This window comes from Aquarana catesbeiana, linkage group LG09, assembly GCF_042186555.1.
Source record: "Aquarana catesbeiana isolate 2022-GZ linkage group LG09, ASM4218655v1, whole genome shotgun sequence".
In the NCBI taxonomy this organism is placed as follows: Eukaryota; Metazoa; Chordata; class Amphibia; order Anura; family Ranidae; genus Aquarana; species Aquarana catesbeiana.
The window spans coordinates 99300334-99368909 of NC_133332.1; the positions used below are offsets into that span (position 1 = coordinate 99300334).

Below are 68576 nucleotides of genomic sequence, written 5' to 3' on the forward strand. Positions count from 1 at the left end.
TTTTCTTTATTGAACATTAGTATAGTCCACAGACATGGCTGCATCAGTCAAATGTATATAAATAGGTCTACAGATATAGTAAACAGAATGATAAAAAAAATACGATAAAACACTGTTCCTTTGCAGAAATCACAAAATAATTAAAGCTATGAAAAATACTGCATGCACAGTGGTTATAGTTATAATAGCAGAAAATGTCTTGTTTCTCCAGAGAAGAAACCTCAGTAGAATGAGTCTGGAAATCCCAAGATTAGTTAGGATTTACATTCACAATTAAACAACAGATTTAATTGCTGATACTATTTGTTTTTCATCCCAGTAGATTTGTTATTTACTAATTTTACTAATCATTAATATACTGTAGTTCTGATACTTTTCCCACAGTGATATACAGAAAATAGTGAATTAACCCTAACTACATCTTTTTTATTTGTGGATAGAGTAGGTACAGTAAGAGGTAGACCTATCAGGTTTTAAATGCGGTTTGCATCTCAAAAGAAGGGAATTAAAGGAGAAGTATGGGAACACAAACATAGGTAGTACATGCTACCCTCATATCTGCAATGCATTTCTTTCTTTCCCCAGTCCTTTAGTTTTTGCAGAATAGTCTTTTGAAGATCCCAGAATCAACCTCTAATGCCGCATACACACGAGCGGACTTTCCGGCAGAAAAGGGCCGACGGAACAAATCTGTCGGACATTCCAATCGTTTGTGGGCTTCATCGGACCTTTTCTGTCGAAAAATCTGACTTGCCTTAGAAATAGAACATGTTTCAAATCTTTCCGACTTACTCGATTCCTATTGAAAAAAACGCTCGTCTGTATGCTAGTCTGATGGACCGAAAACGACGCAAGGGCAGCTATTGGCTACTAGCTATTGAACTTCTTTTTCTAGTCTGGTCGTAGGTCATCATGTTCGAAACGATCTGACTTTGGTGGGATCGTGTGTAGGCAAGTCCGTTTCATCGGAACTCCGTCAGAACTCCATTGAAAAGTCTTTCGGAGTTCAGTCCGACGAGAAGTCCGCTCATGTGTACGCGGCATAGCAGTTCTTTCTCAGTTCAAAAGTTTCCAGGGGGTGGAAACATCTCCACAATCCAGACCCTCCTTCACTCGCTCCCTGTGGGTGTGTTTGGTGAAGAGGTGCACACCCAGGCTGCTATCTAGAACTAGCACATTCTTCACGTGCCTCTATTTCCATGGCAGCATGTCCCCAGCTAAAACCCGGAAGCAGAGACAGTGTGATACAAGTGAAGTCTCCTCATCTTTCTCTGGCTGTTATTTGCAAGCTCTTTGCTGCAAGACTCCAGGAGAAGAACACCGTTCCCCTGGGCTTTGATGTTCCTTCCTGTGTCCTCCGAATTCCCCCCCCCTCACTCGTTCAAAGTTCATGTCAGTGTCCCCTCCAGCCGATAGGGGGAGGGGGGAGAGTCACTTCTCATGTTCAGCAATAAACACGGGTAATCTCTCTACACACACAGCACTTTGTTATATCAGAAGAGGAGACATGGTGAGGAGCATAGTGACCTGCACCCTGTGTCTGTTCTCTGAAATGTACACAGTGCTATGTGTAGAGAGCATACCTGTGTACAGTACATAGGAGAGAAGACTGACAACTCCCCCATATCTAAAGTGATCCCCGATATGTCCCCAGAGTCTCCTTTATTTACATACAAATCATCCCTCTGTCACTGTACTCCTATGTTCCATCCCCATCCCTGTACGGCAATTATTGGCACTGTACGGCACGTGATGACTCTGACGGCATGTGATGGCACTGTACGGCATGTGATGGCTCTGTACAGCATGTGATGGCACTGTGCGGCATGTGATGGCTCTGTACAGCATGTGATGGCACTGTACGGCATGTGATGGCTCTGTACAGCATGTGATGGCACTGTGCGGCATGTGATGGCTCTGTACAGCATGTGATGGCACTGTACGGCATGTGATGGCTCTGTACAGCATGTGATGGCACTGTGCGGCATGTGATGGCACTGTACAACATGTAATGACACTGTACGGCATGTGATGAGTCTGTGTGGCATGTGATGGCACTGTACAGCATGTGATGACTCTGTACGGCATGTGATGACACTGTACAGCATGTGATGGCACTGTACAGCATGTGATGGCACTGTACGGCATGTGATGACTCTGCACGGCATGTGATGGCTCTGCACGGCATGTGATGGACCTGTACAACATGTAATGACACTGTATGGCATGTGATGGCACTGTACAACATGTAATGACACTATATGGCATGTGATGGCACTGTACAACATGTAATGACACTGTACAGCATGTGATGGCACTGTACAACATGTAATGACACTGTATGGCATGTGATGGCACTGTACAACATGTAATGACACTGTACAGAATGTGATGGCACTGTACGGCATGTGATGGCACTGTACAACATGTAATGACACTGTACAGCATGTGATGAGTCTGTGGGGCATGTGATGACTCTGTACAGCATGTGATGACACTGTACGGCATGTGATGACACTGTAAGGCATGTGATGACACTGTACGGCATGTGATGACACTGTAGGGCATGTGATGACACTGTACGGCATGTGATGACACTGTAAGGCATGTGATGACACTGTACGGCATGTGATGACTCTGTGCGGCCCGTGATGACACTGTACGACATGTAATGATTCTGTATGGCATGTGATGACTCTGCGCGGCATGTGATGGCACTGTACAACATGTAATGACACGCAACGGCACATAATGGCTCTGTACAGCATGTGATGGCACTGTATGGCATGTGATGGCTCTGTACAGCATGTGATGGCACTGTGCGGCATGTGATGGCACTGTGCAGCATGTGATGGCACTGTACAACATGTAATGACACTGTACGGCATGTGATGAGTCTGTGTGGCATGTGATGGCACTGTACAGCATGTGATGACTCTGTACGGCATGTGATGACACTGTACAGCATGTGATGGCACTGTACAGCATGTGATGGCACTGTACGGCATGTGATGACTCTGCACGGCATGTGATGGCTCTGCACGGCATATGATGGACCTGTACAACATGTAATGACACTGTACAACATGTAATGACACTGTATGGCATGTGATGGCACTGTACAACATGTAATGACACTGTATGGCATGTGATGGCACTGTACAACATGTAATGACACTGTACAGCATGTGATGGCACTGTACAACATGTAATGACACTGTATGGCATGTGATGGCACTGTACAACATGTAATGACACTGTACAGAATGTGATGGCACTGTACGGCATGTGATGGCACTGTACAACATGTAATGACACTGTACAGCATGTGATGAGTCTGTGGGGCATGTGATGACTCTGTACAGCATGTGATGACACTGTACGGCATGTGATGACACTGTAAGGCATGTGATGACACTGTAAGGCATGTGATGACACTGTACGACATGTAATGACTCTGTATGGCATGTGATGACTCTGCGCGGCATGTGATGGCACTGTACAACATGTAATGACACGCAACGGCACATAATGGCTCTGTATGGCATGTGATGGCACTATACAGCATGTGATCCTGTAATAATCTATTTACAATGAAGGGAACATTATTGCTATAGGGGTACAAGGTAATACACCATTATGGGGGAGCAAAGCTATATCCATGTCTGAGGAGCTCTGGGCTTCAGTATGAAAATATAAGTAGATGTGAATGGAAGGTTTCATTGTCTCATAAAAAACCAGATAGTCAATAAAAGGATTCATTCACAATGTTAGCTCTGATTTTATTTAATTTTACTATAGCAGTAATGCATGGAATGCCTGTGTGCTGTCACATCCATATGTGTATTCTGCTTTACAAATATATATATAGAGAGAAGGGAGGGGAAGCAGCTATGTTCTGTGAAGTCTCGGTAGCGAGCAGAGAGAGGACATCAATCAAGCAAGATGACAGGAAAGTGGGTGGATCCAGACTCCAGAGCCAGACCATTGTTGGTATTACGCTGTATGAAAGTCTGTAGCCCCTCCCACAGGTATTTAGCGCAATTTTTTTTTTTTTGTAAATTTTTTATTTGCAAAGAAATATGATAACAGAAGCAAACATACAGTATATCAGTACATCAGACAAGGCAATTTTTGTTCTTGCTATAAATACAGCTCGACTGGACGGATCTTATAAATCAAACAATTAAGCATAACTGGTCATGGAAACCTGTGTATTCCTGGTCTGGATAACCGATCCTTAGATTAGGGAGCTCACTGTTTCCCATAAAGTATCAGAGGCCACTGTGTAGAAGTTAATGTGGGAAAGATTACGACCTGTAAGTCGTCATTCCTAACGAGAAGATAAATGAGCATATTCGTATCAATGAAAGTTAAAAAAAACAAAAAAAAAAACAGAGAACAAAGAAGAAGAAAAGAAAGGTGTTGGGGGGGAAGTATTGGAAAAGAAAAAAAGAGGGGGGGGAGCTCCTCCTCCAGCCTCTCCTTTAGTTACTCAGAGTTCAACCCGTGTTTCCTAATTACTAGGTGCTAATGCCGTCAGTTTTGCATACTCCTCGGAGTAGACAAATTTGAGCCAATAGAACCACTTCTTGAGGAACTGTTCCCTGAATCCCCTATCAGTTGCTACAAGGTCCTCCATTTTGTGGATATCAGCTATCCTTTTCAGCCAGACTGCTACCCCGGGGGGCTCTGTCCGCTTCCAGAACAGGGGGATGTAACCAGTAGGGGCAGGATTGATTTCCTGTAAGCCTTGCTCGGTATTTCATGGTGGTGTATTAAAAAGAACTCAGGAGTCTTGGGCAGCTCACGGTCTGTGAACTTCTGAGTGATGCGGTGAACCTCTGTCCAGAAGGGGGAGATGAACCTACAAGACCAGAAGATATGGAGAAGGGTACCCACCTCCTCTCCACATCTCCAACAGAGGTCTGAGCTCTGAGGAAACATCTGGTGCAACCTGACCGGGGTGTAGTACCATTGTGACAAAACCTTAAACCCTGCCTCCTGTTGGTTGGCACTTATCGATGTTTTATATGTAAAGAGAATTATTCGCTCCATGATTTTAACAGAATGGGGGCACTTCTGAGAGGGCTGGAAAGATTTTTAGATATCAGCAGCTCACATAGAATAGATGTAAGCAAAAAAAAGGAAACCCATACTTTTCTTTTAACTTTCTATTCTGACAACGGTCATCTGGACAGGAAGTGAAGGGAAATCTCCCCCTATGGGCAATAAAATCCTGACAGATTCTAAACCTGTGATTTCATTGTTGCCTTTCACCATTGGCAGGCTTACCTTCACATCCTATTCTGTCTAACACAATAAAAAGACAAGTAGCAAAGGAATTTTCCTTCATTTTATGTTCTCTTACATCAATTAAATAGGCAAAGTGCAAGAAGAAATCATTCAAATGAGACAAAGACAGCAATAAAAGATTAAAAAACACACAAGCAGGGAAAGTGCAACACCAGTGTTTGTAGAGTACAGAAGGGATTGTAATGAAATCTTATTAGAATGGAAAAAAATAACCAATGCGTTTCAAAGGTTAAGCACTTCCCTCTCGTTAGGGCTTTAATGCTGTATAACCTCCATAGGACTGGACTCAAGAAAATGATTTATGTGGCACTTACTATACAGCAAGGATATGCAATTAGCGGACATCCAGCTGTTGCAGAACTGCAAGTCCCATGAGGCATAGCAAGACTCTGACAGCCACAAGCATGACACCCAGAGGCAGAGGCATGATGGGACTTGTAGTTTTGCAACAGCTGGAGGTCCGGTAATTGCATATCCCTGCTATACAGTATGTGAAGTGTAGGGTTAGTTTAGTCTAATGTAAAATAAAAATGTTCAATCATGCCCTTGGTAGGAATAAAGGACTTGTAGGGCTTTATGTAATAGTGACATATAGTGTATGGTATAATTGCACTACTAAGGCATTCATTTCAATGAAGCAGAGTAGGTTTCATGGTGTAACTCTTGCCTATTAATTATAACGTCAAAGGGAGCTCTGCTGTAGCTCTCATTTTTACTTTGCTTGATAACAAAATAGGGTAGGAGAGGGAGCAAGAGAAGGCACATTAGAGAAAATTTAAAGGGTAACTCCACTTTCGTGGAAAAAAAAAAAACAAATAAAGAAAAAATAATATAGCGTATACAATTTGCGACACAAGTCATATTGTAATTGAATGTTATTAAAAATTACCTTTCCTTTGCAATCTGCAGCTGCTGTAATTTTCTGAAAATGCAACACAAGAATGTGTACAGAACACCCCTAAGAAACATAATTTCCTGCTTGTATGATTGGCTCACTGATTTTTCCAGAAGTCTGCCTAAGATACCAGTCAGATTTCAGACATCCCCTGGAACAAAAATGTCATTTTTGGTGAGATACTCCCAAAAGGAACACGTCTAAAGGGATGCAGGCTCAGCAGCTTTCCTCAATAGTCTCCCGCAGGCGCACAGCTGGTTGATAATTATGAAACCACTCCCATGAGGGTGCTTTCACACTCACAGCGCCCGGGCGTCGGCGGTAAAGCGGCGATATTTTTACTGTCCTTTTTGCGGCACTATTCCGCCGCTAGCGGGGCGGTTTTAACCCTCGATAGCATCCGAAAAGGGGTTAAATCTGCCCACAAAATGCTGCTGCAGCGCTGCTTTGCCGGCAGTATGGCAGCACTGCCCCATTGATTTCAATGGGCAGGAGCGGTGGAGGAGCGGTGGAGGAGCGGTGTATACACCGCTCCAAAGGGGCTGCTGGCAGGACTTTTTGTGATGCCCTGCCAGCGCAGCGCTCCAGTGTGAAAGCACTCGGGCTTTTACACTGGGATTGCAGCTGAGGCTTTTTTCAGGCGATATGCAGGTGATATTTTTTTTTTGCAACAAAAGTGGAGTTACGCTTAAGAGCCCTTTCACACTGAAAGCGCCCAGTGTGAAAGCGGTGCTTTGCTGTCGTTTTAGTGGCACTATCCGGCCGCTAGCGGGGCGGTTTTAACCCCTGCTAGCAGCCGAAAAAGGGTTAAGACCGCCCGCAAAACGCTGCTTTGCCGGCGGATCATTGGCGCTGCCCATTGATTTCAATGGGCAGGGGCGCTCCTACAGCGCTGCAAAGAAGCTGCTTGAAGGACTTTTTGTGGCGCCCTGCCGGCGCAGGGCCCTATTGTGAAAGCACTCGGGCTTTCACACAGGGATTGCAACTGAGGCTTTTTTCAGGTGCTTTACAGGCGCTATTATTAGTGCTAACACTCCTGAAAAGCGCCTCCAGTGTGAAAGGAGTCTTAAAGGAGATTGGAGTGATTCGATGACTTGACTATTTGATTGCAAAGACAAACAACTGTGACATTTGTTATTCACGGCATGCCTTGAATGCAACTATTTTGGGAAACATTTAAATCGATCATTTTAGTTCAAGTAAAAAAAAAAAAAAAAAAAAAGGAAGGAAAGGGAACGGAAGAGAAAAGAGTAATAAATATTTGCACAAAAGATTTTACATAAGCAACAGCAAAATAAAAAGGATTTAAAGTTTTACTAAACCCACAACAGTAATATCAGTCTGTATATGCAGTAAAGCATGCTTGCTATACTGAACCTAAGGGGTTAATCCTCTGCATTGAGTAAAAATGCTGTGTGATCCTGTCTTCTCTGATCCTTCTTTCACAGTCCCCAACCCATCTCCTGATAGAACAGAGGCTGGGGTCTAGCTACACATGCTAAGAGCTAGAGAGTTTTTTTTCTTGGGAGAGTGCATGTGACCAGCACAGGGCAAATCAGCACTGTGCAGACAGAGGGTCAGGGGTCCTGCAGGACAGTCAGAGCAGAATGAAAACTCCCCCTACAGGTTTTAACCAGACACTGATTGAAGTCACAAGACTGCTCTAAAAAAACCCACACTGGACTACATTGAAAACACATAAAAAACAAATGCAAATGCATATGCAAAAATGCTGAGATTGTGATGTGAATAAGCCCTTAGTCATTGTAGGCCACTACTCCCCAGATGTGTATCCCTCAAACTACTCTCCAGGATGTTTATGGTGTGACCATTTATGTCAGGGCCTCATTAGAGGTCCTTAGAAGACCCCAGCTAAGTAAGGCTTATGATGCTTTTCATTTCTTCTAGGCTGGACTGTTTTGTCAAATGTGTCACCTTACATGGATGCCCAGCGCAGACATGAGATTTAATTCTGAGTTCTTGGTAATGAATTGAGAATTGTGGAGAAAATGAGGTGACACTCTTCAGTGCAACTCACCCATTCTCTCCACACAGTTTGGGGTCTGTCAGTCCTCACTATCATCACACCCTACTGCAGGCAATAGCAACCCAACACTCCTGGCGAGCAGGTTTGTATCCCGTTGGCAAAAAAGAAGCCCTACCATGTTACCAGACCCCATGTCCTTCAGCGATTGAGAGATGGGGGTTGATCTTGTAACGATATATACAGTCGTGCCCAAAAATTTGCATACCCTGGCAGAAATTGTGAAATTTTGGCATTAATATTGAAAATATGACTGATCATGCAAAAAAAACTTTATTTAAGGATAGCAATCACATGAAGCCATTTATTATCACATACTTTTTTGGATCCTTTTTAAATCATAACAACAGAAATCACACAAATGGCCCCCATCAAAAGTTTACATACCCTGGAATGTTTGGCCTTGGCACAGACACAGAAGGTGGCGCACACAGGTTAAAATGGTTAAAGGTTAATTTCCCACATTTGTGGCTTTTTAAATCACAATTAGTGTCTGTGTACAAATAGTCAATAAGTTTGTTAGCTCTCACATGGATGCACTAAGCAGGCTAGACCTGTCTAACAAGGTAATGAAACTTTACAAAGATGGATAAGGATATAAAAGGATATCCAAAGCCTTGAATATGCCAGTCAGTACTGTTTAATCATTTATTAAGAAAGGGAAAATTAGGGTTTTTTTTTATACCAAGCCAAGGTCAGGTAGACCAAGAAAGATTGCAGCCACAACTGGCGGAAGAATTGCTCAGGATACAAGGAAAAAAATAAAATATGAAATACAGGCTGCTCTCCAAAAAGACGGTGTGATTGTTTTTAAGGAGCACAATTCAACGCTACTTGAACAAAAAAGAGCTGCATGGTTGAGCTTCCAGAAGGAAGCCCTTACTGCACCAATACCACAAAAAAGCCCAATGAGGCATGTCAAGGTGTTGTTGGGCATATTGTAACCAGGCTTTTTTGTGGAACTTGTACAGTAAAGGCTTCTTTCTGGTAACTTGACCATGCCGCTTTTTTTTGTTCAAGTATTATTGTATTGTGCTCCTTAAAAACAACCACACCATGTTTTTCCAGAGCAGCCTGTATTTCTCCTGAGGTTACCTGTGGGTTTTTCTTTGTATCCCAAACAGGTTCCTATGGCAGTTGTGGCTGATATCTTTCTTGATCTACCTGACCTTGGCTTGGTATCAAGAGATCCCCAAATTTTCCACTTCTTATTGAGTGATTGAACAGTACTGACTGTCATATTCAAGGCTTTAGATATCTTTTTATATCCTTTTCCATCTTTGTAAAGTTTCATTATCTAATTACGCAGGTCTTTTGACTGTTCTTTTCTACCTCCTCACGGCTCAGTGTCTAGCCTGCTTAGTGCATCCACGTGAGAGCTAACAAACTCAAATGCAAGTGGCATACAAATCCTCTTTTGCTGGCACCCGACTCCCTCCCCAACAGCAGAGCAGTGCAGGGAAGTGGCAGTGAGATCCAATGCATTCCAGTCTTACAATTCCCCATGCTGCACCTGCACTGGGGGGGGAGGCACTGTCCCCACACATTGTAAACAATGGGAAACATTGATTAGTTATCTAACTTTGTTGTAGCTGCAATCGTCAGCTCTTGTGATGGGGAAGAGATTGGATGCAGTTCTGCTAGGGAGGCAGTCCCCGTTTCCAAGAGAAGGCAGACTGTCATTGGCCACTGCCAAAGCCAATCACAGTCCTGCTAGCTCCACTCACCATCTGGAGGAAGATGACTCGCTTGGTTGCCACTACCAATTTCAGAAAGAAGGGATTTCACTGTGATTGAGAAAACCACAATCAGGTGACAGTTTGTGGAATTACTGTTGAGCTTCTGGGAACTTTGCTGAAAAAAAAATACATATACATATATTATGTGTGTGTGTGTTTGTGTGTATGTGTCATTTACTACTGACCCCTCAGCTCTGCATCATCTACTACTATCAACCTCTACATCACCTACTCCCAACCTCTGAGTCACTTACACCTGACCTCTGAACTTTGTGTCACTTACTACTAAACCCCTGCACACTGTGTCCCTTTAAGCCACAGCCATTATTGAGCGCAATAAAAATCACACCCAATTTTCCTGCGGCGCAGAGCTCCGCACTTTTTCCTCAGCTGCGGGAGCTCGATCTTGCATACAGACCCACTGCTTTCAGAAAATGCCCCTGACCTGAGCTCATCATTGCGCATCCATTCCAGATGCTTGTATGTGACATCATATACATTACATACAAGGACGTGGGCTGGATGCAAAAGGTGGATCAGCAGGATGAGTGTGCCAAGACAGGTAGATGTGTCTCATCTCCGCTTCCTAGCACCACTCTGTATATCGCGCATATCATAGATGAGAAGAGGGTACAGTGGTGGGGCAGATGAGAAGGGGGGGGGTTTAGTGGTGGGACAGAAGAGCAAATGGGTTACAGTGATGGGGCAGATGAGCAGGGGGGCTTCAGTGTTGTGCCAGAAGAGAAGGGGGTTATAATGGTGGTACAGATGAGCGGGGGTTACACTGGTGGGGCAGAAGAGCAGGGGGTACAGAGGTGGGGCAGTTGTGCAGGGGGGTACAGTGGCAGGGCAGAGGAGAAAGGAGGTACATTGGTGGGACAGATGAGCAGGGGGTTACAGTGGTGGGGCAGAAGAGCAGGGGGGCACAAAGATGGAGCAGAAGAGCAGAGAGGTGAGACATGTGCAGGAGCCAAAGTGGTGGGGCAGATGAGAAAGGGGGTTAGAGTGGTGGAAGCGATAAGAAGAGGGTTTAGTGGTGGTACAGAACAACTGGGTACAGTGGTGGGGCAGATGTTAATGGGGGTACAGTGGTTTGGCAGAAGTGCAGGAGGTATAGTGGTGGGAGAGATGAGAAGGGATTCAGCAGTGAGACAGAAGAGCACAGTACAGTACAGTGATAGGGCAGATGAGCAGGGGGTTACAGTGGTGGGACAGATGTGCAGGGGGGGTACAGTGGCAGGGAAGAGGAGAAAGGAGGTACATTGGTGGAACAGATGAGCAGGGGGGTACAGTGGTGGGACAGAAGGTGCAGTGGGAACAGTGGTGGGACAGAAGAGCAGGGGGAACAGTGGTGGGGCAGATGAGAAAGGGGGTTTACGTGGTGGGGCAGATGAGCAGATGGGTTCAGCGTTAGGACAGGTGAGAAGGTGGTTCATCGGTGAGACAGAAGAGCATGGGGATACGACGGTGGAGCAGATGTGCAGGGAGATACAGTGGTGGGGCAGATGAGAAAGGGGGCACATTGTTGGGGCAGATGAGCAGGGGGGTTACAGTAGTGGGACAGATGAGCAGGGGGTTACAGCGGTGGGACAGAAGAGCAGGGTGGTACAGTGGTGGGGCAGATGTGCAGGGGTTACAGTGGTGGGACAGATGAGCAGGGGGTACAGAGGTGGTACAGATGAGCAGGGAGTTACAGTGGTGGGACAGAGGAGCAGGGGGGTTACAGTGGTGGGACAGAAGAGCAGGGTGGAACAGTGGTGGGGCAGATGTGCAGGGTAGTACAGTGAGGGGACAGATGAGCAGTGGGGTACAGTGGGGGGACAGATTTGCAGGGGGTACAGTGATCTGAGGTGTGAAGGTGCAGGAATTGGGGCTGATCTGAGGCACGAGAGTGCAGGCTATTAATTAGTCACTATTACTCAAGTAGTTCACAGCATTTACTTTATAAAAAACCCTTTTAGTTTTTTCGTGATTGAGAGTGTGAAGTTAACATTTTTTTTGTTATAAAATCGGCAGGCTCAATTTCTTTGAAAAAAAAATTTGTCACAATGTGCTCAAAAGGTTGCCTACCCCTGCACTAGCACTTTATCCATTATAATATGAAATGTGGTTTTATGTTAGTCACCATATTAATCGGCGTAGAACCCGCACCTTTTAAGAGGGAAGTTTCAGGAAAAAAAACGTAAATTTTGAATAAAGAACTTTGAAGCAAAATAAGGATCAGTGCCCATCAATGCAGCCTTGTCAGTGCCAATCTGCAGCCTCACCAGTCCCCATCAATGCAGCCTGATCAGTGCGCATCTGCAGCCTCACCATTGCAGCCTGATCAATGCCCATCTGCAGTCTCACCAGTGCCCACCAATGCAGCCTCACCATTGCCCATCAATACAGCCTGATCAGTTCCCATCAGCAGACTCGCCATTGCCCATCACTGCAGCCTGATCAATGCCCATCTGCACTGGATGCATGCATGTTATACTTACTGTGGAACCTAAGGGGTTGATCCGCCGCATTGTGTAAAAATGCTGTTTGATCCTGTCTTCTCTGATATTCCCCTTCTTTTACTGTCCCCAATCCATCTGCAGAGCCTTAGGGGGCACTCTGCACATGCTAAGTTTGGTGTGTATTGCTAGAGAATTTTTGGGAGGGTGCATGTGATTAGTACAGGGCCAATCAGCACTGTCCAGACAGAGGGTCTGGGGTTATGCAGCCTCCTATGACAGTAAGAGGAGAACGAAAACTCCTCCTACAAGCTTTAACGAGTGCTTGGCCAGACACTGATAGAAGTCACAAGACTGCTATATACTGCTGAAGAGAAAAGGTATTTAGCAGGTTACATTTACTAAAAAATTGCATTTCCATGTTCTGTGTACTGTGGGAGACCAGATATAGTGAATGCAGGGTCCTGGGTTTAGTAACACTTTAACGATTAGATGTCACCATTAATTCTATGGACATTATTCACCATATCCAAAAATAGAGTTCCATAAACATTTGCCAAACATTTACCTAGCAAAAAATAAATTTACTGACATTTAACAACATCTGTTCTTGCATTAGAAAAAAGCATTTTCTTTTAACCACTTGCCCACTGGGCACTTGAACCCCTTCCTAACCAGACCAATTTTCAGCTTTCGGTGCTCTCATATTTTGAATGACAATTAGTCCTGCAACACTGTACCCATATGACATTTTTGTCCTTTTTTCACACAAATACCACTTTTGGTGGTATTTAATCACCGTTGGGTTTTTTATTTTTTGAGCTATAAGAAAAAAAAAAATGAAAATTCTGTAAACAGATGCATTTTTCTTTGTTTCCGTTATAAAATTTTGAAAATTAGTAACCTTTCTTCATAAATTTTAGCTAAAACTTATACTGCTACATATCTTTGGTAAAAATAACCCAAATTGGCTGTAACCAAGACCTGAAGCGCCGAACAGTATGTTGTCTACCGGGTGCTCGGTTTCGGCACATCACGGATCTTGTGGACAGATTACTGGGAGGGGCTGGGGAAGACCCGGCTGTCATGGTGCACGTTGGCACCAATGACAAAGTCAGAGGCAGATGGAGTGTCCTAAAGAACGATTTTAGGGACTTAGGAGCTAAATTGAGGAAAAGGACCTCCAAGGCAGTGTTCTCAGGAATACTACCGGTACATCGAGCCACACCAGAGAGGCAGAGGGAGATTAGGGAAGTAAACAAGTGGCTGAAGAGCTGGTGTAGTAAGGAGGGGTTTGGGTTCCTGGAGGACTGGGCCGACTTCTCAGTCGGTAACCGGTACTATAGAAGGGACGGACTGCACCTAAATGAGGAGGGTGCAGATCTGCTGGGAATGAAGATGGCCAAAAAGTTAGAGAGGTTTTTAAACTAGGCGATGGGGGGGAGGGTCCAGAGACAGTGATAGCCAGCGCGGAAGATATTCCAGAGGGTAGTATTGGGGGCATTAGTGGTAGGTTAACCAAAGCACAAAAACACAAGGTGAGTATAGTAGCAAGTCCAAGTTGCAATCTTGAAACACCCAATACGAGGACAATATGCGACCGGTCTAAACTGTGGCATGTTCACCAATGCCAGGAGCCTGGCGGACAAGATGGGTGAACTAGAGATACTGTTGTACAAGGAGGATTTGGATTTTGTGGGAATTTCAGAGACCTGGTTCAACAGCTCTCATGATTGGCTGGCAAACATTCAAGGGTATACCCTATACCGCAAGGACAGAGAGGGTAAAAAAGGGGGAGGGGTATGCCTATATATCAAGAATAATGTACAAGTGAATGTGAGAGATGACATCACTGAGGGGGCTAGGGAGGAGGTGGAATCTTTATGGGTAGAGCTCCAAAGGGATGAAGCTAAGGGGAAAATAATACTGGGAGTATGCTATAGGCCCCCTAACCTGAGGGAGGAAGTGGAGACGGATCTCCTATCACAAATTGGATTAGCAGCAAGGATGGGAAGTGTTATCATAATGGGGGATTTTAATTATCCAGACATAGACTGGGCGGAGGGAACCGCGCATTCATTTAAGGCTCGCCAGTTCCTTAGTGTCTTGCAGGACAATTTTATGGGTCAGATGGTAGACGCACCAACTAGAAATAAAACATTACTAGATCTACTGATTACCAACAATACAGACCTGATAACAGATGTGGAAATACGGGGCAATTTAGGTAACAGCGATCACAGGTCAATTAGTTTCAGTATAAATCACACAAATAGGAGACATGAAGGGAACACAAAGACACTGAATTTCAAAAGAGCCAACTTCCCTAAACTACAAACCTTGCTAAAAGGCATAAATTGGGATAAAATATTAGGAACAAAGAATACGGAGGAGAGATGGGTTTGCTTTAAGAGCAAATTAAATAAGGGCATTAGCCAATGTATCCCATTGGGTAATAAATTTAAAAGAGCGAACAAACATCCTGGATGGCTTAACTCCAATGTAAAAATGCATATAAAAGCAAAGGAGAAGGCCTTCAAAAAATACAAGGTTGAGGGATCATCCACAGCATTCAGAATTTATAAAGAATGCAATAAGAAATGTAAGGGTGCAATTAGGTTGGCTAAGATAGAACATGAAAGACACATAGCGGAGGAGAGCAAAAAAAATCCCAAGAAATTCTTTAAGTATGTAAACAGTAAAAAAGGGAGGACAGACCATATTGGCCCCATAAAGAATGAGGAAGGACATCTGGTTACAAAGGATGGGGAGATGGCAAAGGTATTGAATTTATTCTTCTCCTCAGTCTTCACGAGTGAATCGGGGGGCTTCAGTAACCAAAACTGCAGTGTTTATCCTCATGACACAACACAGGAAGCACCTACATGGTTAACAGAGGACGGAATTAAAATTAGACTTGAGAAACTTAACATTAATAAATCACCGGGACCAGATGGCTTGCATCCGAGGGTACTTAGGGAACTCAGTCAGGTGATTGCCAGACCGTTGTTCCTAATTTTTACAGACAGTCTATTGACTGGAATGGTACCAGCTGATTGGAGAAAAGCCAATGTAGCATCAATATTTAAAAAGGGCCCAAAAAACATCCCTGGGAATTACAGACCAGTTAGCCTAACATCAATAGTATGTAAACTCTTGGAGGGGATGATAAGGGACTATATACAAGATTTTAGTAATAAGAATGATATCATTAGCAGTAATCAGCATGGATTCATGAAGAATCGTTCTTGCCAAACCAATCTATTAACCTTCTATGAGGAGGTGAGTTGCCATCTAGATAAAGGAAGGCCCGTAGACGTGGTGTATCTGGATTTTGCAAAAGCATTTGACACAGTTCCCCATAAACGTTTACTGTACAAAATAAGGTGCGTTGGCATGGACCATAGGGTGAGTACATGGATTGAAAACTGGCTACAAGGGCGTGTTCAGAGGGTGGTGATAAATGGGGAGTACTCAGAATGGTCAGGGGTGGGTAGTGGGGTTCCCCAGGGTTCTGTGCTAGGACCAATCCTATTTAATTTGTTCATAAACGACCTGGAGGATGGGATAAACAGTTCAATCTCTGTATTTGCAGACGATACTAAGCTAAGCAGGGCAATAACTTCTCCGCAGGATGTGGAAATCTTGCAAAAAGACCTGAACAAATTAATGGGGTGGGCGACTACATGGCAAATGAGGTTCAATGTAGAAAAATGTAAAATAATGCATTTGGGTGGCAAAAATATGAATGCAATCTATACACTGGGGGGAGAACTTCTGGGGGAATCTAGGATGGAAAAGGACCTGGGGGTCCTAGTGGATGATAGGCTCAGCAATGGCATGCAATGCCAAGCTGCTGCTAATGAAGCAAACAGAATATTGGCATGCATTAAAAGGGGGATCAACTGCAGAGATAAAACTATAATTCTCCCGCTCTACAAGACTCTGGTCCGCCCGCACCTGGAGTATGCTGTCCAGTTCTGGGCACCAGTCCTCAGGAGGGACGTACTGGAAATGGAGCGAGTACAAAGAAGGGCAACAAAGCTAATAAAGGGTCTGGAGGATCTTAGTTATGAGGAAAGGTTGCGAGCACTGAACTTATTCTCTCTGGAGAAGAGACGCTTGAGAGGGGATATGATTTCAATTTACAAATACTGTACTGGTGACCCCACAATAGGGATAAAACTTTTTCGCAGAAGAGAGTTTAATAAGACTCGTGGCCACTCATTACAATTAGAAGAAAAGAGGTTTAACCTTAAACTACGTAGAGGGTTCTTTACTGTAAGAGCGGCAAGGATGTGGAATTCCCTTCCACAGGCGGTGGTCTCAGCGGGGAGCACTGATAGCTTCAAGAAACTATTAGATAATCACCTGAATGACCGCAATATACAGGGATATGTAATGTAATACTGACACATAATCACACACATAGGTTGGACTTGATGGACTTGTGTCTTTTTTCAACCTCACCTACTATGTAACTATGTAACTATGGTGTATATTATTTGGTCTGTGTGAAAGTTATAGAGTCCACAAGCTATGGTGCCAATCTCTGAAAATTAATCACACCTGAAGTACTGAAGGCCTATCTCATTTCTTGAGACCCTAACAAGCCAGGAAAGTACAAATACCCCCCAATAGGCCCCTTTTTTGGAAAGTAGACACTCAAAGGTATTTAGTAAGAGGCATGGTGAGTTTTCTGAAGTTGTAATTTTTTCCCACAATTCTTTGCAAAATCAAGATTTTTCTTTTCACAAAATTGTCATGTTAGCAGGTTATTTCTCACACACAGCATATTCATAGCACAAATTACACCCCAAAATACATTCTGCTACTCCTCCTGAGTATGGTGATACCACATGTGTGAGACTTTTACACAGCCTGGCCACATAGAGAGGCCCAACATGCAAGGAGCACCATCAGGTGTTCTAGGAGTATAAATTACACATATCATTTCTTGACTACCTCTTACACTTTTGAAGGCCCTGGAGCACCAGGCCAGTGGAAATGACCCAATTTTGGAAAGAAAACACCCCAACGTATAATCTATGAGGCATATTGAGTCTTTTGAACATGTCCTTTTTTTCTAACATTTTTTGGAAAATGTGGAAAGAGAATGAATTTTTTTTTAACACAAAGTTGTCCATTTATACAATATTTAGCATGTACATACCAAAAATTACACCCCAAAATAGCTTCTCCTACTCCTCTTGATTACGGCTATACCAGATGTGGGAGACTTTTCCACAGCCTGGCCACATACAGAGGCCCAACATGCAGGGAGCGCCATCAGGTGTTCTAGGGGCGTAAATGTCAAATCTAATTTGACTACCTATTACACTTCTGTGAGACACTGTTGGGCACTGTAGTGGCATGGATGAGCATGAATAGGGATGGCTGGGTATGGCTGAGTATTGCTGCATATGGCTGGGTATTGCAGAGTATGACTGGGTATATCTAGGTATGGCTGGGTATTGCTGAGTATGGTTGGGTACTGCTAAGTATTGCTGGGGATAGCTGAGTATGGCTGAGCATGGATGTCTGGCTGAGTATGGATGAGCATGGATGGCTGAGTATGATGGATGGCTAGCTGAGTATGGATGGATGGCTGAGTATGGATGGATGGATGGATAAGTGCTGGAATGGGCACAGATCAGTGCTGTGGGCACTACAGATCGAGCCCACAGCACTGCTGCACCCGATCTCTCCCCCTCCGCTCACACTGTACCAATCGGTACAGAGGGTTGAGAGGAACCGGACATGACGCCGGTTTGTTTACAGGTGAAATGACGGATCGATCACGTGTTCAGCGGCCATTTACCGTGATGCACCGGGTCCTCGAGACCAGTGGGTCACGCAAACGTCCGTGTGAGCGCGATTCTGGGAGGACGTCATAGTACGGCCTCCCAGAGTTATCGAGCTGCGCTGTAGCCGTCATTCGACTATAGCGCGGTTAAGTGGTTAAAATAACAAACATGTCATACTTACCTGCTCTGGGAAACAGTTTTGCACAGAGCAACCCCAATCCTCCTATTCCGGGCTCCACCTCTTTGGCGAGTGCCCCCATAGGAGATCACTTCCTATGGGGGAACTCATGCGAATTTGAACCCAAGCCGAGCTGCTTGCGTCTATAGACATAGACAGCATGGCTTGCCCCCCCTACAGAATTTGACTGACAGCAGTGAGAGCTTTTGGCTACTGATGCTATCAATCTGCCCTGTGAGGAGAGAGAGAGTGGAGAGAGCCAATGCTATAGGGTACAGCGCTGGATTGAGATCGGGCTCAGGTAAGTATAGAGGGAGTGGGGGTGATTCTGTGCCACAGAAAGTTTTTTACCTTAATGCAGAGAAAGCATTAAAGCAAAAAACCTTAAGGGCACTCTCACACTATGGGGGCGGTAGCGGTAAAGCGTCGCTAGTTTTACCAGCGCTTTACCACTATTTAAGCGGCGCTTTGCCACCACTAATGGTGCGAAGGGGTTAAAAGCACCCGCTTTGCAGGCACTTCGGAAGCGCTGCCCATTAATTTCAATGGGCAGGGCGTTTTAGGAGCGGTGTACTTTTTTTAACGTCCCGCAAGCGCACCGCTCCAGTGTGAAAGCACTAGGACTTTCACACTGGAGTGACGGGCACTATTTTTAGCGCTAAAACGCCTCTGTGTGAAAGTGGCATAAGCCTTTAGAACCACTTTAAGGAGTATGATAGGGTTAACCCTTTAAGCATAACATGTACGGATTAGTAGGATAAAAAAAAAATAGACAAGAGACCATCTTCTTAAAGAAACAGTTTAATCTGGAAAACCAATACTGATGCGCTAGATTACAGAGTTAGACCAAAATAATTCATGAAAACACACATTAAAAATTGTTTTATAAACAGGAAGTTTATCTTAAATGACATCTGCCCATTCTTGAATTTGCCCCTAAAATTACCAGGTACATTGTGATCCTCTTTCTACATAGTTTAAAATCCATCTGATCCTGTTGCTTGATTGGGAATATTTCTTGCATGACTTGGCTCATGGATAACATAGATTGATGAAAAGCCTACACAGATTACATACTTAGACTACGTCTACACTAGGTTGTGATACAGTTAAAGGGCAAGAAGAACTGCACCACAGAGCAGATGGCAAATTACAGCCACTGGGGAAAATGTGGTGAATAAATAAAACAATTCACTTAAAGCAGAACTCCAGCCCAAAACAACAAAATAAAATTAAATACAGTAGTCCATTTAAAGATAAAATAACAAAACAAGCTTTTGTTGCAATATTCACTTTCAATTAAGAGATTCCTACTACAGTATTCATTTCTATCTCTAGATGTCCTCAGTCTGATGGCCAGCATCATTCAACCCACTTCCTCTGAGCCCATATCATTCTGGACCTGCCCCAGCCCGTGACTAGACAGTGAACGGAGAAAAAGCAGTGATGAGCTCATCTCTCTGTCATTCTACCTTCTCTTTCTTATCAGCATGCTTCTCGTCAGCACAAGAACTTATTTGCTCCTAGTACTGCTTTTTTCTTTAACACTCCAGCTGTACAGGACTGCTGGAAGCCGATACCAGGTAACATTCAGGTACTTACACTGCATTTAAAAATAACAAATTAAACAAATACTTTGGGACACAATCTCCTTGTTTGGCCATTTCTCAGGTCTAACTATTAAAGTTGCTGCAAACCCTTACAATCCACTTTTTGCTACAGGTAAGCCTATAATAAAGCTTACCTGTAGCTACCCCAGATGTCCTGCACGGTTTAGGAGATATCCCCTGTATCTGCATGTGCCAACGTTATCGGCACATGCGCACTGAAGTAATGGCACATATGTGCCGTTTGCTTCAGTGACTGTGCCGTTACTTGCGGCTCCCACGTGCATGTGCGGGAGTGACGTCATCGTGGCTCCGGCCAATCACAGTGCCGGAGCCACGATACCCGGAAGTAACTCCGGGGAGAAATATCGCCAACCGGTGCTGTGTACACTGCTGTGTACACTGTGCACCACATAGGGCTTCGATCTCAGGTGAGTATTACATAATGAGCTGGTATGCTATGCATACCAGCTCATTATGCTTTTGTCTTGCAGTTTTTTTTTTTCCATGTGGGTTTACAACCACTTTAATTGGACAAAGTCTACTTTATTACTGCTGAAAGACTGATCGGGGTAGTCAGTGCCTGCGGCTTGTCCAGTACCTACCACTTCCTCTTCCATGTTACTTCCACTATCATTGAATACTGTTGCCTTAATATACACCCTTTGTTATCCAAACAAATACTTTAGGGCTGATTTACCAAAGGCAAATAGACTGTGCACTCTGCAAGGCCATCTGCTCCAGAGTTTAATAAATGAGGGGAAACTCTAGTGACTTCACCGTCATCCAATCATGTGCAAGCAAAAATGCTGTTTTCCTTATTTTTCCTTGCATGTGATTGGGTAATCTTTGGAAAGTGAAACTTCACCTCATTTATTAAGCTCTGGAGTAAATGCCCTTGCAAAGTGCACAGTCTGTTTGCCTTTAGTAAATCTACCCCTTTGAGTCTTTTAGATCTACCTGGGAGTTCAGCTTCAGTCTTTTCCAGTATAGCACAAGAGAATTATCCTCAGCAAATGATAGTCTTCATAGAGGTCTGGGTATTCTGCCCTAATACCACCATTAGGGGTAGAAATCCAAAACATTTCAGGCTAAAAGTACACTATGTTATTGAAACACCAGAGCAGAACAGATTTGCTCAGTAGCAAACTATTTAGGACATATGGGCGAAAAAAATACTATTGCTTTATATCTAGACATAAATGGTTCAAATAATTCTTGTAGATACTATTGGTAAAATGCTACCATTATAATAAAATTAGGGATATCTAGATGTTTAAAACTGTAAAACTCAATGTCATAACAAATGCATGCATTAGCCAAGTCTCAGTTGGTATATTATTACAACTGCAGTTTTCCTATAATTATCAGCTGAATTTACACACCTGGTGTGTTAGCTTAGTGAATCGAATTTTATGTTACTTAAAACAGAATTGTGGGAAACAACGAAGTGCACAGTGAAACCATAAAGAGTGCGGTTTTTCCAGCACAGCCAGCTAGAATGTCATGGAGAAGGACCCACACATGGCATCTCCTGCGGCCATCTTCTTGGTTTGACATGTACTTTTATTCATCGTACGCTCGTTATTTGCACTTGGTACAAGTGCCGGACTTGTAAGTGTTTTAACATCATTTTAATAAACAATTACATAGCAGAGAGCACTATATTCTCTTCATTTGTCTTTACATACTGATATTGGCACTATCACAGAGGAACGGTTCTGCCTAGATCCATATTGGCTATAAGGATATTTTCAGCCCCCGATAGGGGGAGTGCTTGTTTGACCATCCTGTTGGTTCAGGGATCATATATGTAAGGTGAGCGGCCATATAGTGGCTTGAAAAAGTATTCATACCCCTTGAAATTTTCCACATTTTGTTATGTTAAAACCAAAAATATAAATGTATTTTATTGGGATTTTATGTGACAGACCAACACAAAGTGGCACATAATTGTGAAGTGAAAAGAAAATGATAAATGGTTTTTAAACTTTTTTACAAATAAACATCTGAAAAATATGGAGTGCATTTGTATTCAGCCCCCTTTACTCTGATACCCCTAACTAAAATCTAGTGGAACCAATTGCCTTCATAAATCACCTAATCAGTAAATAGAGTCCACCTGTGTATAATTTAATCTCAGTATAAATACAGCTTTTCTTTGAAGCCCTCAGGGGTTTGTTAGAGAGCCTTAGCGAACAAACAGCATCGTGAAGGCCAGGGAACACACCAGACAGGTCAGGGATAAAGCTGTGGAGAAAGCATGGTTAGATAATAAAAAAAATATCAAAAGCTTTGAACATCTCATGGAGCACTGTTCAATCCATAATCTGAAAATGGAAAGATAATGGCACAACTGCAAACCTACCAAGACATGGCCTTCCACCGAAACTGACAGACCGGGCAAGGAGAGCATTAATCAGAGAAACAGCCAAGAAGCCCATGGTAACTCTGGAGGAGCTGCAGAGATCCACAGCTCAGGTGGGAGAATCTGTCCACAGGACTATTAGTCATGTACTCCACAAATCTGGCCTTTATGGAAGAGTGGCAAGAAGAAAGCCATTGTTGAACGAAAGCCATAAGAAGTCCCTTTTGCAGTTTGCGAGAAGCCATGTGGGGGACACAGCAAACATGTGGAAGAAGGTGCTCTGGTCAGATGAGACCAAAATTGAACCTTTTGGTCTAAAAGCAAAACGCTATGTGTGGCAGAAAACTAACACATCACGGCAGCATCATGTTGTGGGGATGCTTTTTTCAGCAGGGACAGGGAAACTGGTCAGAGTTGATGGGAAGATGGATGGAGCCAAATACAGGGCAATCTTAGCAGAAAATCTGTAAGAATCTGCAAAAGTCTTGAGACTGGGGCGGAGGTTCATCTTCTAGCAGGACAACAGCCCTAAACATACAGCCAGAGGTACAATGGAATGGTTTAGATCAAAGCATATTCATGTGTTAGAATGGCCCAGGCAAAGTCCAGACCTAAATCCAATTGAGAATCTGTGACAAGACTTGAAAATTGCTGTTCACAGACGCTCTCCATCCAATCTGACAGAGCTTGGCCTATTTTGCAAAGAAGAATGGGCAAAAATGTCTCTCTAGATGTGCAAAGCTGGTACAGACATACCCAAAAAGACTTGCAGCTGTAATTGCAGGGAAAGGTGGTTCTACAAAGTATTAACTCAGGGGGGCTGAATACAAATGCACACCACACTTTTCACATATTTATTTGTAAAACATTTTAAAAACCATTTATGATTTTCTTTCCACTTCACAATTATGTGCCACTTTGTGTTGGTCTATCACATAAAGTCCCAATAAAATACATTTACGGTTTTGGTTGTAACATGACAAAATTTGGAAAATTTCAAGGGGTGTGAATACTTTTTCAAGGCACTGTATATATTCTATGGTGGAGGTTCTGTACGGAATATGACACCTGTATGTTTGCCTTGATGCACAGCTTCGAACCATCTGGGGTTCTCGCTTCCTATACCTATGAACTTTTATATATATTTATTTCCACATATGTATTTTGCAATTATATGAGTTTTATTGTTTTAGTTATATCTGTGCTGCACTATCCTACTGTAGAAGTCACCGCTTACAATAAGAAATACAGAGGTTACCTTCCTGTTGCAAGGTGACTCATGTTTCTCTTTTGTTGTAGCTTTATTTTGTATTTAAAATTAGTGCATATGTTTTGTTTATGACCCTCCAAAGTCTGGAGGTCTTAAATGGTGAGGAGCAGCCATTTGACTGTTGTAATAAATCTAGCATGTATAGTGACCTTCTGAAGGCGTTACATTATGTTGCATTTCTATTTGCACAACATTTCCAATAAAACTATTATGGGGAAAAAAAGAAATACAGAGGTGTTTTCTCTTCACTCCAGCCTACTGACTGCACAGTAAGACCCCTTTCACACTGAGCCACGGACGCGTTAGCGCTAAATCTTGTTTTAGCAGCGCTTTTCAGGCGCTAGCGGTGCGCTTTTAACCCCAAAGAAGGGGTTAAATGTGCCCGTGTTGCGGGGCTTCCGAATCGCTTTTCAGGCGCTTTGGGAGGTCTGCCCATTCATTTTAATGGGCAGGGCATTTTACGAGAGCTGTATACAGAGCTCCAAAACCGCCCCAAAGCTGCTGCTTGCAGGACTTTTCCCAACGTCCCACAAGCGCACAGCCCCATAGTGAAAAGTCACACTGAAATGAATGTGAGGCGGTTTTCAGGTGTTATTTAGAGGCTATTTCTAGCACTAAAATGCCTGAAAACCGCCTTAGTTTGAAAGGGGTCTACAATATCAGAAGTAAGTTGCTGAGGTCATCACTCTGATCTTTTCTTCTTTAGGCATGCTCAACATATTTGCATGCAACACACCTGATTCGCTGCCAATCTAATTTCTGCTGTTCGGGGAATATAAAAGGCTAATATTAGGTCAAATCCACATACACTAGTTGCAGTAGAAAAATAAATGTAATTTTTTTTTAACAAATACCTAGTTGCATTACTTATGGGGTTGATTTACTAAAACTGGAGAGTGCAAAGTGTGGTGCAGCTCTGCATAGAAACCAATCAGCTTCCATTTTTTTTGTCAAAACTTAATAGAACAAGGTGAAGATAGAAACTGATTGGCTACCATGCACCACTGCACCAGATTTTGCACTCTCCAGTTTTAGTAAATCCACCTCTATGTACCTTCTAAGCCTGGAGTTTAGCTTTACCAGCCCCACTTCAGACACTGCATTTAGGACAGTGTATACTATAAATCAGGACGTCTGGCCTTGTTTTGTGCCTCTAACAATGCAATGACCTATAATTCAATCAGGTAAATTTCTAGGCAGAAGCCAAATAAACAAATACAATAAACTGCCAGTATGTTTCTTAAAGTGAACAGTGCAAACTGTTAGGTGTAAAATGGACCTGTAAATAAAGTTATATTATACTTACCTTACCCCATCCTCCGCATTGCTGAGCGCAATGTAGTCCTCCTTCCAGGAAGATACTTGGGGAACGCAAAGCAGGTGCAATCCAGTGAGAAGACACTCCAGTCCATTGCTAGAGTAGTAACATTTTGGCTGCTCTATTTTACCCAGTATTTAGCTGGAAAAGTAGAAGATTGTCTTTGCCTAGGTGCCAGACGAAAGACAGGAGTGAGGTAAGTATAAACCCTAACTTTTTTGTTTACAGGTACATTTTACACCCACTAATAGTAGGGGGATTTGTAAATAGGGAGGGGGCCTGAACAGCAGAAGCAGAATTGCATTTTACTGTAAGGTACATTTTACATGTGGAATAGGAAGAACATGCAAACTGGGATGTCCTTGGGTGGGGGAGCCCAATACAGGACTTGGAGATTCAAAGTTGTGATGCTAATGACTAAGATGACATGTTAACTATATCATTCTAAAAAAGTGGCTTTGTGCTGCTCATGAAAAAGGAAATAACCTAAACTAGTTGCTTCAGTCTGGTTTGTATACACATACTTGATATTCACTGGTGAAAATCAAATTTCTGTCAAAAATGTCTTCGCTCATCACCAAGGATAGAAATCATTATGGAAGCCTTAATTGTAGGTTAGAAACTGCCTTGGGACTTACTACTAATATTACATTTTGGAAGAGACATCTATGATTTTTACAAACAGGTGTATTTAATTTGTTTCCAATTCTCTTCAACTGTCTACCTTCCACAGACTCTAAAGTGATCCGTGTTTGCTGTAAATCTCCAAAAAGAACTATGTTCTTGATTACTTCAGTGATTTCCGCATTGCTCCCTGGATAATAAGAAACTACAGCAGTCTACAGGTGGAACTCAGAACCACCTATGGTCTCATGCAGCTCTCTTGTGCCTCTGGATTGCAGAGGTTGCAGACATGACTCTCAGGTCATCGTTAGTATAGTAGGACATCTTCCCAAGACCACAATCTTTTCTTCTCCATCAATCAAATGTTTCTGTCAACACTTCCCACGCTGAAAAATGCTTAAGCTGCACCAGAAACTATTGTCTTCTGTGGTATGCATGACAGCAGCATATACTGCATTTCAGTATATGCTTCATCTATTTGTCGTTATGCAATCAGTGACTTGGAGACCAGTCTCCTCAATAACATTCCAGAGTAGAATAGGAAACACTACATTCATGTATGTGTTCTCTGATGTCTAAGCAGGTGAGATCTGTAATCAAACTGTTTGCCACACTGAATACACTTGTGAGGCTTTACCCCTGTGTGTTTACGCTGATGTACCAGAAGACGGGACCTATAGTTGAAGTCCTTCCCACACTCCTCGCATTTATGGGGCTTTTCTCCATTGTGAGTTCTTAGGTGTACTACAAGACGGGATCTGTACTCAAACTCTCTGCCACACTGGTGGCATCTATGAGGCCTCTCAACTGAATGCTTCTTCATATGCTCTGCAAGGAACGGCTCAGAGATGAAACATTTGCCACATTCTCCACATATAAAAGGTGTGGCTGGTTCTTGAGGTATGGTAAGACACGGTTTGTATGTCAAGTCATTGTCAAATTCATCAAGCTGGTCTTCATTGGGTATTGCTTCAAATTCAAAATGTTCTGCTTTGGAATGCAGGTCTTGCTTCCTACTTTTTCGTCTTATAAGATGCATATTGTCCCATGTTGTATTATTATCATGGAGAAAACTTTCAACCAAAGGGAATGGTTTATGCTCATGCTGATTATGCAAAGGATCAGGCGTAACATTAACAACATCGTAAGAATCATTAGGGAAGTTATTGATAAAGTTTTCCTCCTGGAAATCCTCAGTAATGTAAGTTCGTTCAACTGGAGCTTCATCGTGAACAAGCACAGAATGAGATTCCTCTACTGTTCTCACCAATACTGAATCGTCTGTGCAAAGAATAAATGGATTATTAGAAAACAACAGCTGCCATCGAAAAAGGTACTTCACTCATAGATTACCTTGAAGCATATTAAAGAACACTACCCACCTGTGACATCAATAACCGTCTCTGATTTATCCACCAAATGTCCACTATCATGCATCTCATCCACCTGTTCAATTCTAGCTGCGGAATCATTAATGTCACCTGCACAAAATTATCATCATTACTACCACATTTTCCAAATTTGTTCACAACTAGCCAGATCTAAGTAGGGTTTTTTAATTGATTAAAATAAGCTTATGTTGCATTAGCTGTTAAAATGTGTTCAGTCAAGTGTTTGTATACCTATGACTTTCCGGGTGTCCGCATTTTCACAGACTGATCAATGGGTGATCAATGTACAGATTCCTACATTTTGTTATTCTCAAGCAATAGCGGTTTGTTTGTGTCCATGTGCAATGTGAATAGAAGTGGCTTTATAATTATCAATCAGCTGCTGCTCTTGCAGTTTTCTAATGAGGAAAGTGGCAGGGTCTGCATCCCTTTAGAGGTGATCTCCCTTTAGAGGTGTTTTTGATTCTTTTGACATGTTGGTGTTATAAATAGTAAATACAGCTGGATAAAACAAAAACTATGTCCATCTTCATTTCAGGCTGCAAAGCGACAAAATGTGATTTTAAAGGGGGCGATTCTTTTCTATACTAACTGTACCCTTAAAAACAAGCATATGCACTACAAAATGCACCCAGCCTGGAAACAGCATAAGAATATGCTGCCAATCTACTTTAGCACAAGACAGACATTACCTAAAGTCCTGATGCCCAATACTTCAAATCAGGATGCAGCACAGCATGCTACACACTAAAAAGCTAATGCCTCCAGCTGGTTTAACACAAAGGTCTAAAACTAAGCCAAGGAGCTGAATCAATCAGCTCTTGTGCTTCCACTCTGGGACCATCTTTAAAGTGATTGTAAAGCCTCACTTTTTTTCCTATAAAAATAACAAACATGTCACACTTACCTGTTGTGTTGCAGTGGATTTGCACAGAACAGCCCGGATCCTCCTCTTCTCAAGTCCATCTTCTGTGCTCCTGACCCCTCCCTCCTGTTCAGTGCCCCCACAGAAAGCAGCTTGCTATGGGGGCGTCCAAGCAGAGTCACAGCTCCCTGTGCCCATTCAGACACGGAGCCCCGACCCAGCCCTGCCCCCTGTCTCCCCTGTTTGGCTAGCTGAATTTGATTGACAGCCGTGGGAGCCAATGGCACCGCTGCTGTATCTTAGCCAATCAGGAAGGAGAATCTCGAAAGGCTGTGACACCGTGAGACATCGCGAGACAAACAGGGACCACAGGTAAGCGTTAGGGGGGCTGCTGCACACAGAAGGCTTTTTTCTTAATGCATAGAATGCATTAAGATAAAAAGAAACTTCTGACTTTACAACCCCTTTAATAATGGTTGCCACCTGCTCCCAATACCGTGGTAACATGGTCATTGGTCACCCTCCTGTGTGAACTACAGGTAGCTATGCTTTCATTCAATCTACTGCAGCCAGTATCATAGCTCCCAACCGTCCCTGATTTCGAGGGACTGTCCCTGATTTAGAACAGAGTCCCTCTGTCCCTCTTTCCTCCTCATTTGTCCCTCATTTTGGTATGATCTATATAGTTGTATATAAAATGCACTTTTTATTTTTGACTAACAATTTTTTTTGTACAGGTAGAATCTTTTTTAAGGGGTGTGTGTCCTATGACTACATACTTTTGCTAATAGGTGTCCTGCATTCCCATCACAAAAAGTTTGGAGGTATGCAGTATCCCCTGCTACTTGAATTACTTTTGTTCTGGTCATTTAGCTACTGAGACTTATGCCGTCTACACATTGGCGGACTATTCGACCGGACTGGACAGACGGGGCGAATCTGTCGGACAATCCGACCGTGTTTGGGCTTCATCGGACCTGCAGCGGACTTTTTCGGTCGAAAATCAGACGGACTTTAGATATGGAACATGTTTCAAATCTTTCTGATGGACTCGAGTCCGCTCGTCTGTATGCTAGTCCGACGGACGAAAACCGACGCTAGGGCAGCTATTGGCTACTGACTATCAACTAACTTATTTTAGTCCGGTCGTACGTCATCACGTACGAATCCGTCGGACTTTGGTGTGATTGTAGGCAAGTCCGTTCGTTCGCAAGTCCGTCAAAAGTCAGTCGGAAACACCATCGGACCTATGATGGCGAAAAGTCCGCCCGTGTGTACACAGCATTAGACATCCTGTAACTGTAACTTTTGCTGCACAGTTTGACCTGTTACAGGAAGCTGCTGGCAGGATCAACAGGTGACAACATTATGTCATCATTATGTATAGGGACTCAGAAACACAAATATTGTACTAATTCTGGTGACAGACTGCATCATATAATTTTTTTTATTCTGCCTGTAGTTTAACTTTAGGTATATTGATCAATTTGCTACATACAATTAAAAAATATAAAAAAAAAGAAAAAAAGAAACTCACCAATAATAACTTCTGGTTCTATATCTAAAGGTTTACTGGCTTCTTCCTTTGTTTCTGTATCCTCCATTCCATCAGGTATTGACACACATTCTATTTCGTCCTCTTGAACATCTGCATATTACAGTTGAGATCAGATAAAAGCCTGATATCACTTGCATCATCTTTAGCGTTTCGCCATCAGCAAATATATGAAATAGGTTGTTCAGATTTTAGGATTACAAATAAAACTCTGAAGCCTGAATTAATGCAGCTCTGTAACAATTAGTGAATTTTTTTTTTTTTTTTTAATTTTTTTTATGCAACTAGTACGAGTACCTGAATTTGACATGATATCAGTCTATTGCAATTTTCTGTACAAGAGTGCTCAGTGTGGGAGAGCAAGGTGCAGCAATAGAAGGCATCTAGGCTGCATGCAAGTGTACCGACAAGAAATGCTGAGAGAAAAATCAGAGCAAAAGAATGACCTTATCGATCTCATTTACTGTTCAGCCAGCAGACTGCTGGTGGGGAGTTTACACCACTCTATTCCTTTACTGTAGCAGGAAAACTGGTGCCATCCACCTGGCTGTGATGCCTGGTAGGGTTGTGTAAGACTTAGGACTTCCTTATATGTACCGTATATACTTGAGTATAGGCTGACCCAAATATAAGCCGAGACACCTAATTTTACCACAAAAAACAAACGTATTGACTCGAGTATAATCCTAGGGTGGGAAAATGCAGCAGCTACTGGGTAAACCATGCCCATCTGCAGCCTCACTGTGCCCATTTGCAGCCGTACCTTTGATTACTAAACAGCGGGTGTCTCCCGCTGTGTTATGCAGTCTGTTTGGCAGCCGTCAATTGTAACAAAGCCCAATACAATACACCCCTAAAGAGGGAACAGACCCTCTAGACAGCAGCCTGCAAAACCTTGTGGCCAAAAGAAGCATCTGCAGATGCCAAAACATCTACTTTGTAAAACTTAGTGAAAATGTGCACCGACGACTAAGTGGCTGCCTTGCAAACCTGCGCCACTGATGCCTGATGATGGAAGGCCCAAGAAGCACTAAGCGACCGAGTAGAGTGTGCGCCGTTACAGGGAAAGGAGGAACCCAACCCTTAATAGAATAAGCCTGAGTCACCATCTGATCCATCTGGAAATGCTTGCAGGAGAAGTGGACAATCCCTTTCTTGGCCCGTCCATGATCACAAACAGTCTGAACTCCGAAAAGACTCTGTGGCTGCCAGATGCACCCGAATCACATCCAGGGCATGCAACGCAAATTCCTTGGGATGAGCAGGCCTTGGACACAAAGCAACATAATGTCTTCATTCAAATGGAAGTCAGAGACAACCTTAGGTAAGAACAGCGGGCATGGACGAAGAACCACCTTATCTTTGTGGACCACCAGTAGGGGGTACGACAAGGTAACTCTGCCAGTTCCGATACCCTGCGAGCAGAGGTAATCGACAATAAAAAAAGGCCATCTTCTGAGACAGCGTAAGCAGGGGAATCTCCCAAATATTTTCACATGGAGGTTTCTGGAGAACTGAAAGCAGGAAGTTCAAATCCCACGGCGGTGGAGGAGACCACACTGGCGGAGTCAGGTGTCCAACCCCTTGAATGAAAGTACGCACCAAGGAATGCGTGGCCAAGGGTTGCTAAAAGAAGACCTCCAAGGCAGACACCTGGCCCTTGATGGTACTCAAGGCCAACTTCTGCTCAACAGCTTGTTGAAGGAAGGTCAAAATCTGTGTCAGGGCTGGGCTCAGCCCTCCCTTCTCTGAGCTGGCCGCTCAACTGTCGGTTAATTGCCAGCTCCTATCTCTCCACGGTGACTCACCTGTTGATATCCTGCTCGTCAGTCCTGCTTATTTAAGCCGCCCGGCCCAGATGATCTCTGCCTTCGCCTGGTCAACATCACAGACAGTCTCTCCTGCATGCCTGTTAAGGACTTGCTTGGCTGACGTGCCTTCTGTCTCCAGATCCTGCTTGCTTTTCCACTACACTGGTCCCTGGCTTCCTGACTTTCTGGCTCGTCTGACTATCCATTCCGGTTACCAAACTTTGGCTATGTTTTGACTACGTTTGTTCTATTTACTTTTATTATTAAACAAGTGTGATTTAACTGTACTTCTGTCTTGGTCTGATTCAGGGTTTCTGCCACCGAGCCACCGAAAAGGAACGAGGGTGAACACTAATCAACTCACACCACAAGATGTACGCTTTCCATGTATGATGGTAAATCTTCCTAGAGATAGACTTACTAGCCTTCAGCGTAGTCGGAATCACCGACCCAGGCAAACCTCTATCCTTCAGCACCTGGCTTTCAACAGCCAGGCCATCAAGCCAGCTATTGTAAAGCAGGATGGAAGATTGGCCCTTGGGACAGCAGGTCCTCCCTGAGAGGCAGCCTCCAAGGGATGTCAGCGACCAAGCACACTAGGTCAGAGTACCAAGACCAGCGAGGCCAATCCGGGGCCACCAAAATGACCGGAATCCCTTCGGCCTCAATCCTGTGCAGTAGTCGTGGTAGAAGCTTGAGAGGAGGGAAAGCGACGATACTGGCTCCACGGGGCCACCAGAGCATCTGTGGTGTCCGCCAGAGGATCCCGAGACCTTGCCTCAAACCTCGGTACCTGCCTGTTGGACTGAGACATCAACATGTCCAGCTCAGGGGTGCCCCCACCACAGACATATCCGATGAAACATGTCCGGATGAAGGGCCCACTCCCTTTGGTCCAACACCTGCCGACAGATAGTCCGCCTGCCAATTTTCCACACCTGAAATGTGGATGGCAGAGAGTGCCGGAACAAGGCGTTCTACCCACCAGAGAATGCCAGTTACCTCCAGAGCCGCCGACACACTTTTTGTTCTGCCCTGGTGATTGACAAAAGCCACTACCATGGCATTGTGAGACTGAATCCGTACTGGAAGCCCCCGGAGCTGATCCGTCCAGTGTTCCAGGCACAGCCTGATCACCCGAAGTTCCAAGACATTGATCGGTAGACTGGATTTTTCTAGCATCCAATAACCTTGAGCAGAGCTCAGCCCCAGGATGCCTCCCCACCTGGACAGACTGGCATCTGTCGTGACCACTGTCCAATACAGGGGGAGAAAAGATTTGCCCTGCCGAAGAGTCGTCAAGCGAAGCCACCAGACCAGGGAACCCCTGGTTTCCCAGCTCAGCCAAATCTGATTGTCCAGAGACTTTGGACACTTGTCTCATTTCACTAGTATCTCCTTCTGGAGGGACCTCGTATGGAACTGTGCAAACGGGATTGCCTTGATTGTAGACACCATCAAGCCCAGCACTCGCATGCAAGTCCGGAGGGAGGACCTCCTGCGGGACAGCAACAGATGAATCGCAACTTCTAGAGTTTGTCCAGAGGAAGAAACACTTTGGCCAGAGCTGAATCCAGAGTCAGAACCAGATAATCCAATTTCCTGGACAGGATCAGGGCAGACTTCTGGCAGTTTAGAAGCCAACCAAACTCCTTCAAGGTCTGGACAGTGACCTCCACGTTGTCCATCAATGCAGATGAGGACTCGCAACAGGAGGTCGTCCAAGTAGCCCAACACAGCAATCCTCTGCTAACGTAGCAATGCCAGAACCAGGGCTAACACCTTTGTGAAGACCCGAAGAGCGGAGACGAGACCAAAGGGTAATGCCACGAACTGATAGTGCTCCTCTCTCAAAGCAAAGAGGAGGAAACACTGGTGTGGGGCACATATTGGAATGTGCAAGTAAGCATCTTTGATGTCGATGGAGGCTAGAAAATCCCCCTGATGTAGGGATCAAAGGGGGACCACACAAAGCAAAGGGGGGCCTTGGGGGGGAGGAGAACACGCAGGATCAACCATCCCGGGGGGTGCCCGCATTCACCCCCCACCGCATCCAGGGGGAGAGGGGGGATATCATACTCACGATACCACGGAACCAGGCGGGCACCACTCCAGACAGAACCCCTTACCACCGAAATGTAAGAAGAAATAAACGCTGTGACTCAGGCCAGGACCCAGTCGCATGCGACCTCGCGAGGCGTTTAACTCGCAGGTCAGCCCCCATCCAGTGGGGCTATGTCGCGGCCGACCCAGCTCGGATCTCTGGTCTACGCGTGCTCGCTGGCCAGACAGGGGGGACCACTGGATCTAGCTATCCAGCCTGTCGCCCAGCCCAGCAGTTGATTGTAGATCTCACAGAAAAAAGAACAGGAGAAAAAAATGCCATTTAAAAGGAAAAATTGCCAGAACCAAAGATCCTGGGAGGGAGCTAGGTCCTTACTAAACTGAAGGCCTATAGCAGAGAGGGGGATGTATACCAGCTAGGACTGCCCATAGGCAGTGTTTTTTCTGCCTAGTGTCCTACTCCTGTAGGGGGCGATATAACCCTATGGTTCTGATTATGGAGTGCTGTGTTCGTCAATGAATGAAAGAGAAATAACAAATTAAGGTTTTCAGGTTAGATACACATTGAGGCTCAATTTTCATTTCTGCCTGGAGCATACCTTGGTTATTTAGCTAGCAACATTGCAGAGAGTGAAAGCAAATTTTCTGCATTGACTTTTACACAAAGGAAAAATCTATAATATCATTCATTAATTTATTTGTGTCAAAGTTCAAATTAGTAAATTGAAAATTTAATTTTAGATTATAAAAATTGACAGAAAATGCACAGCAATGAAAAGGCTGCAATACGTTTTAGTGAACTGAACCCTCAATAAATGTTTTGTTTTTTTTCAGTAAAGAGGAGCAGTATGCTTCAGTGCCAGCAGTAAGCTGTCTGATTTGCCTATACATGTAAAGAATATGTGTCACATTAGCTGTATTCAGCAAGTTAAATAATCACCTAAACTCATTTTGGTTTCCATTCTCATTTCATCGAAGGATTGGCCATTATTAACTGTCACATCCTTATAAAGGTTCTTGTTTTTCTCTATGTAATCCCATTCCTCCGTGGAGAAAAATATGGATATGTCACCACATTTTATTGGTACCTTAAATACAAAAGAAAGTCAGTGCAATCAAACACAAGCTGGCCTGTATAAAAGAGCTACGTATATGATTTATAGATATATAAAAGATTCAAGAGTTTATTGAGATGAAAGCTAGTCAACTGTGATTCAACCGAAGGGCATTGTTAAAGTACAGGAGTTGTTAATATAAAAGTATAAACCTTTTTATTTTTTTTTCTTTACTTTCTAAATTACTTTTTTGTTTAAGGCTTCTTTCACATGAACGATCCGTTCAGGTCCGCCTGTCAGTTTTTTAGGCGGACCTGAACGGACCCTCCATAGACCTCTATGGAGCATCGGATGTCAGCGGTGACATCCGACCCGCTCCAATCCGAAAAAGTGTAACGAAGGAAAAACCTACTTTTCCATCCGTTTTCGGATCGGATCGGGTGACGACGGACTCTACGGTCCGTCATCATCCGATCCCCCATAGGGGAGAGCGGCACTCTGACAGGTCCGTCGCTGCACGACGGACCTGTCATCTGCCTGCTCAGCGGGGATCCACGGAGCGATCCCCGCTGAGCAAGCGGATGTTCATGGGGCGGATCATCACGGATCCGTCCCGTGTGAAAGGACCCTAAAAGGTGTCACATATTCTAGAGGAATGAAGAGCAATGAAAGTATTGCCTTTTACTAAACATAGAAAAAACAAAAAATAAAACTATCATTCAATAAAGCAGTACAAATAAGTAACTACAAAGTGCATTAAGGCTGGGTTCACATTGGTGCGCTGTGCGACATCGCACGTGACTCGCACCTCACTGCTGTGCGATGTCTGAGATGCAAATTCTGCCATACAGATTGTATGGATGAATTTGCATCGCATTCGGACCAAAGTTGTGCAGGACCTTTTTTTGGTCCGCACCAGAATCGGATCGCATGGGTGTTCACACCCATGTGATCGGATTTATGTCCGAATTGACAGTTCGCACTGCGATATGCGAACCGATCTGGGGGCGTCATTAACTTTGTTCACATATGGCAGTGTGAGTCGGGTGCGATGCGCAGGGTTCCCAAATCGCACCAATGTGAACCGAGCCTAAAGCGTATTTTAATATTTCTTTTGCATCCAAATTGAGATAACACATACGGTACTTTATATTTAAGACATAAAGTAGGTGTTTATTTGATTTATGCTGTATACGCCATCTGAATGTTCCTTGACTATGTATACTATATTAAGGTCTCAGTATGTAATAACTAAGCAATAGTATATTATGCAGGACATACTCTTTTGTTAATCTGGCATTATTGTAATTGTCATGGTGTTTTTTTCTTGTTACAAGGAAAAAAATAATAAAAAGCATCTTAAAAAAAAGTAGGTGTCAATTTACATAAAATATTTAAAATCTGCTGCTTAAATTTTTACTTGCTTTTTCCTTCCTGAGAAATCCTACTTAGCTTCTGCTTCTATGTAATATCAGGAGAGGGCTAGGGAGTTAGGTTTACCATAATTATGTCTGTACTGTGCTGCCAGATCTTCACTATCAGTTGTAAACTAATGTGCACACTCTCTGTCCTCACAAAGGGTTAAAATATCTCAAGGCTTGGATGGTACATTATAATGCACTTTCAAACTAATCAGTCCCTTAAACCGGGTTCACACTGCTCCAACATGAAAGTCCCACGACTTCTGATCCGACTTTACCTTGCAACATCGGTCAGACTTTAATGGACAGGCTCTGACTTGAGATGAGTGCCACTTGTGTCCGCTATGGATTTGGGTTTCATTTTCAATACATTTTCAATACAACATTGTCTCTAAGCACAAGTCGCATGTCACATGTTGGATTAGTTAAGATGCTGATCCGACTTGAATACGACTTCAATGATATTCAACGGGCTGAAATCAAACCAAAGTCGGACCAAAGTAGTGCAAGAACCTTTTCCAAAGTCCGAATGACACAAGTCAGACCAGTTAACCACTTCAGCCCCGGAAGAATTTACCCCCTTCCTGACCAGAGCACAAAATTGACGTCCTTTTTTCCCACAAATAGAGCTTTCTTTTGGTGGTATTTGATCACCTCTGCGGTTTTTATTTTTTGTGCTATAAACAAAAAAATAGCGACAATTTTGAAAAAAAAACGCATTGTTTTTTACTTTTTGCTTTAATAAATATCCCCAAAAAATAATTAAAAAAACATTTTTATTCCTCAGTTTAGGCTGATACGTATTCTTCTACATATTTTTGGTAAAAAAAAAAAAAAAAAAAATCGCAATAAGCGATTATTGATTGGTTTGCGCAAAAGTTATAGCGTTTACAAAATAGGAAATAGTTTTATGACATTTTTATTAATATTTTTTTTTTTTTACTAGTAATGGCGGCGATCAGCGATTTTTATTGTGACTGCGACATTATGGCGGACACATCGGACATTTTTGGGACCATTGTCATTTATACAGCAATCAGTGCTATAAAATACACTGATTCCTGTGTAAATGACACTGGCAGTGAAGGGGTTAACCACTGGGGAGGGGAGGGGCTAAGTCAGTACTAGGGAGTGATTTCTAACTGTAGGGGGGATGGGCTAGCTGTGACACGTCACTGATTTCTGCTCCCGATGACAGGGAGCAGAGATCAATGACACTGTCACTAGGCAGTTCATCCTCTCCGTGAGGCAATCGCGGGTATCTCCGCGGCGATCGAGTCCGTGGGACCCGCGACCCGACTCACGAAGCTCCCGGCCGGAGCGCACGCCGCCGGCGGTGCGCACGCAATGGCACGGCGGGGAATTCAAATGGGACTTACAGGTACGCCCATTTGCCATTTTTATTTTTTTGGTTGAACTAGATGGACTTGTGTCTTTTTTCAACCTAACTATGTAACTATATTCCGATTAATTCACACGGGTTATTACACTATTCTATTTGCCTTAATAAATAGAATTAGTAGACTTTGTGAGAGATTAGAGATTATATAGCTTTTATAAAAGGGGCTTCTCAACTAAGTGTAAGATAAGGTCTGTCTGACATATCTAATGGTTGTGAAATACCCAGAATGTAGCACATACCCAGAGATCATGTGATCGTTGCCCGGGTAGTAATCTTAGAGCAAAATTTTTTTAATCTAATTAATGTGCAATAAAAATGTGAATGAAACTCCACATATACTGTGGTCAGATGCTGATTTGTCAGGCGCCAACCAGTAAATGTCACACCCTGCAGCAAAACTTACATCTCCAGTCAGTGAATGTGTGCTGCTGTGTGGTGAATTCTTCTTTACAACCACATATTCCTGTAGGACAAAAAAAAAAAATTAATGCAGAGAAAGTCCTCTGTATATAAATGTAAATTGTGGTTTTAAAGCAAGAACCCATTCACACTATTTCACTGCATTAACAGACATTAACAGACATGTCTACATGCACTGCATTAAGGCAGCCCATCTATTTGAAAAAGGTGCACTCAGTAATTTGGGAGCGCACTGAAATACACGCATGTTACATAATCCTCAATATCTCCCAGTAATACAGAAAGATAAGCTGTATAGGAAGCTATACTATGGTCTCTTTCACAGTCCTGCCAAAATACTGAGCGTTTTCAGGCATACAGGCGTTTTATTTACTGTTCTTAATGCAGCCCATTGTATTCAATGTGCCTGTATACACAAGCGCGTAAAAATGCACAGCACATAGTTGAGTAAAATAAAGATGCAAAAATTGGAGTTGTGCGTAAAGTGTTCATTTGAAGAGGTTAGAATTTATTTTACTCGTGTATCCGCGTACATGCAAACATGCACAAATACGCACAAAATAAATGCCTGAAATTTTGTTCAGGAATACTGATGTTTAAACATCAGTACTGTGTGCACGTACCCTAATGCTGCTTTTTAAAGCAGAGTTCCACCCATTTACAAGTCAGCAGCTGCAAAAAGTGTAGCTGCTGACTTAATAAACATACACTCACCTGTCCCACGGTCCAGCGATGCGGGCGCACGAAGCCCCGCTCCTCTCTGCGGCGGCGGCATTCTAACTGTGGGCGCCCAGCTGTGGCACTGTGCATGCGCGAGCCGCGCTGCGCACTGTGAATGGCCGGGCAATCTTCTGGGACCTGTGACGTGTCCCGGAAGATTGCAGGGAGGGGGAGGGAGAGGTGATCTTCCTTCCGGCGCTGCGGCCCCAGGGGAGGAAGTGGGAGCTGGGTGCCTGTAAAAACAGGGTACCCGCTCCCCCCCCATAAAAAAATTACATGCCAAATGTTGGGTGAAGATGGACGCGGACACCAGCGGGAACATTGCGTGCTTCATTTGCAGGTAGGTGGCACATAATGGGCTAGTATGCGAAGCATACTAGCCCGTTATGCTTTTACTTTGCAGTCAGGGTTTACTTCAGGGTTTACTTCCTATTTAAGATATACTACTGTGGTAATAGTGTAAAAAAGTTGACTGAAGGGCATACAGTGTAAACCCTAACTGAAAGCTATTTGGTTTGCTAAAGCACTGTGTATCAAACAATTGCATTTTTTAACAAATAAAATACTGGTTTCATCTGATGCATATCCACACTTCTGATTTCCTGAATCCTCTTTGCAACTACTTCCCATCTACATACACTCACTCCAGTGATGGCTACATGATATTTCTCACAGTGCTTCTCTCAAAGGTGACAACAGTGTGTCATGCCTGTGTGATGTGCACCAGCAAGTCTGTTTCTAGTATCAACTAGGAAAGTGCTTAACAGGGTGACAATGCAGTAGAACAATTAAGAGACAGGGATTGAATAGTGTCACCCTATAACAGCAGTGCCTGAATAAGGACCTTTGTGGGAGGAACACCAGGTAATATTTTATCAAAAGCTACAGTTTTAAAATGATTAAAAATAGCTTTTCCAGTTACTTTAAAGGGTTGTTAAGCCACAACTATAAAAACCTCCCACCCCCTCTGTAACTTAACATTATGTGCCCCAGTGTCTGTTTTATATAAAAAATATGCTGATCTGTACCTATATCAGAGCGGCTCCGGACATTCATGTGACTCCTCAGCTCTCTTCTTTGCCCAGCTGACAGCTTCAGTGGGTGGGGCCGAGCACTCCTGATAACGTCAGCCAGGGAGGAGAGGAGAGAGAGAGCCGAGGAGTCACGTGAGTGCTGGGAGCAGCTCTGATATAGGTACAGATCAGCATATTTTTTATATAACACAGGCACAGGGACACATATTATGTTACAGAAGGGATGGGAGGATTTTATAATAGTTATGAGAATAGCAGGAGGGGAGGGGGGAAGAGGAGGACAAAGAAGGACAGAGCAGGGCTGCGGATAATGGAGGCATGTAAACTGACCACAGTGTCAGGGCTCAGCAGCCATGATAAACCGTGGTCAGTTTACAAGGTGGAGGGCAGAACCAGGCAGGATCAGCCAGGTATTTTAGGTGATAGAAGGGGCCAAATTACACAGCACAAGCACTGTGCTGTATAACATACTTTAAGAGAACAGGATCTGTTTTTTTATTTTTTAGGTTAACAAACACTTTAACAAGTTAAAGTAGTTCTAAAGGCAGAACGCATTAAGGTAAAAAGACTTTCTACATGCAGCCCCCCCACCCAGGCCACCCCTAAATTCTAACTTGATCCTGATCTCAATCCAGCAATGTGTATGAGAGCAGAGGCTCTCCCGGCTTTCTCCCCCCTCACTGGTTCAGACACAGCAGCGTTGTGACCATTGGCTCCTGTTGCTGTCAGACACAGCCAGTGATGAGGGAGCGGTACAAACAGAGGCGCTTGGAAGCGTGCACGCACAAGTGCCCCCATGGCAAACGGCTTACTATGGGGGCACCTGGCGGGCAGGAGGAGCCAGAAGTGCTGGCAGGGGACCGAGAAAAGGAGGATCGGGGCTGCTCTGTGCAAAACCATTGCACATAGCAAGTATGACATGTTTGTTATTTTTAAAGAACAAAGAAAATAGAGCCTTTGGAACCACTTAAAGCTTATATGAGATTTTTTTTATTTATTGGGTTTACATAACTTTACAACAAAAGAAGATAATGATGCAGCATCAGCAATCGTGTGACCACTTTCACAGTGGTCATATATGATGGGAAGCCAGTCCCACCAGCTACCCAATATTTACCACGGACCAAGAGCTGTCTTTGTACTGAGAGACGTCGGCCACCCCTGCTCTCAGCACATATTTGCATCATGTGGGCGTTAAAGTCCGCCCTTTTGCCACTGCACATATTTGTTGGGAGGATGTAGGGGAGCTATGCCCCTTTCACACATAATGTCAGTTTTTGACGGACTCCGTTTGCTCAGCGGGGGTCGCTCCGTTGATCCACGCTAAGCCGGCGGATGATCGGTCCGTCTCTGCTCACTGTGCAGAGACGGACCTGTCAGATCTCCGCTATGAGGGATTGGATGAAAACGAATCCGCCTGTCCGTTTTCATCCGATCCAATCGATGGATAGAAAATAGGGATTCCATCCAAATGAATTTAGCGGATCGGAGCGGACTGGATGTCAGCGGACATGTCACCGCTGACATCTGTCGCTCCACAGAACTGTATGGAGCGTCTGTTCAGGTCCGCCTAAAAAACTGACAGGCGGACCTAAACGGTCCGCATGTGTGAAACAGGCCTTAAATGCATAGGTGAGAGAAAGTCGGCACTATTTGCAGCCCCTCCATTATGTCCTTTGTTTTGCTACTTACACTTACCTCTCCAGTCAGGAGGTAGATAATTCCCAGGGCATGATTCAAGATCTTCTCAGTAAATAGCTTCTTGTTCATTTCAGCAATCATGTCTGAGACAAAAACACAGCAGTACAATAAGAAAGTAAAATAATGAAAATGAGGCATTTGCAACAATGGCCGGTAATACATCATATAACTAACAGGAATAAATTACTTAATGTGACAAGACAACACTGGCCTCATATGAAGGGGCTTGTTACCTAAACACAATTTAACTGCACAGAAATGTCTAATTACGTTAATTATATATATATATATATATATATATATATATATATATATATATATATATATATACACACACACACACACACACACACAGTATATTAGAGCTGCACTATTAATTGTTAAAAAAAAAAAAAAAATCACAATCTCGATTCAATCCACTCACAATCTTCACCCAGCATTTCCCTAATTCTATGTAAAAAGTGCAGAGCCGTTCTCTGCTCAGAGCTGTCAAAAAAAAAAAAAGCTGGCCAATGTTTATCAACATTCCTCAGCACTGAAGGATAGATTAGAGAAGAGCTCATTTGGTCCTCTTAGATCAAAGGAATGAACTTTGGTCTGTAAATGAGGTCAGTTTAACTACTTAAAGACTAAAGCTTTTTCTGACACTTGTTGCTTACAAGTTAAAATCAGTATCTTTTGCTAGAAAATAACTTAGAACCCCCAAACATAATATATATATTTTTATCAGAGACCCTAGAGTAGCCTTTCTCAACCTTTTCAACACAGAGGAACCATTGAAATAGCTCTGCGGTTGTCATGGATCTGCCACCTAAGGGTTAACTTAGTCCAGGCTCATTTCAGTGATTGGCAACAGGCTGCCTTATTTAAACACCTCAGCAGCTCTGTGTCCTTGCTGTTTGATCTGCAGCTCTGTGTATGTGTTTCCTGAAGATCTGATATCTGCTCCCGTTTGACCCGGCTTGTTTTGAGACTGCTCCTGTTATCCGCCTGCACCTGACCCTTGGCTTGCTTGACGATTCCTTCTGCCTGCTCCTCTTGTACCTTTGTTGCCAGCCTGATTATCGACCTGGCCTGCCTGACGTTCCAAGACTCTCCTCCAGTCTGCTATACTTACCTACTGCAGCCATCCAGCTTCAGTCCCAGTCTGCTTACCTGTCTGCTGATCCATCCAGTCTGCTCACCTGTCTGCTGATCCATCCAGCCTGCTGGTCCTGTCTGCTGTGCCAGCCATCTGACCCATCTGCTGTTGACCCTGCCAGGCACTCATACCATTCTGCACTCCCGTGCCACCTGTCTGCTCTACCAGGGGCAGCGAGTCAGATACGTAAGGGAGGCCTTCCTCTGCACTATCGGGCTCATCAGTCAGGTACGTGAGAACCTGACAGTATCAAACAGCAATGTCTGAGCCCGAGCGAGGAACCTCCCCCATGGAAGAACTGTGCCGACACCTGGCGGGTTTGACACAAGCTGTTAAAGATCTACAAGAGGGTTATACTCGGCTGGAAGAACGAGTTCAAATTCTGTCATCTCCCGCCAACCCTCAAAGCGCTACCTCAGCTGGTATCTCATCCGCACCTTCAGTAGTGATGTTACCACCAGAACCAAGGGTACCCACGCCCGAAAGAACTGCGGGTGAACGTAGCAAATACAGAGCCTTTCGTAATGCTTGTGAACTCTATTTTGCCCTACAACCCCGCACCTTTTCTCTGGAAGCAACTAAAGTGGGTTTCGTTATCTCCCTGTTGACCGGTGAACCCCAAGTCTGGGCACATCGCCTTCTGGAACAAAAGGCTGAATCATTAAACAACCTCACCACATTCTTTGTCGCTATGTCACAACTTTATGAGGACCCCCAGCAGACTGCCACTGCTGAGGCCGCATTACATGCACTTCAGAAAGGCCGCAGAGCGGCAGAGGACTACGCAGCCGAGTTCAGGCGTTGGAGTTCTGATACCAATTGGAACGATGCGGCCCTTCGTTACCAATTTCGGATGGGACTATCTGATCCTCTAAAGGATGAACTGGCACAAGTAGGGATACCCCAGTCTCTGGACGAACTTATTATTTTGTCAATTCAGATTGAGCGACGTCTAAGGGAACGTCGCTCCGAAAGATCCATAGGTCAATATCGGCCAACTTGGATGCTACCTAAAGTTCCCAGTTTCTCCAGCCAGGCTCCTTCCGCTCCAGTTGCTCCGGCTCCGGATTCCTCTGAGCCCATGCAGTTGGGTTTGCTTCGTCCCTCTCTCACCACGGAGGAATGACAGCGCAGGCGAATCAATAACCTCTGTATGTACTGTGGGGGACCCGGGCATTATGTGAGGTCTTGTCCTGCAAAGATGCGTAAGTGCCTTTCAATCTCTTCAATGCATGTTCCTGTCTTACCTAACCAAGCCTCTCACTTTGCTCTCCCCATCATGTTACAGGTCCCAGGAAAGAGTATCCAGGTATCTGTCATAATTGAGTCCGGAGCCTGCAGCTGTTTCATAGACTTGACGTTTGCAGCCAAACACCTCATTCCACTTCAATCAAAGACCCGGAGACTAGCCATACATCTTGCTGATGGCTCTGTCATTAAATCTGGTCCAGTCACACAGGAGACTGTCTCTTTGCTGGCTATCATTGCTTCCCATCACCAAGAGTTTTTACGCCTGGATGCCATTTCATCACCTCTGTTCCCCATCATCTTAGGTATGCCCTGGCTGCAGGCCCATAATCCCCACATCAACTGGACTACTGGAGAAATCAAATTTCCTTCAAGTTATTGCCAGCAACATTGCCTGCAAGAGGCCTCAGTCAACCCTTCACCCTTACTCTGCCTTGACACAGATCCTGAATTACGCCAATCAATCCCAGTGGCATACCACGATTTTCTGGACGTGTTCAGTAAGAAGGGTGCAAAGACCCTTCCTTCCCATAGATCCTACGACTGCCCTATTGAACTGTTACCAGGGGCTGAGGTCCCCTTCGGAAGGATTTTCCCTTTAACCGAGCTTGCGTTGGGCACACTGAAGGACTATATTGATGACAACCTTAAGAAAGGATTTATTCGCCCATCTACTTCTCCGGCTGGCGCAGGCATCTTCTTTGTTGAAAAGAAGGACCATTCACTACGCTCCTGCGTAGACTATCGAGAATTAAACAAGATTACTGTCAAAAACCGTTACCCACTGCCTCTTGTGCCCGAACTGTTTCAGAGACTGGGAACCGCAGTCATCTTCACTAAACTGGATCTCCGGGGAGCATACAACCTAATCCGTATTCGAGAAGGAGATGAGTGGAAGACGGCTTTTCGTACCCGATTCGGGCACTTCGAGTACCTTGTCATGCCTTTTGGGTTATGCAACGCGCCAGCCACCTTTCAGCACTTTGTCAATGACATTTTTCGTGACTATCTGGACTTGTACGTCATTGTGTACCTGGATGACATCCTGATTTTCTCCTCCACAGTAGATGACCACCGTAGGCATGTCCGAAATGTGCTAACACGACTCCAGCAGCATGGCCTCTACGTCAAACCGGAGAAGTGCGAATTTGAACTTCAGTGTATCCAGTTCTTAGGCCTGATAATCTCTGTTGAAGGCATCAAGATGGACCCCCAGAAAGTCACCGCCATCTTGGATTTGCCAGCTCCTGTGGACAAGAAGGGGGTTCAGCGCTTCATTGGGTTTGCCAACTTCTACCGGAAGTTTATTAGGGGTTCTCTGCTATTATTGCCCCCATTACTGAACTAACTAAGCAAGGAACCTGATTCCTCTGGTCTCCCAAATCGCAATTGGCATTTGAAGCCCTCAAAAAACTGTTCACTTCAGCCTCCATCTTGAAGCACCCTGACCCTGCCTTACCGTTTGTTCTTGAAGTTGACGCCTCGGAAGTTGCAGTAGGGGCTGTGCTGTCTCAACGGCAAGGAGCTAAAGCCCTACTACTACCAGTTGCTTTCTTTTCCCGCAAATTATCTACAGCGGAAAGAAATTATGATGTGGGAGACCGTGAGCTTTTGGCCATCAAGGCCGCATTAGAAGAATGGCGTTACTTACTTGAAGGTGCAGCACATCCCATTCTGGTCTATACGGACCACAAGAATTTAGAATATCTGAGAACAGCAAAGAGATTAAAACCACGGCAGGCAAGGTGGACACTTTTTTTCTCTAGATTCTCATTCCATATAATGTACAGGCCAGGGTCGAAGAATACAAAACCAGATGCACTCTCATATATGTTCAACGAATCTGAGAGGTCCACACTTCCAGACACCATCCTTCCCTCAGGAAACTTTCTCATACTACATGAGAATCTGCTATCCCGAATCAAACAGGCTTCTGCCGAGGTTGCTTCGTCTTCTGAAACCAGCTTACAGGCACAGGATGGCCTACTGTGGCATGAAGGTAAAATTGTTGTACCTAAGGACTTAAGGGTGGCAGTATTGGAGCTCTTTCATGACCACAAGCTGGCTGGGCACTTCGGTGCCCTGAAGACGGCCGAACTGGTACAACACACGTTCTGGTGGCCTCAGGTGGTAGATGACTGTAAGAGTTATGTGGAGTCTTGTACTACTTGCTCCCAAAGCAAGAACAGCAAGGTAAAAGCCTGGGGTTTACTGAAGCCATTGCCCATTCCAGAGAGACCCTGGAAAATGATCTCAATGGACTTCATTGTGGAACTCCCTCCGGCAGAGGGTTTTTCTACCATCTTCGTAGTGGTGGACAGGTTGTCCAAAATGGCCCATTTTTTGCCCATGAAAGGAACACCCTCGGCTGTGGAAACTGCAAAAATATTCATCAAAGAAATTGTAAGGCTCCATGGAGTCCCAGCCAACATTGTGTCTGACCGGGGTGTCCAGTTCACCTCCAAGTTTTGGAAAACTCTGTGTGGGTCCCTTGAAATCGAATTGGCCTTCTCCTCCGCATACCACCCTCAAACAAACGGGCAAACGGAAAGAACCAATCAGACCCTGGAGCAGTACCTCCGTTGCTTTTCTTCGTTCTCACAAGATGACTGGGTCGCTTTACTCCCCATTGCCGAGTTCGCTTATAATAACTCTTCCCATTCTGCTATCAAACAAACTCCATTTTTTGCTAATTACGGCTACCACCCGTCCTTCCTGCCTAGTACCATACCTGAATGCTCAATCCCTGCAGTCTCTGAAACGATAGATTTCTTCTCTAGAAACAACAAACTATTACAAGAGACCATGACCAAAACACAAGAGTACAATAAAAAGATCTTTGACAGGAAAAAAAACAGGAGAACTAATTCTGGAATCCGGCAACCAGGTATGGTTGTCTACAGTGAACTTGAAAATGGCTTGCCCCTCAAGAAAATTGGGCCCTAAGTTTATGGGCCCCTTCCCTGTAAAGAGAAAGGTCAATGACGTAGCTTATGAGCTGGAATTACCCAATTCACTTAAAGTTCACCCCGTCTTCCATGTGACTCTTTTGAAACCTGCTGTTTTGAATTCCTTCCCTGAACGAAGTACTGGTCCACTGGAGCCTGTAATAGTCAATGGAGAGGAGGAATTTGAGGTGGAGGCAATCTTGGATTCTAGAAGGAGGTACAATGAGGTTCAGTATCTAATTAATTGGAAGGGGTATGGGCCGGAAAATAACTCTTGGGAGCCTGAAAGCAATATTCATGCTAAAGAACTAATGCAATCCTTCAAGAGATCCCATGATGTGAAGTTGGCCCAATTGGGCATCCGGAGGCTGCCCTTTAGGAGGGGGCAATGTCATGGATCTGCCACCTAAGGATTAACTTAGTCCAGGCTGATTTCAATGATTGGCAACAGACTGCCTTATTTAAACACCTCAGCAGCTCTGTGTCCTTGCCATTTGATCTGCAGCTCTGTGTATGTGTTTCTTGAAGATCTGATATCTGCTCCTGTTTGACCCGGCTTGTTTTGAGACTGTTCCTGCTATCCGCCTGCACCTGACCCTTGGCTTGTTTGACGATTCCTTCTGCCTGCTCCTCTTGTACCTTTGTTGCCAGCCTGATTATCGGCCCGGCCTGCCTGACGTTCCAAGACTCTCCTCCAGTCTGCTATACTTACCTACTGCAGCCATCCAGCTTCAGTCCCAGTCTGCTTACCTGTCTGCTGATCCATCCAGTCTGCTTACTTGTCTGCTGATCCATCCAGTCTGCTCACCTGTCTGCTGATCCATCCAGTTTGCTCACCTGTCTGCTGATGCATCCAGCCTGCTGGTCCTGTCTGCTGTGCCGGCCATCTGACCCATCTGCTGTTGATCCTGCCAGGCACTCATACCATTCTGCACTCCCGTGCCACCTGTCTGCTCTACCAGGGGCCGCGAGTCAGATACGTAAGGGAGGCCTTCCTCTGCACTCAGGCTCATCAGTCAGTATGTGAGAACTTGACAGCGGTCCTAGGGAACCCCTGCTAAAAATTAGAAATCTACAACTCATGATACATTAGTGTGATGGTCAGTAGGAAGAATAGTCCTTACACTTGTGGTCACTGGGAAGAATTAAGTCCTTACAGATAGTTAAAAAGATCAATGGTGTCAGTGGGAACTTATCTGAGAGGCAGAAATTGCCCAATGTTGAAGGAACCCCTAGCAACCTCTGGAGGAACCCTGGTTGAGAATCACTGCCCTAGAGAATAAAATGACGGTTGTTGCAATATTTTTTGTCACACTGTATTTGCGCAGCTCTTTCAAACGCAATTTTTTGGAAAAAAATACACTTCAATGAATAAAAAAAAAAGAAACTATATAGTAAAGTTAGCCCAATTTTTTTTATATAATGTGAAAGATGATGCTACGCTGTAAGAATCGTGAGAGAATAGTGATCTTTATTCTAAGCAAAAAAATCGTGATTCTCATTTTATCCGGAATCGTGCAGTTCTAATATGCACACACACACACATTTTAGTCTTCTTCTTGCCATGCTTGTGTCCAATTATATATATGTTTTTTCCCCATTTCTGTGAGCTTACACCAGGTGGTCTGGTGTCCCGGTCCCCCCAAACTCTTAAAGAATACTTATAGGTTAACCATCTTCATCACAAAAACCCCTGTATGTGAATTTGGTACAGGGACACTAGGTTGTAAACTCCTTTAGATATAGAGAACTGATTTGAACATTTTAATAGTATCTGCAAAGTACACTGCTTATCAATAGAAGTGATTCTTTACAGCTAATTGGTCATTTGTATGTGGCAGAACAGATGACCCCTCCCCCCATCACATTAAAACCACTTGAGATGCCCAAAATGTCTTCTCCTACCTGATTTCCTCTGCAGCACTTGAACCTGGAATCATTCTGCACTGAGCATTTTCAGGTTCAGAGCTGCTAAATCCCATCTGGCTGAAGAGGAGATCATATATTCTCTACCCTGGCTGAGTGCAAGGGAGACATTGGGGGCTCTGATGTCTCTATAAAGAGAATCTATCACTTCATATGTGCTATCACATAGTGAATCCTTTAAATAGCCTTAAAATGAAAAAAGTTTAAAAAAAAAAAACTAAAATTAGAAGACAGAAACAGTTGAACATTTTTTTCGGATATTCACCCACCCAGTGAATCCAGTGTTGTCCTGCTGAGATCCTATTCTCATCAGGTCCTGAGCTGCCATCTTTATGCGTGACGTCATGGGGAGGCTGGTGGCTCTTCGGGGTTCAGAAGGAGAGCCTCCTGATGATGTGTCACTATGCCCGTATCCCTCCTCCTTTGCCACTGAAGGGCTATGCCTCCTAGGATACGTGGCTTGCCTATCCCAGGAGGCACAGCGAGCGTACAGCACATCATTCACATAGGTGAGTAATCTACATTAGGGGGTGAAACAGAACCCTTTTACCAAGAAAAAAAAAGGTAAAATGACCCAAAACAAGTGCCCGATTTGTGTAGCGGAGGGGAGGATTGGAGAAAACTTTCATTTCAGGGTGAAGATCCGCTTTAACCTCCGGAAGATTTTACCACCTTCATGACCAGGGCATTTTTGGCTATTCGGCACTGTGCTGCTTTAAATGGCAATTGCACAGTCATGCAACACTGTACACAAATGAAATTTATATCATTTTTTCACACAAATAGAGCTTTCTTTAGGTGGCAATTAATCACCATTGGGTTTTTTAATTTTTGATATATAAATGAAAAAATTATGAAAACCACATTTTTCTTTACTTCTTTCTTCCTAAGTTTAGACCAAATGTAGTTTACTATATTTCTTTGGTAAAAATAACCCAGATCAGTGTATATTAGTCTGCAGGAAAGTTATAGAATCTACAAACTATGGTATATATATTTGACAGTACAAATACCCCGAAAATGACCCCTTTTTAGAAAGTACAGTTCAAGGTATTTAGTAAGAGGCATGGTGAGTTTTTTGAAGTTGTAATTTGTCAAATGATTGGTGTGGTAGTGATCAGGGATACTGACTGCTGACAGTATCTAAAAAAATAATATATTATTTATTAAATTATTTTATTTATATTTTTTGTATAATTTATTTTATATTTTATGTATATATTTATTTATTTTTACATGCTGTCATTAGAATAGTTCAGTATCACTATAGTGACACTGAACTACTCTGGGGGGGGGGGGGGGGGGATTCTAGAGGGGGGTTAAAATTGTTATTGTTTATTATATATAAGCAATAGTTAACTGTCATGAATGGCTTTCCATTCATGATAGCTTGCTTTCTGTTGGCATGCTGCGATTGGCTACAGCTAATCACATGGTTCAGGGTGTCAGGTACCATGTGATAGCTGTGGGCCAATCACAGCTGCACTACACTAAGCAAGCAGTCATGAATTGAAACATTTGGAAACCATTCATGACTGTTTGTTTACATTTTAATCATGGAATCGCTATCACGATACCCCAAGGCCGCTTGCGGCAGCCCAGTACTGAGCGTCATGATCACAGGTGGACACAGTGGTCATGGGATTGCCCCGCTGCACTCCTGATGGAGAGCGCTAGTAAACATGTTTCGGGGGATGTACGAGTACGTCGCCCAGCCTGGCTGTGCCGCCCGCTACCAGCATATGTACTGTTAGCGGGCAGCAAGTGGTTAAAGAGTAACCCCACTTTTGTTGAGAAAAAAAAATATTCTCCTCTGGGTGATCTATGTACACTGCAGGGATTTGAGCAAACTTTGTTGCAGATTCCTACCTTTTGTTACTCTGAAGAAACAGCTGTTTGTTTGTCTGTGTCCATGTGCTGAGTAAAGGAATGGGAGTGGTTTTATAGCGATCAATCATAAAAAAATGGCACATAAGGGTGAAGCACACCACCAGGTATAATCAATGTAAAAAGTCCAACAAAAGGTCCTTTCAAATAAAGATATATAAATACTGTATATGAGGACATTCATAGCACTTGTGGCAGTTGACCCAAGAGCAGAAGTAGTCTCTGCCTGGTTCCGGATACATCAAGGCTTTAGCGGTTAGAGCCCTAGGTGTTCTAGTTGGACAGCTGCATAGTGCTTACAGCGAGATGCGATCCGATGGTGATGCTAGCAGCTATTTATATATTTGAAGAGCGAGTTTCATTCTGTATTATGTGAGTTACTACTCGTTGTCATTTTAATAAATCAACGTGGTTTAATACTACATTTAGTTGGTGCTCCCCTCTTTTCCTATAATTGTCAATCAGCTGCTGCACCTGCAGGGTTCTAATGAGGAAAGTGGCAGAGTTAGCATCCCGTTAGCATCCCTTTAGACATGATTTCCCTTTGAGAGTATCTTACCAAATATGACATTCTTTTGCAGGGGATGCCTGAAATCTGACTCGTATGTCAGTGCAGATGTCTGAGAAATCAGTCAGCCAATCAAACAAGCAGGAAATGACATTTCTGGGGGTGCGTTACATTACACCATCTGTTTACAGAATACCTGCAGGTAGCCATATTACACTGCATATTACAGAAAATTACACCTCTGAAGATTGAAAAGGAAAGATAATTTTAACCACTTCCTGCCCGGCCTATAGCAGATTGACGGCTGAGCGGTGGTTCAGTTATCCTTACTGGGCGTCATATGATGTCCAGCAGGATAACAGCCGCCGCGCGCTCGTGGGGGCGCGCATCACGGCGATCGGTGGAGCGGTATGTCACTCTGACACACCACTCCACCGATCTTGGTAAGGAGGCTCTTTACCACGTGATCAGCCGTGTCCAATCATGGCTGATCACGATGTCAATAAAAGCCGTTGATCGGCTTTTCCTCACTCTCGTCTGACAGATGCGAGTAGAGGAGAGCCGATCGGTGCCTCTCCTGACAGGGGGGGTCTGCACTGATTGTTTATCAGCGCAGCCCCCCCTCGGATGCCCACACTAAACCACCAGGGAAGGGGGCAACATGTGGATGGCCAGGTATGTACCCCATGGCCATCCACATGTGCAAATTATGCCCAATCTGTGCCAATCAGTGCCCACAAATGGGCACTGACAGGCACCATTATATATCAGTGATGTCCAGCAATGCCACCCATCAGTGCCACCAATCAGTGTCATCTGTGCCACCCATCAGTGTCCATCGGTGCCACCTGTCCGTGCCCATCCATGCCCCAGTGCCCACCTATCAGTGCCCATCAGTGCCCATCCGTGCCACCTATCAGTGCCACTTATAAGTACCCATCAGTGCCACCCATAAGTACCCATCATTGCCACCTATGAGTGCCCATCAGTGCCCCCTATGAGTGCCATCCGTGCCGCATACCAGTACCACCTATCAGTGCCCGTCAGTGCCACCTCATCGGTGCCCATCAGTGCAGCCATATCAGTGCCCGTCATTGAAGAAGAAAACATACTTATTTACAAAATTTTTTAACAGAAACAAAGAAAAACTTGATTTTTTTGTCTTTTATTTGTTGCGCAAAAAATAAAAACCGCAGAGGTGATCAAATACCACCAAAAGAAAGCTCTATTTGTGGGAACAAAATGATAAAAAATTTGTTTGAGTACAGTGTTGTATGACCGCACAATTGTCATTCAAATTGCGACAGCGCTGAAAGCTGAAAATTGGTCTGGGCAGGAAGGTGTCTAAGTGCCTGGTAGGGAAGTGGTTAAATAACATTCAGTTACAATATGATTTGTGTCGCAACTGTATATGCTATATTATATTTTATTTGCTAATTTTTTTTTCCACAAAAGTGAAGTTACCCTTTAACCACTTCAGTCCCAGAAGAATTTGGCCCTTAATGTCCAGGCCATTTTTTGCGAAATGGCACTGCGTTAATTTAACTGACAATTGTGTGGTCGTGTGACGTTGTACCCAAATAAGATGTCCTTTTTTTCCCCACAAATAGAGCTTTCTTTTGGTGGTATTTGATCACCTCTGCTGTTTTTATTTTTTTATGCTATAAACAAAAAAAAGCAACAATTTGGGAAAAAAAATTATTTTTTACTTTCTGCTATAAAACATATCCAAAACAAAAAAAAAAAGTAAAAAAAAAGGAATTTATTCATCAGTTTAGGTCAATATGTATTATTCTACATATTTTTGGTAAAAAAAATCCCAATAAGCGTATATTGATTTGGTTTGTGCAAAAGTTATAGCTACAAAATAGGGGATAGATTTAAAGACTTAATTTTTTCATTGGTAATGGTGGCGATCTGTGATTTTTAGCAGGATTGAAGCGGACAAATTTGACCCTAAGTGACATTTTTTGGGGACCAGTGACACCAATACAGTGATCAGTGCTAAAAAAAAAATGCACTGATCACTGTATAAATGACACTGGCAGGGAAGGTGTTAACACTAGAGGCGATCAAAGGGTTACCTGTGCTCTCTCAGTGTGTGTTCTAACTGTGTGGGGGGTGGGCTCACTGGGACAACACAGAGATCGCTGTTCCTGATCACTAGGAACAGCCAATCTCTATGTTGTCCCCTGTCAGAACGGGGATCCACCTTGTTTACATAGGCAGATCCCAGCTCAGCCTCCCTGTGGAGCGATGGCGGGTTGCCGGCAAACATCGAGTCCGCAGTCCCCCGGCACGCAGCAGGCGCCCACAGTATCTCATGCACGAAACGACGTACAGGTACATCGTTTCACGGAGCCAGGCCACCCTGCCGCAGTATATGTGCAGTGGGCAGTCCAGAAGTGGTTAACTACTTTATGTCCGCACTATAGCTGAAAGACGACTACAGCGTGGCTCTCTCATTCTTAGAGGGCGCCCCTGGACGTCCTCCCAGAACCACGCCTCCCTGGGGTGCGCATCTGGCATGCTCTGTGACCACTGTGTCCTTCCAATCACAGTGGCCCTTTACCATGTGATTGGCTGTGTCCAGTCACAGCTCATGTAAACAAACTCACCGGTTATCAGTATTCCTCACGCGCTGTCACAGCTTGAGGAGAGCCAGTAACCAGCAAGTGTGACGGGGGACATTTATACAGATAATCAGGGCACTGATCATCCATCATTCCATACACTATCTGTGTACAGAAGACTGCCATATTGCACTGCATATTACAGAAAATGACAATCCTGCAGATTGAAAAAGGAAAGGTCACTTTTAATAACTACCTGCCTGGAGTTTGCATGTTCTCCCTGTGCCTGCGTGGGTTTCCTCCGGGTACTCCGGTTTCCTCCCACACTCCAAAGACATGCTGGTAGGTTAATTGGATCCTGTCTAAATTGGCCCTAATATGTATGAATGTGAGTTAGGGACCTTAGAGTGTAAGCTCCTTGAGGCCCGGTTCACACTGATGCATTGTGAATTTAGCGCGATTTTGACCCGATTGCGTTGCAAATCTTCTTTGCGAATTCATTACGTGTTTGTTGCGAATTTACTGCGATTCTACTGGAATGAGTTGTCATTTTGGGAGGTGACTGCGATTTCTGTCTGGCCAATGGAACCCAAACTTCCTGTTCTCCTCCTGGTTTTTGTGGAGTGTGTGGAGGAGGAGCAGGGGGGTGACGAATTCGCACATATGTGAACCATCAATGCGATTCAAGAACAATTTACATTGATGTCTATATAGAGACTAAATTCGCAACGCAGTAAACTCGCACAAGACCCTTTTTTTTTATCACATCACATTCGTAGAGGAATTGCAACGCATGTATGTGAACACCCGTCATTGAAAACAATGACTTTAGGGATGACATGTGAATTTAAAGTGTTTTTGACGCATCGCATTCGTTATGAACTCGCAACAGTGTGAACTGGGCATTAGGGTAGGGACCGATGTGAATGTACAATGTATATGTAAAGCGCTATGTAAATTGACGGCGCTATACAAGTACCTTAAATAATAATAAATAATAATAACATTCAATTACAATATGACATGTAGCAATCATATACACTATATTATATTTTTTGCAATTTTTTTCCCCACAAAAGTGGAGTTACCCTTCAAGGACAAAGCGCCGTTAGTCGTAGCGTTGGATTTGCGGAGTGACACCCAGACACTACTACTACTTTGCTGATCAGGAGTTCGGTGTACACATCTGAATTAATTCTTTTTGCACTATTCATACACACTAAATAAAGTTTTAGAACACAGCGCATCGCACCGCCTGGCAATACTGACACCAGCCTGCCCTCTATAATAGAACATTGTAGAGAGTGGGCAGAGTGAACTGGGTCTTATAGAATAGAGGACTGACACCCAGAACCTGGCAAACATCTGTACACAGCAGGCTCCAGCCCTGACATGGGGGATAAAAACCAAAGAAGGTTTCATTCACCTGCTTACAGGTAACATGGCACCCCAGCACTGCCCCTTCCTGAGCTCCCCTGCCACACCAGCCTGCTACTCAGAGGACATGCTGGGACTTGTGGTTCCTCACAAGCTGCAGAGCCTCGCCTTCCCCTCCCCCCTGCTCATAGGACGACACCCAGATGGTGACACACACGGAAGACACTATGCCCTCACCTACCTTGCCACACTCACGTTATATTTGGAGGAAGTGAAGACTTGGGGAAGTGCTGGCACAAGCACCAGGCTGAGTTTTCCCCCCGAGGGATGCTGGGAGTTGTAGTTTGCAGAGACTCACACAACAGCCGTTCTCAGGTGGGTGTGACTACAACTCCCACAATCCTTTGGGAGGAACCCACCTGACCGGCAGCAACCAATGAGAACAAGAAGTGGAGAGACTTTCAGAGAAGTGTCATAGCTGCAATGTGTGTGATCTGCAGGAATGCTGACTGAGGAAAATCCATTTAAAAGGCCATTTGTTGCTGGACTGGTGTAGATGTAGATATGTACAGTGCACCTGGAGCTCCTCACATTGTTCTATGCCTTGTCATTGCTTTCTTATAGAACTTTAGCAATGAAGTAGGAGTTATGGCAAAACTTTTTTTTCAATTTAGATGGAGTTTACACCACAATTTCTGCTTTCACCGTACGTTTGCACACGTTTTCAGTGAAAGTGCAAGCTTTTTTGGAACCATTTTTTTCAATTTATATTCTTTAGCAAGCTGCGTTTACAAGCACTTGTGTGCATTCATGCGCATATGTAGTGCGTTCGCGCACGTGTACTGCTCTGTACTTTTTTCAACTCCTTCCATCCGCTGCCACCTGGTCCTTTTAAGAGCTTCTTAATGCCGGTGTTCTGCAGAGAAAGTTCCGCTCGGCTGATAAGTTCCCCCCTCTACTGCGCAGGCGCTGCGCCTGCGCAGTAGGATCCGGCGGAAATAGCCGAAGCGGAATAGCTGAAAAACAGCTGTACACGGCACCTGTAAGAGGGCCGCTCGCCACGCTTCGGGCACGGCCTCGCTTCGCTCGGCTCTTTTAGATTCCCCCTCTAGGTCCACTTGGATGGTAGGGAAGGAACCTGGACCCAGGGCGCAGGCGCCGTGTACAGCTGATTGGCGATCTTGAGCTTCGGCTATCTCCGGCGGCTGTCAGGAGTTCGTACTGCGCAGGCGCTGCGCCTGCGCAGTACAGGGGGGGAACTTATCCACCGAGGGAACTTATTCGGCAAGACACCGGGAGGTGGGCATTCAGGTCATGTGACCGCTGTGATTGGTCGTCATAGCGGTCACATGATTGCATGTGTAGCACTAACTTTAAAGCAGGCTTGTTGCCTTCACTCTCGATACCTCTGTTTCACCGGCACCGGGTCTAGGGTTCCGTTGAGTTTACCTCTGGACGATATAAGCACCAAACACTTGGGTAGATTTTCCAATGCTTTAATGAACAAATAAAGGAAGTAGCAGGAAAGAGGCAGAAGGAAAGCTGCAGGGAAGCTCAAATACCTTTCCTTAGTATTCTTCAGAACATTCTTAGTAATCAAACACTTGTGGTTGAATGCACTCCCCTTGTGGGACTCAATCTTTGCCCGCCTGGATAGGCCTCTCTCACTTGTCTAGCAGCCAGTACGTAGCACGAACAAAAGTCTCTGCCACAGACTTGTTTGAAACTTACGATCCTTTGCCACAGGATGTATTGGTTTACGATGAATGTCAGACACAGTACTTGAACCTTTAAGCCAACCAAGCAGCACTATGCAGTAAGACTACTTTAGGATACGTCCTCCAACCGAGTCACCAGGCCCCTCTCCAGACCAGCACTCCGCATGATCCTTCCATGACGGGTCCTCCCCTGGGATCCTCTCGGCCGCCCAGCTTCCCCACTCAGGACAGACAGCTCAGGACCATTCCTCTGCTGCTGTGGCAGGTCACAGACAGACCTCTGGGCCCACCCACACGCCGCAGCGACGCGGGCCTCCGGACCGGAGGACCACGAGGTGGTACTCTTAACACATACCTGTCAGCCAGGAGGGCCAGCAGGTGGCTGAAAATGAACCCCTAAACATGGCATCTGTCCCATAAATACCCTCTCCCAGAATGCAACTCGGAGGACCACCTCCACCGAGTTATATCCGGGACAGAGGAGCACTCATACGCTTCAACACGTTGCTTTTCCAACACAAGCTGATGGTGAACACGACACCCACCGGCACAGTGTGGAACCACATGCAACTCAGCCAAGCTGGAACAGAGGCAAATCTAACTTCCTATAATAAGTGACCCACTAGATTTACCTATCAGCGGTAGATAAAAATCTGCCAGCGCTACACAAGTATGCATTGGCAGCTTTCTGGTCCCTGCAGGTGACTGTGCTGGGAGCGCGCAGGGCGTGCGCTCTCAGCACAGACGTATGTGCGACCTCTTAGCGGGTGGACTCGAAAGAGGAGCACCAGGCGCCTTCAGAAAAAATACTGTAGCTGCTGACTTTTAACCACTTCAGCCCCGGAAGGTTTTACCCCCTTCCCGACCAAGCCATTTTCTGCGATACGGCACTGTGTTGCTTTAACTGACAATTGCGCGGTCATGCCACGTTGTACCCAAATAAAATTGATGTCCATTTTTTCCCACAAATAGAGCTTTCTTTTGGTGGTATTTGATCACCTCTATGGCTTTTATTTTTTGAAAAAAAAATATATATATATTTTATGCTTTCTGCTATAAAACATTCCCAGTAAACAAATGTAAAAAATCTAATTTCTGCTACATGTTTTTGGTAAAAGAAATCCCAAAAAGCGCATATTGATTGGTTTGTGCAAAAGTTATTACGTCAGGAAAGCCTATCACTTCTCCAACTAATCTTTTATCAATTCCATCAGCTCATTCCCCACAGTTACAACCTTTTGTACCACCTGCCCCACCCTATTAGATTGTAAGCTCTTCTGAGCAGGGCCCTCTTAATCCTCTTGTATTTTACTGGATTATAACTGCAATGTCTCCCTTTTATATTGTAAAGCGCTGCGTAAACTGTTGACGCTATATAAATTCTGTTTAATAATGGGATAGATTTATGGACTTAATTATTTTTTTATTGTTTTTACTAGTAATAACTGCGATCAGCGATTTTTAGTGTGACTTTGACATTGCGGCGGACAAATCTGAAACTAAGTGACACTTTTTGGGGACCAGTGACACCAATACAGTGATCAGTGCTAAAAAATATGCATTGCCACTGTATAAATGGCACTGGCAGGGAAAGGGTTAACATCAGGGGCGATCAAAGGGTTAAGTGTGCTCCTAGGGATTGCTTTCTAACTGTGTGGGGGATGGACTGACTGAAGCAAGAGAGAGATCTGTGTTCCTGATTAGCAGGAACACAAGATCTCTTTCTTCCTCTTGGACAGAACGACGGCCTGCCTTGTTTACATTGGCGGACCGTCGTTCTGCCTCTCCAGCGAACAATCGCGGGTGGCCGGCGGTCATTGCGGCCGCTGGATCCACAAATTGGCTCCTGCTGTGTCCAATCAGGTACGTGATTTTGCACGTAAGGACCACCCTGCCGCAGTACATGTATGTGGTGTGGTCCTTAAATGGTTAATGTTAGGACACTTACCTTACCATGAATCCAGCGGTGTCTTCACCCGAACCGATTTTTCAATCGGCTCTCGGGTGCTGCCGCCACCATCTTGGCTAAGGGAAACTGGCAGTGAAACCTTGCAACTTCACAGCCGGTTCCCTGCTGCACATGCACAAAGCTTTCTGAATGGCCCAGCAGTGGGGGGAAGGAGGAGAGGGCCCAACTTCCGGATGGCCATGGCAAAGTCAGCCGGAGGTGGGTACCTGTCAAAACCAGGTACCCGCTCCCCCCGAAAGGTGCCAAATGTGTCAGTGGAGGGGGGAGGAGGCAAATAAGCAAAGCTTCCCCTTTTGGGTGGAGCTACGCTTTAACGCCGATAGGCCACATATATGCGCCACATTTGCAGGAAGAGGTTGAAAAATACATGTGAACACACTGTAACGGTGTGAACTGGGCTCCTTGGAATATGCATTTTTTCCATTGGGATTTTCATATAGTTTTTTTACAAGGACATTATTATTTTTTATACATGCAGGGACTGCATGGCTGTTAATCATTTGTAATAATGCACTTTTGGTATTCAGTTTATACATATACCTAGGATTTCCGTATGGCACATTGATGTGTATTCAATTATTTTGTTTGAGTGTAACATTGCATATATAACTTAGTTCACTGTTAATACAGACCTAGCGCCCCCCCACCACACACTTTTCTCACACAGCCATTAATGTCTAAACCGCTGGCAACAAATGTGAGTACACCTCTAAGTGAAAATGTCCAAATTGAGCCCAAAGTGTCAATATTTTGTGTGGCCACCATTATTTTCCAGCACTACCTTAACCCTCTTAGGTATGGAGTTCACCAGAGCTTCACAGGTTGCCACTGGAGTCCTCTTCCACTCCTCCATGACGACATCAAGGAGCTGGTGGATGTTAGAGACCTTGCGCTCCTCCACCTTCCATTTGAGGATGCCCCACAGATGCTCAATAGGGTTTAGGTCTGGAGACATGCTTGGTCAATCCATCACCTTTAGCCTCAGCTTCTTTAGCAAGGCAGCGGTTGTCTTGGAGGTGTGTTTGGGGTCGTTATCATATTGGAATACTGCCCTGCAGCCCAGTCTCAGAAGGGAGGGGATCATGCTCTACTTCAGTATGTCACAGTACATGTTGGCATTCATGGTTCCCTCAATGAACTGTAGCTCCCCAGTGCTGGTAGCACTCATGCAGCCCCAGACTATGACACTCCCACCACCATACTTGACTGTAGGCAAGACACGCTTGTCTTTGTACTCCTCACCTGGATGATGCCACACACTTGACACCATCTGGACCAAATAAGTTTATCTTGGTCTCATCAGACCACAGGACATGGTTCCAGTAATCCATGTCCTTGGTCTGCTTGTCTTCAGCAATCTGTTTGTGAGCTTTCTTGCAGACCAATTTGATGCAGTGTGCGGCGTATGGTCTGAGCACTGACAGGCTGACCCCCCACCCCTTCAACCTTTGCAGCAATGCTGGCAGCACTCATACGTCTATTTCCCAAAGACAACCTCTGTATATGACGCTGAGCATGTGCACTCAACTTCTTTGGTTGACCATGGTGAGGCCCATTGTGAGTGGAACCTGTCCTGTTAAACTGCTGTATGGTCTTGGCCACCGTGCTGCAGCTCAGTTTCAGGGTCTTGGCAATCTTCTTATAGCCTAGGCCAGTGATGGCGAACCTTGGCACCCCAGATGTTACATTTCCCATGATGCTCAACTACACTGCAGATTGCAAGAGCATCATGGGAAATGTAGTTCCAAAACATCTGGGGTGCCAAGGTTCGCCATCATAGCCTAGGCCATCATTATGTAGAGCAAAAATTCTTTTTTTCAGATCCTCAGAGAGTTCTTTGCCATGAGGTGCCATGTTGAACGTCCAGTGACCAGTATGAGAGAGTGAGAGCGATAACACCAAATTTAACACACCTGCTCCCCATTCACACCTGAGACCTTGTAACACTAATGAGTCACATGACACCGGGAGGGAAAATGGCTAATTGGGCCCAATTTGAACATTTTTACTTGGGGTGTACTCACTTTTGTTGCCAACAGTTTAGACATTAATGGCTGTGTGTTGAGTTAATTTGAGGAGACAGCAAATTTACACTGTTATACAAGCTGTACACTCACTACTTTCCATTGTAGTAAAGTATCATTTCTTCAGTGTTGTCACATGAAAAGTATAAAATATTTACAAAAATGTGAGGGGTGTACTTACTTTTGTGAGATACTTACTGTATTTCATAATGTGCTAGTATGCGATGCATACTTGCATATTATGCCATTGCCTTGCAGGGGGGTTTTTTAATTTTTTTTTTTTCAGTGGTTTACTACCGCTTGAAAGACTTACTGTTTAAAAAAAAAAAATAATAACAAACATGTCATACTTATGTGCTCTGTGCCCCGCCCCCTCTCTCTCCTCATTAGCTCACTCGCTGTAATTAACAGCAGTAGGAGCCAGTGGCTCAGCCAATGAGAAGTGAGAGTCCCTGGAGGGCCAAGGCTGTCGTGCACATCACTGGATCACGATGGGGCTCAGCTAAGTATTCTGCTGAACAGAGAAGGTTTTTTTTTACCTACATGCATAGATTGCATGCAGGTAAATATCCTTGAGCCTTTACAACCACTTTAAATATCATTTTGTCTAGGTTTATACCTACATAAAGCAGACCCTCTTTTTAATTTACCTTTCTTTTTCCAGTTTGCTGCTGGCCACACCCGCTGCCAACATTCATTCAACTCGTGCTTCCTCCTGGGATACTGACATCATCTATCTAATTTATGCTTCTTTCACGTGGGTGATCCGATCGGGTCCGTCTGTCAGTTTTTTAGTTTTTTGTCAGTTTTTCAGGAGATCTGATTGGAATGTCTATGTATTCCTGTGGACAGGTGAGTGTAAACAGACTTGCCTCTTGCATCTGTTTATACCCACCTATCTCTGGGTCCGATCCAATCTGCATTTAGGTCCCTTTCACACTATTACAACTTCGATTTTACCGCAAATTCGCATCTGCGATTTTGACTCGATTTCAGAGAGACTTGGGTTCTATGAACCTGAACTCGCATGAAGGTTGGACCAAAGTAGTGCAGGGACTACTTTGAAGTCGGCACGACTTGAAGTCAATGGTTGTCATTGGAAATCATGGGGAACAACTTTTCATGCAACTTTGCAGTCCCAAGTCGTAGGACAAGTCGTACAAGTGTGAAAGGGGCCTAAGGCAGATCAGTGGCTAGTCGGATGTAAACAGATTGCAGAGTCTGTTTACTCCTGGCCGCCCACAGAGCAGAGCGGGTTGTGTCCATGTCTGCTCTGCTTAAAGTGGTTGTAAACTCCTTTTTAGAACTTGTACCTTTAGGTAAGCCTAGAATATTAGGACATTAGAACATTTAGGAGATATTTACCTTGTAGTGCGCCAATGATGTTGTTTCTTCTCGAGCGAGTGCTCTGACTGGCGGCTCCGGTGGGCATGCGCGGGAGTGACATTAAGCGGCTCCGGCCAGTCACACAGCAGCCCCGGAATGAAGAAGTGCGAAGATGGATGCGGTGCATACTAGCCCATTATGCTTTTACTTTGCAGGGAACGACAGAGGAAGTAAAACCCATAAGGGTTTACTTCCTCTTTACTGCCTAGGAATCCAGCTCTGTCCTCACCCAGACTGGTTGTTCGCCACTCTTTGGGTCAGTGCTTTCCACTGTGCATGCGCGAGTCTTCATTTCCAAAAAGCTGTGGCAAAAAATGAGATCACATTGGGATGTCTGCTTTCCAAACAGGGGTCATTGTTGGGGTGTTTTTACTTTCCTGGCAATTTTTATTTTTATATGCTTTATAACAAAAAGTAAGGAAAACTGTTTTTTCCCTGTATATAGTAAACAATAAAAAAAAAACTGGTTATTAAATGCTTTGAATGACAAATGTGTGGTCATGCAACACTCTACCAAAACAAAATTTCTATCATTTTTTCACACAAATAAGCTTTCTTTTGGTGGTATTTAACCACCACTGGGTTTTTTATTTTTTGTTAAACAAATGAAAAAAAATTTTGAAAAAAAAAAAGGGAAATTTCATTGTTTTTTATAAAATTTTGCAAACAGGTAATTTTTCTCCTTCACTGATGTGCGCTGATGAGGTTGCACTGATGGGAACTAATGAGGAGGCACTGATGGGCACTGATAGGTGGAATTGATGAGGAGGCAGAGATTAGATGATACGAAACATACAAAAAAGACCAAAAATTTAGAAAAAAAACACAAAACTTTTTGTTATAAAAGTTTGCAAACAAGTATTTTTTCTCCTTAACTGATGTACGCTGATGAGGCTGCACTGATAGACGGCACTGATGGGCACTTATTGGCAGCACTGATGGGCACAGATTTGCAGCACTGGTAGGCACTGTAGGGACTGCACTGATAATGAGTGCCCTGATTATCAGTGTACATACCCCTTTTAGAGAAGCCGGTTATCGGCTCTCTTCTCTTCTCCTCTTACTGTCAGCATGAGGAAAAGAGTGCCAATAACCAGCTTTTATATACGTCCATGATCAGCTCTGATTGGACACAGCTGATCACGTGGTAAAGAGCTGCTGATTGGCCCTTTACCTCAGTCTGTGATCAGCAGTGTTCGCTGTGATCATAGAGCGCGCTGCCCGTGCCCAGCAGCGGGCGCGATCATGGGAGGCTGTCATATGATGGCCTCCCAGAACTAGCTGTCCACACTGTAGCCATCATTCGACTACAGCTCCAAAGACACACAATCACTTTTACGGGGCTCTTAAATGCCAACCCCAAAAAATTCAGACATGCGCAAAAAATAGAAAACTTGCCCTGGTAGTATATACACTACATTACCAAAAGGATTGGGACTCACATGAACTTTAATGGTATCCCAGTCTTAGTCTGTAGGGTACGATATTGAGTTGGCCCACCCTTTGCAGTATAACAGCTTCAACTCTTTTGGGAAGGCTGTTCACACGGTTTAGGAGTGTGTCTATGGCAATGTTTGACCATTCTTCCAGAAGCGCATTTGTGAGGTCCGGCACTGATGTTGGATGAGAAGGCCTGGCTCGCAGTCTCTGCTGTAATTCATCCCTAAGATGTTCTATCGGGTTGAGGTGCAGGCCAATCAAGTTCCTCCACCCCAAACTCGCTCATCCATGTCTTTATGGGCCTTGCTTTGTGCTCTAGGCCAAATCATTTGGTGGAGGGGGGATTATGGTGTGGGGTTGTTTTTCAGGGGTTGGGCTTGGCCCCTTAGTTCCAGTGAAGGGAACTCTAAAGTCATCAGCATACCAAGACATTTTGGACAATTTCATGCTCCCAACTTTGTGGGAACAGTTTGGGGGTGGCCCCTTCCTGTTCCAATATGACTGCGCACCAATGCAAAAACAAGGTCCATAAAGACATGGATGAGCAATTTTGGGGTGGAGGAACTTGACTGGCCTATACAGAATCCTGACCTCAACCCAATAGAACACCTTTGGGATGAATTAGAGTAGAGACTGCGAGACAGGCCTTCTTGTCCACATCAGTGCTTGACATTCCCATAGACACACTCCTAAACCTTGTGGACAGCCTTCCCAGAAGAGTTGAAGCTGTTAGAGCTGCAAAGGGTGGACCAACTCGATATCAAACCCTACGGACTAAGACTGGGATGCCATTAAAGTTCATGTGCATGTAAAGGCAGACGTCCCAATACTTTTGGTAATATAATCTATAGCAACTAGGTAGGGTAGCACAGTATTTTTACTTTTATCATTCAACTGTATGGTCTAGATAACCATTTACCACTTCTGGACCGCCCCACGTACATTTACTGCGGCGGAACGGCCCGAATGTACAAAATCACATACCTGTACGTGATTTCATGCACGTGGTTTAGGGGCGCCGCTCCCGCTGTGATTGGACACAGCGGGATCCAATAAGCAGGTCCAGCGGCCACAATGGCAGCCGCGATCCGCCGATCGTTCAAAGGAGAGACGAAGCAGCGGTGAGCCGATGTAAACAAAGCACACCACTGCTCTATCAAGGAGGAAAAGAGAGAGATTGTGTTTCAGCTAAGCTGAATCACATTCTCTCTTTTCCTCCAGTGAATCCACCCCCCCCAGTTAGAAACACCTCCCAGGGAACACATTGAACCCTTTGATCAACCCTGTAGTTAACCCCTTCCCTGCCAGTGTCATTTACACAGTGATCAGTGCATTTTTTTTTAGCACTGATCACTGTATTGGTGTAACTGGTCCCCAAAAAGTGTCACTTGGGGTCAGATTTGTCCGACCGCAAAGTCGCAGTCCTGATAAAAATTGCAGATCACTGCCATTACCACTAAAAACAATAATAACAAAATTAAAAGTCACTAAATCAATCCCCTATTTTGTAGACGCTATAACTTTTGCGCAAACCAATTCATATACGCTTACTGGGATTTTTTTTTTACCAAAAATATGTAGCAGAATACATATTAGCCTAAATTGATGAAGACATTTTTTTTACATTTTTTTTTTGGATATGTATTATAGCAAAAGTTTTTTTTTACAATTTTTTCAAAATTTTCAGTCTTTTTTTGTTTATAGCGCAAAAAATAAAAACCACAGAGGTGATAAAATACCACCAAAGGACATCAATTTTATTTGGGTACAGCGTCGCACGGCCATGCAATTGTCAGTTAAAGCGACGCAGTGCTATATCATAAAAAAACGGCCTGGTCAGGAAGTGGGTAAACCTTTCAGGGCTGAAGTGGTTAAGCTGCAGCAACCCAGTTTCAGTGTTTTGGAGTGGAATGGTATAATAGACATTTGACACTTTGTGCAAGTGACCATCTTTATTTAACCACTTCAATACAGGTCATTTATACACCCTTCCTTCCAAGACCAATTTTTAGCTTTCAGCGCTCTCACACATTGAATGACAATTACTCAGTCATGCAACACTGTACCCAAACAAAATTTTTATCACACAGCATATGCATACTTCCAATTACACCCCAAAATACATTCTGCTACTCCTCCCAAGTGTGGCGATACCACATGTGTGAGACTTTTACACAGCCTGACCACACAGAGAGGTCCAACATGCAGGGAGCACAGGGGTTCTAGGAGCATAAATTACACCTCTAATTTCCTAACGACCTATTACAATTTTGAAGGCCCTGGAGCACCAGGACAATGGAATTACCCACAAAATGACCCCATTTTGGAAAACAAACACCCCAACGTATATTCTATGAAGCATTACAAGTCTTTTTAATGGTTAATTTTTTTACACAAGTCTTCAGAATACGTGGAAAGGAAATTAAAATCTTTTTTTACACAAAGTTGTCAATTTATAAGATATTTCTAACACATAGCATGTATATAGCAAAAATTACACCCCAAAACATATTCTGCTACTCCTCCTGAGTATGGTGATACCACATGTGTGAGACCTTTACACAGCCTGCCCACATACAGAGGCCCAACATTGAAGTAGTACCTTAAGGCGTTCTAGGAGCATAAATTACACATCTCATTTCATTCCTACCTATCACACTTTTGAAGGTCCTTGAGCACCAGGACAGTGGAATTACCCACAAAATTACCCCATTTTGGAAAGCAAACACCCCAAGGTATATTCTATGAGCAATGGGCTGCTGATAGGTACTTGGGTACTCTGATGGGCTGGAGATAGGTACTCGGTTACTCTGATGGGCTGGTGACAGGTACTCGGGTACTCAGATGGGCTGGTGACAGGTACTTTGGGTACTCTGATGGCCTGGTGACAGGTACTCGGGTACTCTGATGGCCTGGTGACAGGTACTGGGGTACTCTGATGGCCTGGTGACAGGTACTGGGGTACTCTGATGGCCTGGTGACAGGTACTGGGGTACTCTGATGGGCTACACATAGGTACTCGGGTACTCTGATGGGCTGGTGACTGGTACTCGGGTACTCTGATGGGTGGTGACAGGTACTCAGATGAGCTGTGACAGGTACTCAAATGGGCTGTGACAGGTACTCAGATGGACTGTGACAGGTACTCAGATGGACTGTGGCAGATACTCAGATGAGCTGTGACAGGTGCTCAGGTACTCATGTACTCAGATGAACTGTGACAGGTACTCGGGTACTCAGATGAACTGTGAAAGGTACTCAGGTACTCGGATGGACTGTGACAGGTACTTGGGTACTCAGATGGACTGTGACAGGTACTCAGGTACTCAGATGAACTGTGACAGGTACTCAGATGGACTGTGACGGTATTCAGGTACTTGGGTACGCAGATGAACCGTGACAGGTACTCGGGTACTCAGATGGACTGTGACAGGTACTCAGATGACCTGTGAAAGGTACTCGGATGAACTGTGACAGGTATTCGAATACTCAGATGGACTGTGACAGGTACTCAGGTACTCAGATGGGCTGTGACAGGTACTCAGGTACTCGGGTACTCAGATGGACTGTGACAGGTACTCAGATGGGCTGTGACAGGTACTCAGATGGGCTGTGACAGGTACTCGGGTACTCAGATGGACTGTGACAGGTACTTGGGTACTTTGATGGCTGGTGACAGGTGCTTTGATGGGTGATGACAGGTACTTTGATGGGTGATGACAGGTACTTTGATGGGTGGTGACAGGTCCTCTTTATTGAGGGGGGGGCAATCAGTGTGTGTTGGTGTGCACTGTAAGCGGTAATGAGATGTTACCTCAATCTCTTTCTCACACACGATTGGTTACTCTGATGGGCTGGTGACAGGTACTCGGGTACTCAGATGGGCTGGTGACAGGTACTTTGGGTACTCTGATGGCCTGGTGACAGGTACTCGGGTACTCTGATGGCCTGGTGACAGGTACTGGGGTACTCTGATGGCCTGGTGACAGGTACTGGGGTACTCTGATGGGCTACACATAGGTACTCGGGTACTCTGATGGGCTGGTGACTGGTACTCGGGTACTCTGATGGGTGGTGACAGGTACTCAGATGAGCTGTGACAGGTACTCAAATGGCCTGTGACAGGTACTCAGATGGACTGTGACAGGTACTCAGATGGACTGTGGCAGATACTCAGATGAGCTGTGACAGGTGCTCAGGTACTCATGTACTCAGATGAACTGTGACAGGTACTCGGGTACTCAGATGAACTGTGAAAGGTACTCAGGTACTCAGATGAACTGTGACAGGTACTCAGATGAACTGTGACAGGTACTCAGATGGACTGTGACGGTATTCAGGTACTTGGGTACGCAGATGAACCGTGACAGGTACTCGGGTACTCAGATGGACTGTGACAGGTACTCAGATGACCTGTGAAAGGTACTCGGATGAACTGTGACAGGTATTCGAATACTCAGATGGACTGTGACAGGTACTCAGGTACTCAGATGGGCTGTGACAGGTACTCAGGTACTCGGGTACTCAGATGGACTGTGACAGGTACTCAGATGGGCTGTGACAGGTACTCAGATGGGCTGTGACAGGTACTCGGGTACTCAGATGGACTGTGACAGGTACTTGGGTACTTTGATGGCTGGTGACAGGTGCTTTGATGGGTGATGACAGGTACTTTGATGGGTGATGACAGGTACTTTGATGGGTGATGACAGGTCCTCTTTATTGAGGGGGGAGCAATCAGTGTGTGTTGGTGTGCACTGTAAGCGGTAATGAGATGTTACCTCAATCTCTTTCTCACACACGATTGGTGTGTGAGGAGGAGAACCCGGTAACATCTCGTTACCGTGGCTTGTTGACATTCTGTGACCGGATGTGATTGGACACAGCCGGTCACCTGGTAAAGAGCCAATTTTATTGGCTCTTTACTGCGATCGGGGTTGGGCTGTGTCAGGGTGACAAGCCTCGTCTCCGATCGCCGCCCTAGGGGCATGCACGACCGCCATGCTTGTGGACAGTACATGTGACCAGCTGTGAAAGGACACAGCCGGACACGTGGTAAAGAGCCATTTTTTATTGGCTCTTTACACAGATCTGGGATGGGCTGTGTCTGAGGGACACACCTCATCCCCGATCGCCGCGTTGGGCCCCTGGGCGGCGAGAAACCGAGGACGTCATATGACGCCCTCCCAGGATGGAAGATCCCATCTGCGGACATCATATGACTATAACCCAGTATTGAAGTGGTTAACTTGCAAGGGGAAGTTTTTTTTTTTTTTTTTTGCCCCAGACTTTACTATTGCTTTAATCGTCCAGAAGAAACATTGGGGGTTGTTTATGAAAGGAAAATCCACTTTGCACTACAAGTGCAAAGTGCACTTGAAATTG

The 68576-nt window shown here is 44.5% G+C and overlaps 1 protein-coding gene across 2 annotated transcripts; it reads right to left on the reverse strand.

Annotated features, from left to right (window-relative positions):
* Positions 1-22012: 22012 nt before the first annotated feature.
* LOC141107964 (oocyte zinc finger protein XlCOF7.1-like) lies at positions 22013-55034 on the reverse strand. Of its 2 annotated transcripts, none has more exons than XM_073599070.1 (7): positions 54910-55034; positions 41044-41129; positions 37575-37634; positions 34234-34381; positions 29401-29511; positions 26990-27088; positions 22013-26888 (listed from the first exon to the last, which is right to left on the reverse strand). In XM_073599070.1, the coding sequence occupies exons 2-7, from the start codon at positions 41125-41127 to the stop codon at positions 26161-26163; spliced, it is 1230 nt and encodes a 409-aa protein (XP_073455171.1). In that variant the 5' UTR covers positions 41128-41129; positions 54910-55034; the 3' UTR covers positions 22013-26160. The 2 variants fall into 2 exon arrangements, with proteins under 2 accessions (XP_073455171.1, XP_073455169.1); XM_073599068.1 differs by having other exon boundaries at positions 54896-55012.
* Positions 55035-68576: the final 13542 nt, after the last annotated feature.

What these genes read in the sequence shown, in the direction of transcription:
- LOC141107964 (XM_073599070.1), bottom strand. Translation starts at nt 41,127, where the DNA reads ATGATTGCTGAAATGAACAAGAAGCTATTTACTGAGAAGATCTTGAAT. An exon ending in GGAAACCAAAATGAGTTTAG is followed by an intron (nt 29,512 to 34,233) that starts GTGATTATTTAA and finishes TGTAATATGCAG; the next exon opens with ATGTTCAAGAGGACGAAATA. An exon ending in AGAACCAGAAGTTATTATTG is followed by an intron (nt 27,089 to 29,400) that starts GTGAGTTTCTTT and finishes AATTTTGTGCAG; the next exon opens with GTGACATTAATGATTCCGCA.